We start from the raw sequence: 72,089 nt of genomic DNA, 5'->3' as shown, positions 1-72,089 counted from the left end.
CCTGTCGTGGGGTTGGGGGGATGGGGGAGGGATAGCATTAGGAGATATAGCTAATGTAAATGCTGAGTTATTGGGTGCAGCACACCAGCAGGGCACATGTATACATATGTAACAAACCTGCACATTGTGCACATGTACCCTAGAACTCAAATTTAAAAAACATTCAGATTTATAGAAAAGTTGAAAGAGTAGACCAATGAATACTTATTGTTAGCCTATTATCACATTTAATACTTTCCCTTTTTATTGAAACAATAAAATAAGTGCAGACATCGTGATTTTCCTTAGCCTGCATCTCTTATGGATAAGGACACTGTCCTACATAACCACAATACTATTATCACATCTTTGAAAACTAACAATTGCCTAATATTGTCTAATAACCCATGTTCAGATTTCCCCAGTTGTGCCCAAAACGTCCTTTTAGCTTTTGAAGAAGAATCAACTCAGATTCCAACCAAGGTTCAAGAATTGGTTGTGTCTCTTTGGTCCTTTTAAATCTAGAACAATTCCTCCTTTTTGGGTGTGTGTGTTTCATGTCACTGACCTTTCTGAAGGATCTAGCACAGCTGTCTTGCTGACTGTGAAGCATCCTACATTTGCTTCCTTGTCTGCTTTATATTTTTTGATTTTTTTCAGTGAATATTTTGAAATATACATACAGAAATGTGCTTAAGTTATAAATAGGTGGGTTTGTGAAAGCTTACTTTTCAGCCCCTGGAATTTTAAACTTTTGGCTACTTTGCAAACCCTCATTTCTGTACTTCATTCCCCCATTGCCTCTAGAAAATGCCTATTGCCAAGACAATTTCCTGGCACTTTCCTACAGATGAGGGTGCTAAGGATGGGCGGCATCCAATTTAGGCAGTTCCATTGTACTTATCTCAGATTCCCCACCAGGGTTTCAGTTAAAGTCATTGTTCAGTTCCCCCTTCTAAAAATGTTACATCATGTAATTATCCTGGCTTTAGGAGATTTAGGTTTTTATACCACGTGAATGAATTGGCTATCAGGAAAGTCATTTTAAAGCTTTCAGTGATCTAAATTCAATTGTGAAAACTGCTTTAATAACTAGGTTGTAGAAGACAATATAGCAGATCCTTGAATAATGTAGTTTTGTTCAATGTCCTTTTGTTACAATGTTGATGAGACAAAAAGATCAATTCCTGGCTGGGGCCACTGTCAGTGGAGTTCACACTTTGTCCCCCAGCCAGCGTGGGTTTTCTCTGGGTGCTGCACTTTGCTCCTACATTCCAAGGATGTGCACATAGTGGTTAATTGGTCCCATTCTAAACTGTGGGCATAGACTGTGAGTGCACCCTGCCATGGGATGGTGTCCTGTCCAGGTGTGGTTCCTACCTTGTGCCTGGAGCTGCTGGGATGGGTTCTGGCCACCGTTGGTCCCGAACTGTAGTAAACAGGTTGGGAAAGGAATGAATAAATGCAAATTATTGTAAAATAAAAATTTGTAAGGTCTACAATAACCCTACAAATGCATGACAATAAACGATGTGGTATGAAAGTTAAAAAAAAAAAAAAAAAAAAACACACACCTTTCTGATAAACCCGAGTGCCTTTTCCTCATGAATTGCAGAGTCCTTACTGAACTTTGTTCCGTTTGGTTAAATTTCTATCAGAGTTTAAACTCTATCCCACTCCTCGTGGTTTTTCTGTAAATAACTTTCTTCCATTCCAGCAAAATGTTTTAAAACAAATACCGCCTTTTCTCAGTTTATAATTTTACATGGAAGGGCTCAAACATCCTTTATTTCTGGGAAGTAAAGAAGAAATTCATTATCCTCTCCTCCCATCTGGTGGTTCCTGCTAGAGAAACCCTGCCAGGATTTCCTTCAGTGCAGGTAGAAGGGTGACGCGACAGCTGAGATTTACCGAGAGGGCAATTCTTGCTCAGTTCTTTAAGGTCTCAGTTACCCATATTTTGCAACATAGATTAGCAGCTGTTACTGTTTAGTTTGGCTTTCATGAGATGTAAAAGAGTGAGGTGGAGAAACAGTCCACCAATATCCAGAAACATGGAAAATGGGCAGCAAAGGTGCTCAAAAAAATTAGAAGTGTTATCATACAGATCAAGAAATACCACAAAGAACTAGCTCATACTCCAGGGAAGAGCTGGGTTATCGACGTCTCTAGGTCTAGAGAAATTTCATGTGTCTCATCACTTCCCAGCTCCTGTTGCTTTAACTGGTTCCCCTCAACTAAACAAAACTACAAACACAGAACATCTGAATCTTACATTTCCTTTAGGACAGAATAGGATAAGAAAAATAAACTGGCCGGGCGCAGTGGCTCAAGCCTGTAATCCCAGCACTTTGGGAGGCTGAGACGGCGGGGATCACGAGGTCAGGAGATCGAGACCATCCTGGCTAACACGGTGAAACCCCATCTCTACTAAAAACACACACACAAAAAAAAAAAAAAACTAGCCAGGCGAGGTGGCGGCGCCTTTAGTCCCAGCTACTCCGGAGGCTGAGGCAGGAGAATGGCGTGAACCCGGGAGGCAGAGCTTGCAGTGAGCTGAGATCCGGCCACTGCACTCCAGCCCGGGCGACACAGCAAGACTCTGTCTCAAAAAAAAGAAAAAGAAACTATAAAAGTCTCATTCTCCAGAGAATACTCAGGTAAAAAAAAAGGTGAATTAAAATAAGCATAAAGGAACAGTGTCATATATCTACTTTTGTAGCTATTAAAGATGGTACCAAGCTATAAGTAAGGAACCCATTGTGCTGGGCCCCTAGTAACCTATAGGGCTTAGTTGGAGGTTACTTACAAGGTGATCCGGTGTCAGTAGGCTGGATGGGAAAACTGTAATCACTTGCAAAAAAGCATCACTGATTTTATATAGCACCATCACTGAACTCCCTCCCACCAGCGACCTCCACGTGGCAACCCTCATTTCGTAGGATAAGTTATTGCTGTCTTGTGCGCCTGCCTTACATGGAATGCCTACGTTATTGCTGCCAGGTGAATCTACCTTGCAGGGTATGCCTCCGTTATTGTTGTCAGGTGAGTCTGCCTTACAGGGGATGCCTACATTATTGCTGACAGGTGCATCTGCCTTACAGCATATGCCTAAGTGATTTCTATCAGGTGTGTCTACTATACGTGGAATGTCTACGTTATTGTTGTCAGGTGACTCTACCCTGCAGGTTATGCTTGCGTTATTGCTGCCAGGTGAGTCTACTTTGCAGGGTATGCCTCAGTTATTGTTGTCAGGTGAGTCTGCCTTACAGGGTATGCCTACATTATTGCTGACAGGTGCATCTGCCTTACAGTGTAGGCCTAAGTTATTTCTATCAGGTGAGTCTACCATACAGGTTATGCCTACGTTATTGCTGCCAGATGTGTCCACCCTACAGGTTATGCCTCAGTTGTTGTCAGGTGAGTCTGCCTTACAGGGTATCCTACATTATTGCTGACAGGGGCATCTGCCTTACAGCGTATACCTAAGTTATTGCTGACAGGTATGTCTACCCTACAAGGTATGCCTTCCACACAGCACCAAAGACAATGGACAAATCCAGGGAGAGAAATGGATCAGGCCTCCAATTCATGAAGAGCAATGCAAAGAGAAGATGCCAAGACAGCAACTCTGGCAGCAAATTCAGAAGACAGGAGAGGTTCCTCAAGTATGAGCTGCATGAGGATTCAGGACAGGGTTCTTCATAATCTTCTGCTTTGCAAACATCCCCCTGGCCAACAATTGATGACTTTAGGAAACTGACACTGGTGTGTGGGTGTCATGGTGGTGATGAGAATGGCCAATGCTTGGGTTCGTAAATCTGAGAGTCAGAAACAGAACCAGATGACCAAGAGGGGTTTGAAAGGAATTTGAGCCAGGCAGGTAAAAGGACCACAGGAAACATTAAGAACTGAAAAATAGTCCTAGCTTTTGCATCACAGCAAGCACAATGGAGAAATCTGGAGGTGGCATCCATATCAGAAAAGGTTCCCTGAAACCATACAGTGCAGAGAGAGGGAGAAAAGGGGACAGAGGAACAACACACGCTCCGTGAGGGAGCTGCCCCAGGTGTCCCTGGTGTATCACAGGCATTTGGATTAGGATGCACAGCAGGTAGTGCATGAAGATTGTTGCCCAAAGGAATGAATGTCCATTCCCAAGAACCCGAGGAGGGGTTCTTACCGGGGCAGCTCCCCTGAGGAGCTTCCAAGAAATGCAAATGCCTGGGCCTAACCCTGGGAGATGCTGAATCAGGAAGCCAGAGGTAGGGTCTTTATTTTTAAACAAAACAAATAAAAACTGAAGGAAACCAAAGTATTTCAGCCTAACATGGGTCTTTCTTTGACATATTTTGAGGTGGCTTTTCAAAGAGACTGCCAACAGAAACAGCTCTGCAAAGCTGGCTTTGGCAGGGGAGAGTTGCATCTGGATAGAATCTGCCTGGATGCAGCCTGGCTTCCTCGGAGCCCCTCCCTTAGACCTAGGGATGATTAACTGAGAGTCTGATACCTTTAAAGACCTGAAACCTCACCTCCTCTCTGAGCGCTGCTCCCTGTGAGGTTTCAGCTACACAACAAGACCACCTTTGCTAGCCAGGCTTCCTTTTCTCTTCCTCTCATAACTTATTTCCCCACCAGAGCCTGTTTGTGCCATGCTCTCAACTCCCATTCTTTTGGTAACCTTAAGATACTACATAAACTTCTGAACCCAGTTGAGGGAGGGGTTGGGGTAATCACCCTGATTCTGTCCTTTGCACACTAATACCTTTGTGCACCTGTTCTCTTATTAATCTGCCTTTTGCCAGTTAATTTTCCAGTAAGCCTTTCTCAGAGGCAAAGGGGACGGTTTCCCTTGGTCCCTACAAAACCAACAAACACAAAAACTTGTGTTATTTTGACCTGTTGTCAGGGTTCCAACCTTGCATTAGAGTTTTGGTAAACCCATTTTTTCTTTTCTAGGATTCCTAGACCCTGTACTTGTGCTAACTTCAAGTTCCTTCGGTGGATTTTAGTTCATCTCAGCTGTGCTGAAGGAGAAACAAGGCCACGCAGTGTTGTCACCTCTGCTGCGGGTGTGGACAGCGTGGAGATCATCAGGTCAATGCAAGTAAGATGAGGACTTGGGCCAGGAAGCACAGAGAATGCTGGGCCGCTGTCCTTTTCTTCACGGGAGGGTGTTTACAGAGCATTCTCTGGTGACAAGGACTCTCTTCTTGCCCCAACCCTAGTCAGGCTCCTCTGAGCTCCTTTTTCAGTGAGGCCCCATTCTGGGGTGTGTCCCAAGACCCCAGTTCTAGCAAGAATCCTGTTACCTCAGTTTAGTCAGAATCCCCCACCCTTGATGTCTGTCACCCTCAGCCTCAATATCTGGCCAGATTCCTTGTCCCTCACCATCCCCAAGGAATTTCTGGCCACCCTGAGCTGCCTTCAGCAGGAATCCTTTTAGGCTGGTTGAGTCAGAATGTCCCTTACCCTGGGCGCTTCCTCCTTGTGATCCTCCATCCCCCACCCCAACCCTACTTCTTGGCTTTCCTTCAGCTGCACACTCCTGTTTTAAACAGTCATGCCCAGAATTATGTGGCTACATGGTGCAAACAAACAAAACTCTAGTTTGTGAAGTTGTATGGCTTGCTGTTCATAAAAGAGTCATCTCTATGTATTTGTGAGAATCACATTGCAGTGGTCCCTGTTTCAGCACCTGACTGAGATTATTCAAATCAAGTAAACTCTTTACCTGAACTTCAAATGTTCATAACAGCCTCTAGCCATTTCCCTGCTGCAACAGGATTTTTTTTTCACTGAAGAAAATTTGTGATTTGTCTTAGTCTGAACATGAGGTATGTGAAGAGAAACACTTACGGAAATGTTTGGCGATAAGATTAATTTGCATCATTTTTTTCCCCAAGAAGAATTTTGTTGGACTGAGCTATGCAGAGCAAAGGGCTATTCACTTGCCCAGTGGGTCCCCGGAGTCCCCCAGCGAGTCTTGAGTAGCTGTTTTTCATGGAGAGGAGAGAGTTGGTAGATTCCTGGTCACAGAATTTTATCTTGGCTGTCAGTGGAGAAGACCAAGAAGCAGAGAAGGAAGAAAAATGTCTCTGCCAAGAAAATAATGGGTCAAACCAAAACTGGGCTTGATTTTCTTGTGTTGCTTGTTACAACATTGTTCTAGTGGGAAATGTAATATCTGAGTTCTGAATTTCCCAATTCTCCTTGACTGTCTACATAACCCTTCATTCTTAAGAGACTGGCATCTGATCACGTTGTCCTGTTTTGAAAATGCAGTGTTTATTTTCTGGATGGATTTCTGAAGACAAAGGGAGAACATTAAAGTTTCATTTTTTGTGTGTCTATCTGGGCTATCAATTTGATATTTTTGAACATGCCCCATAGTAAAATGACAGATGTCTTTAACTGGCATCACAACTCACCACAGTTTTAAATACCAAGTAGGTCAACAGTAAAGTACAGTACTTGTTTGTGAGTCAATTTTTCCTCTAGTCCAGTAATTTTCTTCAATATATTTTCTAATTAGCTTAGGGATTGCAGTTTCAGATATACAAGTTATATAAACATATATGTAAACATATTTATAAAAACATATATATATATCATATACATATATGAGATACATATCAAGCAGCCCAGAAAGGTTAAGACCATAAGTGGTTTAAATGCTGTTACCTTTGCTTTGTAGTTAGTGTTGGAAGTTGAAAATATTTCCCACCTGTGCTAGTGACTATTTGCCTCAAGGTTAAACAGGTGAAGAGGAGCTTCCAGAGGCTAGCTTTTGGTAAAGGGCGGGGCAGGCCCATCTGCTGTCAGGAGCAGACATTTCTCCCTTGTCCCACCCTCATTAACGAACTCATGCCCACCACGGTGGATAATCCAAAAGTGATTCAATAGTGTTAAATCCAGCCGCCCTCTCTGGACAATATCGCCGATTCACAGTGACCAAGGGGCTTTGATGGCATGCTAGAACTGTCAATCACCAACCTGGATCAGGGAACGTGCTCTGAGTTGCACAGGTTTTAGTACCACCTGGTTGAAAGGAGGCTCCTAAAATGGAGCTATTAATTTTCCAATCATTCCATGTGCTGAAGTTCTCCCCAGATTTCTGAAGTTCTCCAAGGAAAATACCAGGGAGCAAGTATGCCAACAGCACTGCCGTTCGGGGAATATTGTGTGACAAGGACTTTCCTAGCCTCTCGAGCAGCAGGTTTTTCCCACTGCATTTCAGTCATTTCTGGAGAGCTGAGGGAGGGTAAACTTCATGAACTTGACCTAGAGAAATGGCAGCGGCTCCTCTGAGGTATAGGCAAGGACAATGCTCCAATGTGAAGATCGCAGAAGTTTTTCTCTGACCTCCTCCTGCTATTCTGTCTCCCGTTCCCCTGAGGTGCCACAGAAACTAGACTCCCTCTTCCTCGAAGTGGGTCTTAGAAGGCAGAGCCCCTTTCCCAAAGCCAGCCATGAAACATAAAAATATTACTCTAACTTTGGGAGGCCAAGGCAGGTGGATCACCTGAGGTCAGGAATTCGAGACCACTTTGAGCAACTTGGTGAGACACCCTCTCTACTAAAAATACAAAATTAACCGGGCATGGTGGCGCATGCCTGTAATTCCAGCTACTTCGGAGGCTGAGGCAGGAGAATTGCTTACACCCAGGAGGCAGAGGTTGCAGTGAGTCAAGATTGCACCATGGCGCTCCAGCCTGAGCAACAAGAGCGAGACTCCATCTCAAAAAAAAAATTACTCTAAATTTCCCTCTGCTTTTCTGTGTAAATGCTATCTATTAAATAATTATTTGCCCACCTTCTTTGACTGTAGGTCGTAAGAGCCCCATTCCACAGAGGGCCCTGCCCCACAGCAGGAAGGAGGGAGCGCGGCACAGGGAGGCTGCGGAGAATCTAGACAGTCAGGCCTTGCTGGGGGCCCCGCTCTGTCCATTAGCATTAGGTCAGGCCCTTCTTATCCCATCCTATTTCTACACAGCTGTCCATACTTTGTTGATCCTAAGAATAAACATGTGTAATTTCCCCTGTATCTTTGGGTCTTCATTCTGAAGGTTTCTGGTTGTATATGTTAAATGCATTTTTCCAAATAATCTGTCTTTTTTGAGTTGAGTTTCCAGTGAAACTTCAAAGGGACAAAGGGAGAGGATGAAAAGCGAATGACTATTTGAAAGGTAAAGAGGCTGAGGCGGGTGGATCACCTGAGGTCAGGAGTTTGAGACCAGCCTGGCCAACATGGAGAAATTCGTCTCTACTAATAATACAAAAATTAGCCGAGTGTGGTGGCATACACCTGTAATCCCAGTTACTCTGGAGGCTGAGGCAGGAGAATCACTTGAACCCAGGAGGCGGAGGTTGCAGTGAGCCAAGATCATGCCGTTGCACTCACTGCAGCCTGGGCGACCAGAGCTAAACTCCATCTCCAAAAAAAAAAAAAAAAAAAAAGAAGAAGAAGAAGAAAGAAAGGCTAAGTTGCTCTTAGCAGAATAAATGAGACATGTAATAGGCTTGGGACAATATCTGGGTATGGTACCCACTATACCTGTCTGAGGAGAGAGGATTAGAGTTGCCTCCAGGGATATTTATGGTAATTGAGGTTTTTTAAAACTCTTTTGGGAGGCTGTGCAAAAAGTTTCTTAATCAGGTCACCAATGACTTCCATGTTGCAAAATGTAACAGTTATTTCTCAGTGCTTGATCTGCTTAATCTTCCAGGCTTAGGAATTGATGTTTATTTCCTACTGGTCAGGCCTCCTCTTCGCTCCTTCCCATAACCTGGCTTGCACCATAACCTGACTCATCACCATCGTGCTCTGAGCCCACATTACTTTGTGACCTCAAGATGGTATCCAAGCCTCTGTACCACTTTGGGGGTGGGTAGTCACTCTGTGGTTCTCCTTGTGCGTGTTAATAAGTCTGTATCCCTTTTCTTCTATCAATCCAGCTTCTGCCAGTTGATTTTTCAACGAAACTTCAGAAGGCAAAGGGAAAGTTTTCTCTTGGTCCAAACAGCCCCTATAAGGGTATCTGCATGGTGTAAAAACAAAAAAAGGTGAGGAAAATAAGAAATCCCAGTCCTAGAAGTAGCAAACATGGCCTTGACAATGGCAATGGGGAATGGTGCACAGCCTAAGATTGGTCTCTCCAGGACTGAGGGCCATCAGGGTCAAGTCTCTCGTCTTTCCTTCCTCCCTTCCCTACACCCCCAGCTGCACACAGCTGGACACAGGCCAGGGTTTAGTAAGAGCATCTGGTTAGGGAGGGTAGTTGGGAAATAGAATGTGAGTTTGTGTGAATATGTTACGAATTGAGTTGAGAAAAATCTTTCCTTGTACAAGTATATTTACTCATATGTATGTATGCATGTGTGTGTGTTTTTATATATATATATATACACACACACACACACACATATACATATACATTGCAATGGAGTTTTCCTCTTGTCACCCAGGCTGGAATGCAATGGCTCCATCGCAACCTCCACCTCCCTGATTCAAGTGATTCTCCTGCCTCAGCCTCCCGAGTAGCTGGGATTACAGGCATGCGCCACCATGTCCAGCTAATTTTGGATTTTTTAGTAGAGATGAGGTTTCTCCATGTTGGTCAGGCTGGTCTCGAACCCCTGACCTCAGGTGATCAACCCACCTCGGCCTCCCAAAGTGCTGGGATTACAGGCGTGAGCCACTGCGCCCAGCCACTGTAATTATTATCTTTAGTTTTTTAATTGTAAGACTTTTCACAGCCTGCCATTGGATGTAGTGTGATCCTCTGGAGGGATGTTGAAGAAGATGTCACCTGTGTCTCACTTTGTCCTTAGGGTTAGGTGAGCTTTCTCATGGACCCTTGACAGGGAACACACTTGTTCTGAGAGGCAGCTGGGCTGCAGTGGCCATCGATGGATGAGGCTACGGTGCTTGCATTGACGGAAATCTTTCCTTCAGATGAATGACACCCTCCATGGTAAGCACTAGGTCATGAGGGTCTTTGGAAAACACTCAGTGTCCACGAGAAATGTGTTTTGTGGTTAAACACAGAACTCTTTGTTTACTCAAGGGAAGGCTGTTGATCTCAGCACGTCTTTCAATGCTGCCACCACCCAGCAGTTTCTCAGGACTTACAGAGAGCCGTACAACTAAGCATAACTCTGAATATCACTCACTAATCCTGACTCTGCCTCCTTCCCAGGTGTGGAGTTAAAGGCAGAAATGCTCCTCCTTCTTTCCCCTTCCCCTGTGTCTCTCTCCTGAGGCTTTTCTGCACGGCATCACTGCGCAGCTTAACGTCTGTCCTGGGCATTGGTAATAATGTGGTACCGTTCACTCCCTCCTAGCATTTGATCACTCATCAGGAGCCCTCACATCCTGGGGGAAGAACACAGAGAGTGAGCTTCTGATTTCTTGCTTCTTTTTCTCTTTGTGTCTTCTCTGATATCTCCAAGTTGCAACAGAGGAATAGAAGTGGCATGGCATTCACCCTAAACCTACTTTGCATCACTTAGAAGGAACATTATACTTTACAGTAAGAGGAAAATATCCTCCATTCTATCAATTCTCCAGCTGCATCTGCCATAGATAGAGGGAGTTTCACTGTCTAGGGTGAGTCCTCTTTTCCTTGGCCACCACTTCACAGTCAGGAGTCATGAGAAATCTTGTTCCTACTCTTGCTATTTGATGTGCTTGCTCCTCTTGTCAGCTTCTACCATGAGTAAATGCTTCCTGAGGCCTCACCAGAACCAAATGCTGGTGCCATGCTTTTTGTACAGTCTGCAAAATGGTGAGCCAAATAAATCTTCTTTCTGTATATGTTATCCAACCTCAGGTATTTCTTTTTTTTTCTTTCTTTTTTCATTTCTTTTTTTTTTTTTGAGATGGAGTCTCGCTCTGTCACCCAGGCTGGAGTGCAGTGGGGATAAGAGAGAAAATGAAGAAAGAAATGTCAGACTCTTTTTTAAACTGGATTTCATGTGAACTAATACAGTGAACACTCAGTCATGACTGTGGGTAGGGTGCCCAGCCATTCATGAGGGATGCCCCTATGATACAAACACCTCCCACCAGCTCCCACTTCCATCACTGGGGATCACATTTCAACATGAGCTTAGGAGCGGACAAATACCCAAACTGTCTAAACTATAAGTTTCAAAATTTCCCTCTAGATTCTTCCGAATCTTCTAAGTACATGAACCAGTAGTGTGCACACAAGGTCAGTTTTATTCTATCTCTAGTTTCTGTTGAGATATTCTCTTTCTCTGAAGTGTTGTGCAGTTTTAATGTACAATATCTAGGAATGGATTTATGTTTCTTTTTTACCTGATGTTCTTTAATCACTTGAGAGTTTAGAAATACCTTTCATAACTTTGGAAACTTATCAAATATTTTAAATATTGCCTCTACACCCTACTGTCTGATATACTTGGCTATTCCAAGTTGACAATTATGCAATCTAACAACAATAAAAGTTTTCTACTTCTTTGGTAGATTTCTGAATTCCAGTTGACTTCAGAGGATATGAAAGTTCTAGATAACTTAAACGGAAATTTTCGATATGTTGCCCTAGATTAATAAGTGACTTTGGTAAATGGGTTGCCTAATCTATTTTTGGAGAAGGAATATCAGATGGCTTTTAAATGTTACCTCAGTACCAGCGGGAACAGAGACCAGTGTGTGTGAGAGGTGAGACAGGAGATTTCTGGAATCCTCCTCCTGGATTCATTCCAGAGCTCTCTTCTCTGGCAGGTCTGACAGGGTGAGTGGGCACAGGGTGAGTGGGCACAGGGTCAGAATGGCTCAACCTGAGCCTCTGCTCTCCTGACTCCATGGAACTTTCCAGGCCAGCCGATATTATTGCTGAGTCTGCATCTTTCATGTAGGCCTGGCATTTCTGCTATGGCCTACTGGACGAACTGTGGATATTGCGCGTGTGTTCTGATTAGACGTTCTTCCAAATCTGCTCAGTTCCTTATCAGATAAAAAACATTTCAATTAACCTTGGGATCCATGCCAGAAATTCTCATCTCCTCCATACGGAATTGTTCACAAGATCATGTCAATACAGTATTTTTAATCGTTTCAAATATCTTTCTTCCTTCTCTTTAGACGTTTGCTCATGACCCAAACGCTGCATCTTGCCTCAAGAAAGTTTGCCTTTAGTGGGCAATGGAACTCTTGGCTTCGATTTTTTGCAATATCAAAATCTCAGTGCCAGAGTATAAAGAAGTTTTAGAGAAGAGAGATTAAAAAATCAAGGGAAGAGTTGGAGACTAAAGCTCCATTTTGGAGAAGTTGACAAAGATCTTACTCTTTCTACATGCTCCAAGGTTCTAGGATTCACAGAAAGGCACTCATGTGATGAGGACAAAACAAGTTATGTCACTGCTTGCAGTGGAGATATTAACAGGTAATAGGAGATAATGTATTAAAAAGGAAAAGCACAGCAGCACGTCATAAGAACTCAAACATTTTTAGATATATCACTGTTTATATCTTTTTTAGAAGAAAATAAAAAATAGGGAATCATGAAAAGGAAAGGGAGAGTAGTAAACATAGGTAATTCTCACCATCAATTAATTATTTAATATTAACAATTTGTTTATTCATCACTATATTTTGTGTGATTTCCACTTGAAGATTGCCCTTAGCATATTGTAGAGTTTAGGATATGGAATTCCATATCATATATGACATGTCTGAATCAAAATATTTTCCATATGGTAAACAGCTAGTGAGTAATGACTGCATCTTTTAAAAGGATGTGTGGTTGTTGCCAATATCATCTAACACTCAAAATTTTTGATTAGGCTGAACATATAGCTGACTTGCTTCTATTCAAAATAATGCGGAATGAGTTCTTGTTTTCACTGAGAATTTGAAATAGAAAAGGTCTGTTGCTCTGTTGACAGATATGGAGGAATATGTTTGAATGATTGGCGCTGTGCAGTTTATGTGACAAATTCCAGGCAATAGAATATAATTTGAATAATTTATTAGTTTGAAAAAAACCATATTATAAAGTTATGTTCATAAAAGTAAGAAAGACAGATTCTACAACTTTTCAGAAAATAAACTTCTTAACGTTCACACGAATGGCTGTTTCATAGAAATCACTTCACTACCACTGTAGTAATAGGGTCATTTCATCCATATTCTGCACTATTCTTTCTCTTTTCAGTCTTTCAGGCCACCCTAACTATCCATTTTTCAGATGAGTATTAACATGGAGGGCATTGCATGATGTCTAGGAGAAGGCCCTGCCTGTGGATGGTGATGCCGAGGATGTCTCTATGCTGGTGGTTGGGCACACCACCTATGGCTTAAATCCATCCTGCTTAGCAACTTCAATTAGCTAGATATAAATCTATAGGCCAGAAAGCCAAGATAATAAATTTTTATGATCTTCAAATAATTGAATGCTTTTTCCTAAAGATTCTTTTCCTATTCCTTTTTCTGTTACTTGTGTGTTTGCTTTCCCTTTAGTTCATTAGGGCAAAAAAAAAAGGATTTGCATACAAGTTTAGGGTAGGGAGTGGATGATGATAACAACCATTGTATAGACATTTTTGAGGTGAGAGTGGGTGGAGTTTTTAGCCTCTAGAGGAGGAACAAGTGACAGGTATTTGTCAGTCTGTGTTTAGCTCTTTTAGAAAGGAGAAAACACACAGCATAGAGTCTGGAAGGTGAGCCATATTGACAGTATGACCTTCCAGCATCACCAGAATCAGAGATCCAGGAACCTGGGGAGGAAGCATCCCTATGAAATGGTATTCAGGCAGATGGGAGGGCACCCTCCCAGGATAATTAGAAGTCAAGTATGGTGGAGGTTAGGAGAAGGGAGTTGAGCACATCTCTGCTTGGGAAATACAAACACATGTTCTTTTGTCAATTATGTCTTGGGCATAAAAGGAAACGTCCTACATTGTTTTAACAAACTCAGAGCTGAGATCCAGGCTTGACCTCCTCTGTGTGCCCAGTATCAGCAGTGACCTTGTTGGGCTGTGGTGGAGCAGAACATCAAGGACGCCACTGACTGGCCACATTCTCCTGAATATCAACTCCATATAGAGCAGATATTATAAGGTTCTAAAAATACACTATTAATTTGTTATACTCAGGCTTTTGAAATATTTCATACTTAAAAAAGCAAACTTAACAAATACAAACTGCAAAATATTCCAAAGCCATTATGTATTTTTTTATCAAATTAATTTCGAAATTGTAAATAACATATCTAGTACATTCTCCAAAATTTCAAACATTTCTTGAAAACAGTATATTGCAAAACAACATGATGCTTTCAGACTTTGGTAACTTTTAGGAATACCTCCTACAAAGGTGTGTAACTATTTGTATAGTTTTTAGGGATATGAATTTAGTCAGGTAGTCAAAAGGACATACATTTTCATTTAGACAACTTTTTTGAAGACCTGGGACAATGCCATGAGCCACTGTTCAAAGCAGTTTGAGACTGACACGTGTTTATGACCTGGGGTTGCTTTCTAACACTTTCACCCTGTACTGTTCTTACTGTGGTGGTAACTTTAATCTCATCAAAGGGGCTTCCTTAAGCCATATCTTTTAGCTCAGACGTATCCTACCAAGTTTCATAGTCCACATCAGTTCCTGAAATTATTCATTTATTAAAATTGGAGGAGGCCATAAACTTTGGAGGATTCTTGGGCAATCTTTGGACTGTTTCCTGTCTTCACTCATTTCCTTGACGATGTCAACTATTCTTATGGCTTTAAATACAACCTCTAGGCCAATAAACCACAAATCAATATCTGTAACTCAGCTTCTCTTCCAAAGCTCCAGAATGAAACATTATATTGTCTGCATCTCCACATTAGTGCCTAATGTGCATGCACACTCAACAAGATTGAAGCAGGAAGAAATTGGAATCCTGAACAGAACAGTAACAAGTTCTGAAATTGAATCAGGAATTTTAAAAACCTACCAAACAGAAAAAGCCCTGGGCCAGATGGATTCACAGCCAAATTCTATCAGATGTATAAACAAAAGCTGGTACCAATCCTACAGAAATTATTCCAAAAAATCAAGAAGGAATGACCCCTCCCTAACTCGTTCTTTGAGGCCAGTAACATTCTGATTCAAAACCTGGCAGAGGAACAATGAAAAATTAAAATTCAGACCAATATCCCTGATGAATATAGACCAAGATATCCTCAATAAAATACTAGCAAATTGAGTCCAGCAGCATAACAAGAAGGTCATCCACCATGACAAACTAGGCTTTATTCCTGGGATACAAGTTTGGCTCAATATACATAAATCATTAAATGTGATTCATCACATAAACAGAACTAAAAACAAAAACCAGATGATTATCTCAGTAGACGCAGAAAAGGCTTACAATAAAATTCAACATCTCTTTATATTAAACACCCTCAACAAACAAATATTCACAGGAACATACTTCAACATAGTAAGAGCCATCTATGATAAACCTATAGCCAACATCACATCGAATTGGTAAAAACTAGAAGCATTCCCCATGAGAACCAGAACAAGACAAAGCAGTACACTCTCACCACGCATATTCAACATAACACTGGCAGTCTTAGCCAGAGCAAGCCTGCGAGAGAAAAAAACAAAAGGCATCCAAATGGGAAGAGAGGAAGGCAAGCCGTTTGTATTAACACATGATATGTATGATTCTATACCAAGAAAATCCATCTCTGTCCAAAGGTTCTGGAAACTTATACACAACTTTAGTAAAGTTTCAATATACAAAATCAGTGTACAAAATATCAGTAGCAGTTCTATACACAAGGTCCAAGCTGAGAGTTAAATCAAGAATACAATCTGGCCAGCAGCAGTGACTCAAACTTCTAATCCCAGCACTTTGGGAGGCCAATGCAGGTGGATCACTTGAGTTCTGTAGTTCAAGACCGGCCTGGCTGACATGGCAAAACCCTGGCTCCTACAAAAATATTTAAAAAATAGCCAAGCATGGTGGTGCAGGCCTATAGTCCCAGCTTCTTGGGAGGCTCAGGTGGGAGAATCACTGGAGCCTGGGTGGTTGCAGTGAGCTGAGATCACATCACTGCTGCACTCCAGCCTAGGCAACAGAGACACCACCTTAGAAAAAAAAGAATAAAATTTTATTCACAAAGCTGCAAAATGAACAAAATACCCAGGGATACAGCTAATGAGGTAAGTGGAAGATTGCTGATGAGAATTACCAAACACAGCTGAAAGAAATCAGAGATGGCACAAACAAACAGAAAAAAATCCTAGCTCATGGATAGGAAGATTCAACATTGTTAAAATGGCAATACTGCCCAAATAAGTTTACAGATTTCATGCTACTCCTGTCAAAGTATCAACACCATTTTAAAAGAATTAGAAAAAAAAACTATTCCAAAATGTATATGGAACAAAAAAATGAGCCCGAATAGCCGAAGAACCCCTAAGGGGGAAAACATGAACAAAGCCAGAGACATCACACTACCCGACCTCAATCTATAATACAAGGCTACTATAACCAACACAGCCTGGTACTGGAACAACAAGAGACATATAGGCCAATGGAATAGGTTACAGAACCCAGAAATAAAGCTGCACAACTATAACCATCTGATCTTCAACAAAGTTGAGAATACCAAATAGTGGGGAAAGGACTCCCTATTCACAAATGCTGCTGGATAACTGCCTAGCCATATGCAGAAGAGTGAAACTCGACTTCTTCCTTTCACCATATACAAAAATCAATTCAAGATGGATTAAAGACTTAAATATAAGACCCAAAACTACACAAAGCCCAGAAGAAATCCTAAGACCTATCATGCTGGACATAGGCCTTGGCAAAGATTTAATGATGCACTCTCCAAAAGTAACTGCCAAAAAAAAAAAAGACAAGTGGGACCTAATTAAAGGACTTCTGCACAGCAAAAGAAGCTTGCAACAGAGTAAACAGACAACCTACAGAAAGTGAAAAAATATTTGCAAACTATGCATCTGACAAAGGTCTAATATCCAGAATCTATAAGGAACTTAAAAGTCAGAAAATAACAGATGTTGGCAAAGTTGTGGAAAAAAGGGAACACTTCTACAATGCTGGTGGGAATGTAAATTTGTTTAGCCACTGTGGAAAGCAGCCTGGGGATTTCTCAAATAACTTAGAACTATCACTCAGCCCAGGAATCCCATTACTTGATAGGTACCCAAAGGAATATAAATGGTTCTACCAAAAAGACACGTGCACATATGTGTTCACTGCAGCACTATTCGTAATCACAGAGACATGGAATCAACCAAAATTCCCATTTACAGTGGACCCAACAAATAAAATGTGATACATATACATGAAGAAATACTATACATTCATAAAAAAAATGAAATAATGCCCTTTGCAGCATCATGAATGCAGCTGGAAGCCATTATCTTAAGCAAATTAACACAGGGACAGAAAACCAAATACTACATGTTCTCACTCATAAGTGGGAGCTAAACATTGAATACATATAGACATAAGGAGAGGAACAATACTCAGTGGGGCCTATTTAGGGTGGATGGTGAAAGGAGGGTAAGGGTCAAAAAATTATCGGATACTGTGCTCCATATCTGGGTGACAAAATCATTTGTCCACCAAACCCCAGTGACACACAATTTACCCAGGTAGAAAACCTGCACATGTATACCTTGAACCTAAAATAAAAGTTGAAATATTAACTTATTGTAGCAATATGCCAAGCGATGGGATTCAAAGGTATTTCAGAAGGTGCATAGAAAACTGATCAATCAGAAATATTTAGTACATATGTTAATGTAGTATTACATATTCATTTAAAGCACTATTTAAATTTGCACGTGGTTATTGGCTCATTCTCATACATTTGGCCTTGGAATGTCAAATGTCATATAGGTGGAATGTCACCCTTACCTTCACCAGAGTAAACACCTGAAGTTCTGCAAGTCCAAGGACATTGTTCCAGTTGCCCCCAGTGCTCTAGCTTCCCACAGAGACCCAAAGTTGTAATAAGAGCATCAGAGTTAGCCTATGGCAGGAATTCTACTGATTATGAAAAATTCATATTAAACCTTGTGGGAAAGAGAGTTTCTGGGGTGACAGATGAGTTGGTGATGACAGGTGAGACATCCACAGGGAGCCATGGGTGTCCTCTGAGGAGAAAAGTCTCCTTATTGAATTCATGTCTTTATACCATGAGAGCATAACCACTCAGCGGCATTCCACAGGTTTCTCAGGGAGATAACACTTCCTTGAAGCAGTGGAGTATAATCAAACATCTTGGCTCCTCCTGAAACCCTCTCCCACCCATTTCAGTCCCGATAAGTTAAAGATCTTAAGTAGTTTAGACACACGCCTTTGCTCAAGGAAATTCACAGAAACCGCCACTGCTATACATCTTACTGAATGACTCACGAGTTCTCCTTCACTGATTAATCCTTTCCCTCATCCCTTCCTACTCCTCCTATCCGAAACTCTCTTTCCCACAAAACTAAGTAGTTAAATTCTATTCTGGACAAAGTCAATGACAAAAAAGTAACAACAGTGTAGTTGGTTTTCATGAAACACCACTGAGCTTCAATGTCACCAACATTCTTTCTTTCCTGTATCATCTAAGTGTCTACTTACTCCCAACTCCACTCCAACTATAATTTTTAAAGTGATTTTAATGTAAAATTTACATAAACTGTAATGCTGTACAATTTTGACAAATGGATGTACTCTATAACCCACACCCCTAACATGCTAAAGAAACTTTCTTTTTTTTCCTTCTTCTTCTTTTTTTTTTTTTTTTTTGAGAAGGTGTCTCACTCTCTTGCTCAGACTAGAGTGCAGTGGCACAGTCACAGCTCACTGCAGCCTCAACCTTTCAGGCTCAAATGATCCTCCTGCCTCAGCCTCCCAAGTAGCTGGGGCCACAGGTGCATGCCACCACACCTCGCTCATTTTTTAATTTTATTTTATTTGTTGTAGAGACAGATCTTCCTATGTCGGAAACCTTCTGTCACTCAAAAAAGTTATTTTATAATTTCTTCTGAGACAATAATTCACCTCTAGGTAGCTATTTTTTTTCATCTTAGATTAGTTTCGTCTGCTCTGAAATTTCATGAGAAAGATAATGTATATTATATTTCATTGGGCTTCTTTTGCTCACCATGTCTGTGAGATACATTATGTAGTTGCAATATCTGTAGTTCTTTTATTTCTGGGTAATATTTCATTATATGGAGAACTATACTACAAATTATCCATTCACCTATTGATGGACAATTGTTTCCAGTTTGCTGCAATTATGAATGACTTTCTTTGAATATTTATGAAACTGTTTATAACCATACTACATTGTACCAGTTTTTCTCAATTCTCTGGAGGATTTCAGGAAAAGGGACAGCACACTCTATATTTTCCATCCTCCATCCTTAACATCTATGTGTATGTGTGTGTATGGATGTATTTTTTGGGCTGCATTGTGACAGTTCACATCTCTTGGAGGAGCCAATCTTGAAGGCCATTGCCAAGGAATGCAGTTGAAGCCCAGGTCAGGTCACCCAGCTTAGCAGGGTTGTCGGTTCTGGCCAAGAGCTGCTCTGAGAAGAGAATGCAAGGTGACCTTCAGGTATGGGTCCAGTGGTGTTGCTCCAGAGCGAGCCATGGGTGCTGTCCTGGTGACCTCTCTTGCATGGGAGTCTACACTGTGTCCCATTCATTCTCATGCTTCTCTCTGCTGTGTGCTAGGGATGGGGGCAGCTTGCAAAGGTGAGAAGAGACAGCACTTGACTCAGAGTCCCAACGTTTGTCACCTCTGTGCCTGGCTTTGCCACTTACTAAGTATGTGACACTAAGTAAATTTCAACTCTGTCATTTTAATCCATTTTAGGAGTTCTTCTACATGGTAATGAATTTAAGGGCCCTGGTTTCTCCCATTCACCTTCTCTGCCCAACAAACTCCTATTTGTATTTTAAGATCAAACCCAAGTAGGATAAGCTGCTTTGTTAAGCCACTCAAACCACCTACCACATTTTTTTTCACCACAGTAATACATGAAAAGTCTCTGCTTAGTGAGATTTTTTTCTTATTGCACATTGTTTGCTAATATGTCAGTGTGCTCTCTGGATGGTGAGACTCCAAATGCAGTGACTCTTTCTGGCTCATCCTGGCTCATCTTTTGTCACCTTTCTCCTGGCAGCGAGGAAACTAGGTATAAGTTCATAGCCTTACCCAATTAGCGTATACAATAAGTAAAGTTATTTCCTAAGCCTCTCCCCATATACACTCTGGGCCTTATATCAATCACAGGTCTTCAACTTATGTTTTTTAGAATCCCATAGGAATTTTGAAAAACTATGTAAGCTATTTTTCATTTTGAGATGACGGCTATAAAGTTTATGAGTTTCATATTTACAAGATATGACATTTGAGACATATTCTTTATAATGTATTTACTTCAAAATGTTATAGTTATAGATCAAGTATATCAATTTGTGGAAGAATCCAATAGGTCAATCTAATCTCATTGCTAAACCACACAGATTACATTTTAGTTTTCAATTAAACGCATGTTAATAATACCTGCTCCCATGACAACCATATCACTTCTGAAGTACATTTTTTTTTTTTTTTTTTTTTTTTTAGATGGAGTCTTGCTCTGTCGCCCAGGCTGGAGTGCTGAAGTACATTTTTTTAAAGAATAGTGGATAAACTGGTGGGTGGATATATAAAATGAATGGACAGATATATATATATATGTACACACACACGCACACATATATACACAAACATGTATATATAGAGAGAGATGATGATGATAATGGATGTATGGATAGATAGATTATAGATAGATAGATAGATAGATAGATAGGCAGATGATCTGAGTCTTTCAAGAAATTGTCTCCTGGATCACATAATTAACTTAATATTTTTTACCAAAGATCTCTCTGTTTTGCTATTAAAGGACTTCCCAGCAGGGGCTATGTGTTGACAAATGACAACCAACCTAGACTCAAGTAAGAGAAATGTATTCAAAGGTAGAACCCTGAGCGTAACATCTGTGTGTCTCAAAGATCAATCCGAAAACATTTTTATGAGGACAAACAAACACAGCTGCAAATAGACAGTATTCAGGGATCCCAAAGTGAGCAAGTACAACAGTTGATCAGGAAATGCTTTTTCTGGGGCAAACAGACTCTTGAGTGGGATTGCTCCATGTTTCAAGGCTTGCTCAGTCTAAGGCTGGATCAAGTTCCCAGGAAGTGGGGAAACAAGAGCCTGACCAAGTGTGGTCAAGTCCAGGTGGCAGGTATTGTGTCCACACTTTCTTTTCCATTTTAAAACAAGTGATTTCCTTTTTCTGTCTCAAGCAATTCTCTAGAAATATTTTAGATTGAGGAGTGCACATCTTTCTTTTGAGAAGTGGTGCCGAGTAGAAGAGGGGTGGGATGGAGAAGAGGCATAGCTCAGGTGGAAGAGGTCCCAGGCCAGGTGCACCTGGAAGCTGGTGAGGATGGGAATGCCTTCCCTAATGCCATCCTTGCCTTTGCCCCTTGCAAAGTCCTTGGATTTCCAGGTAGAAGCTGCTGTCCTGGGGAAAGGTTAATGTGAGTATTGCCTGCCTTTCAGGTTTTTGTCTTTGAGTTGACTCCAGAGGACATGAAAGCCATTGATGGCCTCAAAGGAAATCTCTGACATGCTAAGTTACAATTGTAAGTGATGCTTGCAGATTCTTTCACAGACTGTTTTCTGCAGGACACACAGAAACAGAGGAACACATGTTTTCTACATCAGCAAGACAGGCCTGAATTCAGGCATGGGGTGAAACAGGAGAGTCACTGTAGCCCGCAGACCATAGGTTTCCTCCAGGGCTCAATTTCTGGCCCAACAGGAATGTCGGTCTGTGAGTAACACTGCCTATGTCTGCACCATTGTGAATCCACTTTTTTTGATGCCCTCACTACCTGTGCCTGGGTCCTACATTTTGGACCCTCTTACCCATTAGACCTAGAAGGCACAGGGCTATCTTAATTTATGTTAACAAAGAAAAATTAATACAATAATAACAAATACGTAATAATGACTAAAACCTGGTCCATCTTCGTGTCTCCACTGAGGCAACATAAGACGTAATTTTAATATTTTTATGGAGATGGGCCCAGGTAGGTAAATATGCATAGGTCCTAGGGAAGTCACAGTGGGCCCTGCTTCCATGTCCTCCCCTAAGAGTCCAGTGGCATTTCTCCTTAATGTGGCATTACCTTTTCAGGACACCATTTATATCTCCCAAATTTATGTCTTCATTGGCTTTCTTTGCCTGTCATAACTCTCACTTCCTCAGATATATAATCTCACCAATCTGAATGATAAATGACTTATGAAACTAATAGACCTTCAGTGCTAGTGACTGAGGTGTCTCCTGTGGCCTCTACCAAGATAAGATCCTCTGGTGTTTCTCTGGATCCTCAAGGCAAGACTCGTACTCCAGTGTCATCTTTGTCTACCTGCAGCCCATCTCTGGGGAATCCAATATCCCTTGACTTTGGTTTGTTCACAAACATGACGTTCCATTGGATAAACTGTGGCAGGATCTCAGGATTGAGGAAAAAAGAAGAAGAATCAAACACAAAGAAGTTTGGAGGGGAGTGTAGAAATAGGGAAAAAATGAAATTATTTTATGTGTGTTTGCACCCGACAGAGATTTTATATGCAAAAACCAAAAGCCTTTATGTCTTTTTATGCTTTGCTTTAAAAAAAAGAAAAAAACAACACTTGGATTATTGTAGAGCATATTAACTTAAAATTCTATTTATAATCCCTTGATTCATTATATTACTTATACATTACATATATAATATAGAATATCTTAATTAGCATGACTTGGAAATATATGCTCATTTTGCTGCTTAGCAATGTACTAGCACCATATTTTCCACTTTTACACTCCAAACTGGTAGAATAATTACCAACAAATAAAATACAAATATGACTATTTCAGAAATAGGGAAACAATTTTAGTTTATGAGAATATAAATTCAGTCCCCCCAAAAAATATGTGAACAGTCTCTTTTCTTTTTGTGAAACCATACCAGGATTCTGAGAGAAGACATTTTTGAATGAACAAAAATGTGTGAAGTGACTTTTATATACTGAAAAGCTTTAAGTAGAAATCTGTGGTCTCCCTCATGAGAGTGTTTAGCCTTGTCTTACTCATCTCTGTGACCCTATTCAATATCACAGCTCCTGGCACACTAACTGCTGAGAAGGTACTCATTATTGACATACAATTGGAAAGGACAAATTATAAAAATGAAAAAAAAAAAAAACAGGAAAAGGAAAATACTACTACTACTTACTGAATAACAAGAATTCTTATAATTAATCAAACAGTAATCACATTTTGCTGAGACCAGCTTGGTCGTGGAGACTCTAACCCAGCGGCACTACAGGAATTAAAGACACACACACAGAAATATCGAGTGCGGAGTGGGAATCAGGGGGCTGACAGCCTTCAGTGCTGACAGCCACAAACAGAGTTTTACCCACGTATTTATTGACAGCAAGCCAGTGATAAGCATTGTTTCTATAGATTACAGATTAACTAAAATGGGAAACAAAGGGATGGGCTCTGGCTAGTTATCTGCAGCAGGAACATGTCCTTAAGGCACAGATTGCTCATGCTATTGTTTGTTGTTTAAGAAGGCCTTAAGTGGTTTTCTGCCCAGGGTGGGCCAGCTGTTCCTTGCCCTCATTCCGGTAAACCAGCAACCTTCAGTGTGGGCATCATAGGTATCACGAGCATGTCACAGTACTGCAGAGATTTTGTTTATGGCCAGTTTGGGGCCTGTCTATGGCCAGATTTGGAGGCGTGTTCCCAACAACGTTTTGCATGTCTGGATATTAGAGATACATGTTATCCCCTCCTTATATTAGACTATGTGTACTGGGGTACAAGTAGGAACATAATTGTAAATTATGGGATGCTAGCAAATCCTCAATGCACCTTCAGAAAAGCACTTGCATTCACAGAGTGGGAAAAGAATTATAAATTAATATTTTTTTTCTATTTCAATGCTGCTTATCACCTTTGTTATCTGTTTTCTGAAGAATATTGACCATGATCTATTGAGTGATACTAGCAGAATTTCTTCCTTTTAGGCATCTTGGAGAGGATGTCTGTATTTGGTGAGGTGATTAGAAAGCAGCATCTACAGTTTCTGTTTGCCTGCCTTTCATTTCTTCACTTTATGAGGTAAAGATTTGAATATGAGAATGTTTATTTTTCTAATTATTAAAAAGTGTGCACAAATAACATAAATATTTAGAAAACAGAAGAGAAAGGATAGAGAACAAAAATAATGTGTAATTCTTCCATTCCAGAATACTTTACATTTGGTGTATTTTTCTTCATAATTTTCCTATGCAAATATTCTTGTTTTGTGTGTTTTTACAATTGTGAAATCTTCAACATGCAGATTATGTACTTTTATATGTAACAGAAGTAACAACTATTTTTCCAAGCTATCAAATATTCAAAAATTTCAAAATTATATTTACTGATTTTAAAGCAGTGCATCTCATTAATTTATTAAGGTTCTTAATAATCTACCCATGTTCTGGCATTTTGTTCTTGCATATTGTGCCATTCATTTATTCATCTAGCAAAATTTTATTGAATATTCATTATGTGCCAAACATTGTTTTATCAATAAATAAGGTAGGCAAAAATGAAATAAAATTTCAATGCCTTGAGTTTATAGTCTGGTAGAGGATGTAGATTATGAATGAAACAAACCCTGTAAGGAGTGTGTAATTGGTCAAAATTGGTAAATGCCTATTGAGAGACCATTCTGAAAGGTCGCTCACATTTCTGCATATTTGATAAGTAGGGAACATTGTCTTCCCCGCATTCCACGCTTTTTTTAAAAGAAATTCATAGAGTGAACAGTGTTGGCATATAGAGATAGCACTTCTTTCCAAGGAAATGGAAGGCATGTTTACCATCCAGTAATGGAAAGAAAATAAAATATCTCCCTCCAGTCAAATGGTAGTTATAGGGGCCAAGGGAAGACTTTCCCTTTGCTCTCTGATGTTTCACTAAAAAATCAATTGATGAAAGGCAGATTAATAAGAGAACCAACATACACTTCTATTAATGCCAGGACTCAGCAAACAATGCCCCAAATAAAGGCTTCAGAAGCAAAAGTTTTTCTCTGAGCTTCTCTCGCCCTCTTGTATCTCAATCCTCTTTCTCCCTAAACTAGCTACAGAAACTAAAATCTTTCTTCCCCAAAGTAGGTCATAGGAATCAGAATCCATTTTTCCCAAAGCCAGCCATAAAAACTAAACATACTACTCTAACTTTCCCTCCATCTTTCTGTGTAAATTATGGCCATAAAAATAATTATCTGACCTATCTTGTTTGACTGTAGATCATAAGACTCCCGTTTCACAGAAGGCCTTGCCCCACAGCCAGAAGGAAGGAATGCTACTTAGGTCAAGAAGAATCTAGACAATAGGCTGTACAAGACATAAAGTCAACAGAAATTACCCTGAAGCTTTAAATTTAATGTCTGCTTTGCTGGAATTCTGATTTCCATGAGTCCTATTTCCCCTGTCCCTACCCCTGCCTTTTTTTAGTTAACTTCCCTTTTGAAAAAGGAATGTTTACCCACAACAGATAACATGGTTGTACTTTGAAAGTAAATAACTTGTTTTTGACTTCATAGGCTCATAACTGGCAGGAAGTTGCATTGAGTCTGATATGAATTTTTGTACTTTGGAATTTTAAGTTGGTGCTAGACCAAGTCACAACTTTTGGGAACTATTGGGATGAAATGGCTACATTTTGCATGACAGAAGAACATGAGGTTATGGATCGGGGGCAGAACGCTATGGTTGGCATATTTGACCCTCCTAACCATATGCCGAATTTTCATTGTAGGAGGTGGGGCCTAGTGAAGTCATTATGGTCATGGGGGCAGATATCTCATGAATGGTTTGGTGCTCTCCCTGCAGTAGCAAGTGAATTCTGGTTTTATTACTTTTTTCATAGCTGCTTGTTAAAAAGAGCCTGGCACCTTACTTTCCTCTCTTGCTTTCCTCTCTCACTAGTGACCTCAGCACATGCTGGCTCTCCTTTCCTTTCTGCCATGAGGAGAAGCAGCCTGAAGCCCTCACCAAAGGCCTAAGAGATGCCAATGCTATGCTTCTTGTATAGCCACCAGACTGTGAGCCAATAAACCTCTTCTTTATACATACTCAGCTTCAGGTATTCCTTTATAGCAACACAATGGACTAAGACAGTTTCTAATTTCTCTACACACCTAGAACCAGCATGACCTGAGTGGGTGATCTTAATACCTGGTCATCAGAGACATACCATTTGTGACAAAGCTTTCCCAACTGGAGACAATCTGGAGGGTATCAATCCTACCCAAGGTCCTGGCTTGCTTCAGGAATCCTCAATTGGGGGTGGATATGTTTCTTCCCATATCTCCATGAGCCAGGATCTTCTATAGTTGAAGACCACCCTGGAGCCAAATGTGCAAATAGGTCTTGTTATCTGAGGACAGCTCAAGTCTGCTCCCTCATTGTTTGCTCCTGAACCCTCATTTTGGCTCAGGAAGCTAACATTTAAAAATGGTTAAGCAGTGAATTAAATGTGGCTATTTTGTAGACTGGTATTTAGGAAGCACCTTTTAACCCTTTTCCTGTTAAAAAAAAAAAAAAAAAAAAAAAAAGAAGCTCACTGCCAGTGCTCATTTAATTTTACATAAACACACTTTTTGAGGCTGAAGCAAATCTGACTTATTTTCAAAGGAAAAATAAAATATAAAAACTATTCTTGGAGTTATTTCTAAAGAGAACTAACATCAGAATTGTCTGAATCATCAGAATCATCTATTTTGGAAAGATTGGATTCATCAAATGAATCTTCTGCCAACAACTGTAGCAGAATGACGTTATCATGCAAAGGAATGCTACGTTTTCTAGAATTTAACATTTCCAGTGATCAAGAATGACTACATTTTGTAAGTCATTCACAGATGGTTCTGCACGTTATGCAAACGCCACCCAAAAGTGGACAACTGCAGCACTACAGCCTCTTTGTAGGACATCCCTGAAGGACAGCGATGAAGGGAAATTTTCCCAGTGGGCAGAACTTCAAGCAGTGCACCTGGTTGTGCTGCATGGAAGGAGAAATGACCAGATGTGTGATTATATAGTGATTCATGGCCTGTATCCAATGTTTTAGCTGGATGGTTAGGGACTTGGAAGAAACATGATTAGAAAGTTGGTGACAGTCCTGTGCAGGGATGGGGCAAAGTTCTCCATAAGGCTGTGTATGCGTCCAATGTATTGGTACTGTATTTCATAGACAGAATTCACGGTCCAGAAATCAAGGAAGTGGAAGTGGCACCGCTCAACATTACCCCAGTGATCCACTAGCAAATTTTTTGCTTCCTGTTCTCGTGACATCACTTTCTGCCGGCCTAGAGATCTTAGTTCTAGAAGGAAGAACGCTGCCACCAGGAGACACAATGACGATTCCATTAAACTGGAAGTGAAGATAGTCATCTGGACGCTTTGGGCTCCTCCTACCTTTAAGTCAACGGGGTAAGAAGGGAGTTACAGTGTTGGCTGGGGTGATTGACCCAGGCTATCAAGATGAAATCAGTCTACTATCTCACAACACAGGTAAGGAAGAGTATGCATGGAATACAGGAGATCCATTAGGGCGTCGCTTAGAATTACCATGCCATGTGATTAAGGTCAATGGGAAATTACAATAGCCCAATCCAGCAGGACTACAAGTGACCCAGACCCTTCAAAAATGAAAGTTTGATTCACTCTATCAGGAAAAAAACATGACCCGCTGAGGTGCTTGCATATCAGTTACACAAAGATATACATAATGGGTAGTAGAAGAAGGTAGTCATCAGCTATGACCATATGACCAGCTGCAGAAACGAGGACTGTAATTGTCATGAGTATTTCCTTCTCCTTTTGTTAAAAACATATTTGTGTATGTATACACCTGTACTAAAACAAATCTTCATTTTATTTCCTTCTCCTTCATCATGTGACATAAGATTTATTGACTTCACATCAGCATTTAAGTATTGTTAACTTTATGTAATAGTATTTGGGGTAGGGATTGGTGCATTTCCGGTTGTAGGAAGGATACTTGTATTATGTTAGGTGTAATTATGACCTTATTGTATTTATTTGAATATTATGTATGATTTCAGGAGATGGGTTCAAGTTAACAAAAGGTGGATTTGGGATGGTTAATTCTGAGTGCCAGCTTCATTGGATTGAAGAATACACAGTATTGATCCTGGGTGTGTTTCTGAGGGTGTGGCCAAAAGAGATTAACAGTTGAGTCAGTGGGCTGGGAAAGGCAGATCCACCCTTAATCTGGGTGGGCACAATCTGATCAGCTGCCAGCATGGCTAGAATATAAGAAGGCAGAAAAACATGAAAGGAGAGACTGGCCTAGCCTCACAGTCTACATCTTTCTCCTGTGCTGGATGCTTCCTTCCCTTGAACATCATACTCCAAGTTCTTCAGTTTTGGAACTCGGACTGGTTCTCTTGCTCCTCAGCCTGCAGATGGCCTATTGTGGGACCTTGTGATCATGTGAGTTCATACTTAGTAAACTCCCCTTTGTATATATATTCCACTAGTTCTGTCCCTCTGGAGAATCCTAATACACTATTCTAGATGCCATTAAGAACATGCATGATTCATGAAAAGAGGGCAAAATATACACTAGAACAGGAGTTTGGAAGATGTTGATTCCAGCCCTCATAGATGGATGACTTTGAGGAATTCAAGACCAGTGGGGAAAGTAATTGCAGATGCGGTGAAAATAACAAGAAAACTATAATTAGAATTGAAGATTGAATATTACTGAATGGTTGCAATCTCATACAATTTTCACAAATGAGAAGTGGCTTTTTATGGATGAACAAAGAAAGTGGTTTGGCGAAATGGATTTCACTTCTCATGAAGATGCTGTGAAGAATGTTGAAATGAAAACAAAGGATTTAGAATATGACATAAAGATCGCTGATAAGATCATGACAAGGTTTGAGAGAATTATCTATACATCACGATGTCCGCCCAAGGACAAAGTTACCTAACAAAGCCTTTCTCAAGAAGATAGCCCAGGCATTACATGACACATGACTGTCATTAGTGACAGGAAAATAGTTACTTTTGCCATTTTTAATATTTTTCTCCATGTCTATAGCTTTTGTCCTTCATATCCATCATTGCTACCATTTTGTGAGATTTCGTAATTTTTTAAATGACATTTGGATTCCCTTCTCCTTTCCTCTTGAGTATATTCTACATTCATTCTCTTTGTAGTTGCTGTGGGGATGACATACAACTTCATAGAGTTATAACAATTTACATTGAATCAACATCAGCTTCCATTTCATATAAAAACTCCTTTTCCCAGGTTTTTTTCCCACTTCACATTATTTTTGTCACTCATTAGAACATTATATATTGTGTACATATTAACATAGCATTATACTCCTTTCTATGTTTTATTTTAAATTCTGAAGAAAAATAGAATACAAACCAAAATTTCAAAAATACATGTTTTCTCATTTTGCCATATATTTATCACTCTATATGGCTTTAAGTTACTGTCTACTTCCTCTTACTCAGCCTGAAGTATTCCCTCCAGCATTTCTTGTAGAGAAAACAGGACTCGTAGTTTCTGTAGAATTTTGTTACATTCCAAGGGTTCCTGAAGCCAGGCATTGAATTTTATGAAATTCTGAGTAACTTTCTTTTAAAAATAAGAAGTGGAAATGGAGGGTGAAGAATTGGAATAAGCCTCTAGCAAATTTAGTATTTACAAATAACCATCCTAATAATTATTTCATATCTTAAAAAAGAAATGTTATGCGTGCTAAAGAAATTAAACATTTCCTTTGGCCTTATATGCTTGACTACTAAGTTGAAAAAAAAATCCATCTTTCTTTAATAACTATATAAATCAACTTTATTAGATGTGAAATCATCATTAGTTAAAGTAAGAAAGTTGATTTGGAACGGTATGACAGTGGTTTACATCCATTTTATTTGAGGCATACCAAGGGTGAATGTTAGACACTAGTGTAGGGATGTAGAGTACCCAATTTCATGTTCTATTCAGGAGTCTGGGGGAAAAAGCAGAGCTAGAGATACTGTTTGGGGGTTTCTTGGCCTATATGTGGTATGTAAAGCGAGAAAATATGTAAGGTTATCAATGGAATGACAATAGACAGAAATCACCCAAAAATTGGCATAAGGAACTCCAAAGTGTAAGGCCTTTTCCAATTTTCCGGAATGAATAATTTAAGAAAAGATTGTGGTTCCTGTAAAACTTGATGGGATGCCTATCAGCTGAGAGACATGGCTTGAGAAAAAGCCTCTTTGATGGGGTTAAGGTGGCCAACAGCATAAGAACAGTTGAGAGTGAATATGTTAGAAAGTGTGCCCAGGTCAAAACCACTGTTCTTCTCAAAATGCTGTAACCAGTAGGCCATGACATTGTCCCAAGTTTTCCAAAGAGTCATCTGAAATAAGAATTTGCATCCTTATGATTAGCTGATGAACTTTATACCCCTAAAAACTGCAAAATAATTACATGTCTTTGTAAGAGGTGGTCCTAAAAGTTACCAAAGTTTAAAAACATCATGCTATTTTCCATATAATGTTTTCAAAAGATGTTTGAAATTTTTGAAAATTGGATTTATTAGATGTATTACCTACCATTTTAATATTAATTTGGCAGGAATATGTAATGACTTTGGGATATTTTGTGTTTCATATTTGATAGTGTACCTTATTTTATGTATAAAACATAAAAATTAAGTATAACAAATATTTGTATATTACATACAAATATATATTATAGATACAAATATTTGTTATACTTATATGTTATACTTAAATATATATATTATATATTTGTATATATATCTGTATAAACATATACTATATGTATATGTATGCATATATTTAGAACATATTCTAAATATATATAAATATATACTGAATACATACAAATGTATATATACAAATATATACACATATATGCAAATATATACATATGTATATACATATATTTGTATATATGTATATATACAAATATACTATATAATATATTGTATATATACAAATATATACTATATAATATATTGTATATATACAAATATATACATATGCATATGTATGCAAATTATACACAAACATATATACATATGTATATACATATATTTGTATATATGTATATATTTGTATATTTGTATAGCATATATTTAGAATATAATAATATCTGCTAAAGAGTTGGTGTTCAGAGGAATTAGTTCATTGTTTCTTTGATGTCCTGCCCCTCCACAGTCCCCCAAGGTCACTGGTGTTACAGGGCACACATAGGGGGTCAAGGCTGGACTCTCAGCTTTGGGGTTTTAAAAAACATTGTTGGCCGGGCGCGGTGGCTCAAGCCTGTAATCCCAGCACTTTGGGAGGCCGAGACGGGCGGATCACGAGGTCAGGAGATCGAGACCATCCTGGCTAATATGGTGAAACCCCGTCTCTACTAAAAATACAAAAACTAGCCGGGCGAGGTGGCGGGCGCCTGTAGTCCCAGCTACTCGGGAGGCTGAGGCAGGAGAATGGCGGAAACCCGGGAGGCGGAGCTTGCAGTGAGCTGAGATCCGGCCACTGCGCTCCAGTCTGGGCGACAGAGCGAGACTCCGCCTCAAAAAAAAAAAAAAAAAAAAAAAAAAAAAAAAAAAAAACATTGTTGAAAGTTTTATTTACAAAGTATGATTATCAAAAAAAGTGCCAATATTTTCCAAGCAGAGATGTGCCTGACTCCCTTCTCCTAACTTCCCCCCTCGCTTCTTTCAATTATTTCTCCTTGGTGGGTGCCCTTCCACCTCCCTGACTACCCCTCTCACAGGGATGCGTCCTTCCCAGGCTCCAGGAGCTCTGACCCTTGTGCTGCTGTAGGGAACCTGTGGATTGCTGGTCATCCTGTCAATATTGCTCACCTTCCAGAGTTCATGCTGTGTGTGTTCTTCCTAAAAGAGCTAGAGAGGCACTAACTGATCCACACCTGCCACCTGCTCCTTCTCTAGAGGCTGAAAGCTCTACTGCAGTCCCACTACAGCATATCTATAAACGGTTATTATTCCCCCACTCCCACTCCTAACTTAAAGGCAAATCATAGTTTTTGTTCCTACTGAGCCAGAAGAAAACACACACACATGCATACACACACACTCTCTCTTAACAGAACAGAGTAGGTAAAGAATCTGTGGGAAAAAAATTCAATTATTTCAACATGATAAAAATTTATTGTCTTTCTGGCCTGTGGATTTAGCTCTGGTTGACTAAAGTTGCTAAGCAGAATGGATTTAAGTAGAGGTGATGGGTCCAGTCACCAGCATAGAGACGTCCTCTGCATCACCATCCACACACAGGGCTTCTGGTAGACTTCAGTCAAAGCCCTCCATGTTAATATTCATCTGAATATGGATAATTAGGGTGGCTAGCAAGACTGAAAAGAGAATAATGTATAATATGAATGCAATGACTCCCTTACTAGGGGAGTAGTAAAGTGATTTCTATGAAGCTGTCATTAGTATGAATGTTAAGAAGTTTATTTTCTGACTGGTTGTAGAATCTGCCTTTCTTCCCTTTATGAACATGGCTTCATAATATATGTATTTTCAAAATAATAAATTAATCATTCCCTTCTCTGGAAGGTAACACATAAAACACACAAAGTCAAATATTCAAGTATATTCCTGTACATCTGTCAGCAGAGCAAAGAGATACTCTGATTATACTTTCTTTACTTGTTGCCTACTACAGCCTACTGTATGCAATATATTTTGTAAGATTCAGAAATGGCAATTGTTGTATATGATATGGGGTCTAATATTCAAGGAGCTACAATGCATTAAAAAATTCTTATATAGAAATAACATGAAATATAAAGGAACAGATAAATGCCATCTTATTACATTTTTAATTGATAAGAATTACTGATGCTCACTATTCTTCCTTTCTTTTATGTGGTTTCCTTTTTTATTCTTTATTTTCCTCTAAACTAAAAAAATTTACAACCTACCAATTTTTCAGCACTTATGAAGGGCCTCCGTGCTTATGCTTTTTCACACACTATCTCACCCTATCACTTGTTAAAATCTCCACTGCCAGCAGTTTACATAACTTCCTGCTGTTTTTTTTTTTTTTTTTTTTTTTGAGATGGAGCCTCTCTCTCACCCAGGCTGGAGTGCAGTGGTGTGATCTCAGCTCACTGCTACATCCTCTGCCTCCTGGGTTCAAGCAATTCTCCTGCCTCAGCCTTTCAAGTAGCTGGGATTACAGGTAAGTGTCACCATGCCTGGCTAATTTTTGTATTTTTAGTAGAGACAGGGTTTCACCATGTTGGCCAGGCTGGTCTCAAACTCCTGACCTCAGTCAATCCACCCACCTTGGCCTCCCAAAGTGCTAGGATTATAGGCGTGAGCCACTGCGCCCGGCCATAACTTCTCGCTTTTCCCTCATTACATGAATGACCGTCTATGAATCCTAGAACCTTAGACCATGAAAGAATACGAAAGATCTTTTATTGGCTATAAATTGTATATAACAATGGAGCTTCTGCCTCCACACTCTTTCTTTGATTTTAATTCTTAAAAATTTCTCTGCCTTGAGATCTCCATATTGCAGGAAGTCAAGGACAAGCACTCCTATTCACTCCCTAAGGAAGCCTTTCTGGAGGCAAAAGCAGAGTTTGGGGCATGAACAAACACGCAAGGAGAAGGAGGAAAAACATTTGAAATAATAAAAGATGCTGAACTGATAGGATCTAGCAAGCAATTCCATATGAAGGAGGTGGGAATTGGCACCTGGACCACAAAGTTGATGGAAATGTTTTCGGTTTGATAAGGAGCTGAGCAGGTTTGGGAGAATGTGATATGAGCACAGATTTGGAAACATCTCATGAGGTGACATGGGCAGTATCCACAGCATGTCCAGTGGTAGAAACACCAGGCCTACATGGAAGGTGCAGATTTGGCAATGATGTGGGCTGCTCTGAAAAGTTCCATGGAATCAGGAGAGCAGAGGCACAGGTTGACCCACGCTGATCCCTGTCCACTCACCCTGCCAGAGAACAGAGCTCTGGAGTGAATCCAGCAGGAGAGTTCCAGAAAGCTCCTGTCTCACCTCTGACTCACATTGGCCTCTGTCCCTCTGGTATGGAGGTCACTCTCAACACCCATCCTACATTTCTTCTCCAAAAATAAATTAGGTCACTCATTTACAAAGGAAACTTACCTATCACTGTTAAAATATCGGAGATTTCTGTTTAGGCCATCTATGGCTTTCATGTCCTCTGAAGTCAACTGGAATTCAAAAACCTATCACAGAAATAAAAAACTTTTATTATTTTTAGATTGCATAATTGCCAATTGTGAACCCACAAGTATATTAGACAGTAGGGTGCAGAGACAATACTTAAAATATTGGTAAGTTTTAAACAGTTATAGAAGTCATCTCTAGACACTCAGGTGGTCAATGAATATCACACGAAAAATAAGCAGAAATCCATTCCTAGATATTATATACCGAAACTGCACAAAACTGCAGACAAAGAGAAAATCTCAACATAAAATGGAGAAAAAACAGAGCTGACATTGTGCACACACGATAGGGTCATATACTTAGAAGACCCATAAGAATCTAGAGGCAAATTTTTAAATAGCGTAAGATTATGTAGTAAGTTCGATAGATATTGTTGAATTTCTATATCTCTTTAATAAACAGGTATAATGCAAACAACATTTGTTTTCAACATAATTCAAGGCAGGAATGGTCTAACTACTAACAATTTCACGTTTAAAGGAAACAGATACAGGCTTGAAGTGTAACTCACTCTCTAAATTTGAGAGACTTTAAATATCAAGAAGATGTCACTAATTGCTAACACATTGAATTGAATAAATCTGTAAATTGAATAAATCACTCTGTAATAGTGATACAGAGAATGAGAGAGAGAGAATAAAAAACATTAACAAGTTAACAATGAGTCTAGGTAAAAGGTGTTCACTACATTTTTCTTTTAACATTTCTATACATTAGAAAATCCACAAAAAAGGAAAACGCTATCAAGAGATTCTAATAATTTTCAGTATTCTATGGATAAATATTTGAAAATATATACATATGGTTTAATGGAGAATGTTACAAAATTAATGAAATATATATTAAAAAAGCCATTTAAATAGTTGGAAATTCATCATGGGTTGAAAGTCTCAATATTGTCACAAAGTCAGTTCTTTTCATATTGAGCGGCAGTTTCATTACAATATCAACCAAAGACTAAAATGATGTTTCAAAATTTCATAAAACAAAATAGTCAAGAATAATTAAAATATTATCAAATAAAATAAAGCATTAGAATAAAAGTTGTACCATTCTGGTAGCAAGACCTTTCACTATTTAGACAGTACAGAAAAGTAAGTCAATTGAAGACAAAAGAGCGGCAAGATATTATTTGTGAATGTTTCATTTATGGTAGAGGTAAAAAATCAAGATATGTGAGCAAATGTGAATGCTTTTCAATAATTATTGGTGGGACCTTTTGATATCAATTTAGAAATTCCATGTGCATATTTGGATTTTTATTTTACATTGAAAAAGAAATTAATTTGATTTTACAACTAATTTATAAGTAAAGAGAATTACCAATTTTGCAAGATAACATATTAAAAGATTGTCACATTCCCAATATAATAAAAGACATGCCACTCATCAACCACAGGAAAGAGGCATGAATAATTTAATTACATGAAAAGTAGCAACTTTTGTTCATGAAAACATAACTACAGAGAAAATCACAACACAGATGCAATTTGGGAGATGGTACTTCAATAATACATCTAAATCTCTAAAGGATTAATACCTAGAATATATATATATGTATATATAATATGTGTAATCTATCATATATATCTTATTAAACTATAATATATGTATCATTCCATCATATATATTGACCTATCACATATATATTAATCCATCATATATTAATCAGTCAGATATATGAGATAGATTAATAAGAAATACTCCCTCCAGTCACATGTCCCTGTATCCACTTGCTTGGTTATATGAATTTCTAGTGCCTTCCAATAAGTGGTGGTGTCTATTTACCCATCCCTTGAGTCTGGCCTGTCCTGTAACTTGCATTAGTGGGTAAGATTTGCCAGAAGCAATGGTGTGGCAACCCTGAGTCTAGACATGAAAAGGCTTTTGCATGTGTCCACTTACTGCCTTGGGATCATGCCATGTGGTGAAGTGAAGTCTGGACTGGATGGCTGGAGGTTGAACTATATGGAGGAGAAAACGGCACCCAGACAGATGTCCCATTGACATCTTGAAGCAGAGCTATCTCGTTGTCCTGCAAACACGTGAGAGAGAGCCCAGCCAAGAACAGAACTTGACTAAGTTCAGGCTGAGGCCGCGCTACTAACTACAGAATCCTGAGAAAATAAGTGGTTTTCATTTTAAATCCCTATGTTGAGGGTGATTTGCTTAACAACTCTATTTAATAGTATAATTATGGTCTCCTATACTTAAAAAAAAGACAAGCAACTAATAGTCAAAGACTTAGGCAGTACACAAACAGAAAACTTCAAGTGATGAAATATGTGACGTTTTAACTGAGTGTACAAAGAAATGGAAATAAAAATTCCACAATGATTGGTAGACTAATGAACACCTAATGCAACTCCTCATTTCAGAACATGAAGAGGAGGCCAGGAGAGGTGGCTCACGCCTGTAATACCACTTTGGGAGGCCAAGGCAGGTGGGTCGCCTGAGGTCAGGAGTTTGGAACCAGCCTGGCCAACATGGCGAAACACCCTCTCTACTAAAAGCTACAAAAATTAGCCAGGCATGGTGGTAGGCGCCTGTAATCCCAGCTACTCAGGAGGCTGAGGCAGGAGAATCATCCTGCCTGGGAGACAGAGCGAGACTCTGTTTCAAAAAAACCCCCAAACCCCCATCCTGGCCAACACGGTGAAACCCCATATCTACTAAAAAAAAAACAAAAAAACAAAAAAACAAAAATTAGCCAGGCGTGGTAGCGGGCGCCTGTAGTCCCAGCTACTCGGGAGTCTGAAGCAGGAGAATGGCATGAACCCGGGAGGCGGAGCTTGCAGTGAGCCGAGATTGCGCCGCTGCACTCCAGCCTGGAAGACAGAGCGAGACTCCGTCTCAATAAAGAAAAACAGCAAACACCAAAACCAAACAAAAAACACAACATGAAAACATGATGTTCCTGGTGCAGGGATGTAGAGTAGATTGTCAACTTAATGCTGAAATGTAAAAATCTCCATTTTTTTTGGGTCCCATCCTAATTCTCTCTACCTGTGCTGCATCTCCCGTGGTAGAGTAGAAGAAACCCTTATGATGCTCGCAAAGCGTTCATGTAGGAAATACAGGGAAATGGAGCTGGACCAAGGGTGTCCTCAGAGCCTTACAAGAAGCACACGTGTGAAGGACACGGTGCAGCAGCCCTGAGGCCCACAGCCCTGCTCCTCACCTGCACGTTCTCTCTGATCCGTTGCTCATTGTAGCTCTTGGCCAGGACCACAACGCCACGCTGCAGCTGGTAGCGCAGGGCAATCAGGGCTGGGGTTCGCTTGTGCTTTTTTGCCAAGGCACAAAGGACTGGGTCCTCCAAGAGAACCGGGGAGTTTGGGTCCACCCTGGAAGGAAAGGCAGAAATGCTGAGGCCCTGAGGCTGGGGATGCAGTTTGTTAAGCAGTTCCCTAAACAGAGTAAGTTGTCCACTCTGCACCAGAGCTGCTCAAGCGAGGCCCCCAAACACCACCATTAGCATCATCTCAGATCTCATCAGAAATGCAGTTCTCTCCTCTCTCTGAGCCACTTGAGACTACAGGAAACGGAGGATGCTCTGACTAAAAAATTTTCTGCAAAATGGAGGTTTATGTAAAGGTCCCATTGTTTTTATTACCATCGTTTGTCTCGCTGAGATCCCAGAGCACTATAGGCAACCAGAACAACATCTTTTGACTTGCAGAAATCTAGCAATTTACTCTGGTTGAAATACGGATGACATTCTACCTGCAGTTGACCAAAAGAGAGAAGCATCAATTTACATGAAATAATTGTGTTAATATAAAAAAGGTGAAAGTGAAGAAGCTGAATAATAATCAGTATAGTATTATATCTGAGCTAAGGATATTATTGTCAAGTAATACTCTTTTTCATAGAAATAAATTTTATATCCATATCTCCTAAAAGTATAAATAGAAATGCCATTTCTGAACAGAAGCTCATCTATGAATCAGCCCCTGGCTTCCAAAGACCTTTGATAACTAGAAGGAGATGTAACAAATTCCATATCTGGGATACAGTAAGATTCTTAGAGCCTTTGGCATCAGATTGTGCCAGAAAGCAAGAATTTGGTCAAGGACTCATGGGGGCAAGTCTGAAAGACAAAAGCACTACTTTCAAAGAAATGTCACTGGTGATGTTTGACAGATTTCAGCATCAAGAAAAAAATTTACCCATTGGGTAAGAATAAGCACTGACAAAAATTAATAAAATGAATTAAAAATCTTAAGGAAAAATGTCCAAGTCCATAGTCATGCGTGAGATAATGAGAGAACAAGAAAGAACAAAATAATTTGCCTCTACCATTGGTGGTTATTACAGTAATTTCTTTATCAGGAAATTGACATTTAGAGGAAAGTATTAAACTTTTACTTTGTCTTTGAGAAATATTTGTTCTTCATTTTGATTTGGTGAAAGATTTTTTTCATAGTAAAATGTCACATAAGAATAGTTAAATAAGTTTTTAAAATTGAAAATGATTATCTAAAAACTCCAAAAAATAATACAATAATAACCATAAAATACAAAAATATTAGTGATATATACACAATCATATGTGAAAATTTGTCATGGAATATGTCTTCTTCTGTTGAGAATTATCACCCAGTGGATTATTAGTAATTGCTGAATGGAAAACATATGATTATAAAGAACAGCTCATCTCATAACTCATTTCCATTCTGTTTTAAAAGGGAGTGCCATAAAAGACATTTCCATTAAACAATGGGAATTCAAATATAGACTGGATGTTAAATGACATGAAGGCATTGCAGTTAGTTTTCTTAGATACAGTAATTATACTGTAACTGGAAGAATATCTTCAGCTCTGTGACATAATATTTAGGCCTGTAGAGGTGAATTGTCATCTTTCCAATTTATTTTGAAGAGGTTTTGAAAATATTATATGTATTTATGCAGATGTACCCACATAAATATTTGCCATAAATATTTGGCAATGTGGCAAAGTGTTAACAATTTTGAATATAAATGATAATGTTGAATCATGTATTATTTTTATCAAATTTTCTGAAAGTTTGAAAATTGTCATAATAAAAAATTGAAGGACTAATATTAAAACCACATTAATTTTCTTAATGTTTCTATTTTAATATGATGGAACTGTATCATTATGCCAAATTCACAATTTTATATACTTCATATTTCAATTGTAGATCTTTACTCATTGGCTCTAGGTTGTATGAAAGTAAGAATACAAAAGTGTAAATTAGTAAAAGGTGGAGTGACTTTAATTTTGAATTTTTTTGTGACATTTGGGGGAAGTCAATTTGATCAAGGAGCCCTGGAATCAACAATAACTCAGGGGGAAAAAAAGGAGTTATTCCTAAGCTATGAAAAAACCATGCATAGGATAGATGTGTTTAAAAAATTGATTGGATGACAGACCCCAAAGAGAAGTAGCAGACTAAGATACGGGCAATGATAGGTCAGGTCTATGTTCTGCTAAAGTTCCTCAGTGTTGGTTTCATCCACTGTGAACAGTTATCTCCATAAACAGGTACTTTTCCTTTCTTTCTTTCTTTTTTTTTTTTTTTTTTTGAGACGGAGTTTCACTCTTGTTGCCCAGGCTGGAGTGCAATAGCATGACCTCGGCTCACCACAATCTCTGCCTCCCGGGTTCAAGCGATTCTCCTGCCTCAGCCTCCCAAGTAGCTGGGATTACAGGTGTGTGCCACCACACCCAGCTCATTTTTTGTATTTTTAATAGAGAAGGGATTTCTCCATGTTGGTCAGGCAGGTCTCGAACTCCCAACCTCAGGTGATTCGCCTGCCTCGGCCTCCCAAACTGCTGGGATTACAGGCATGAGCCACTGCACCCAGCCTAATTTTTCGCTTTCTGACATGGATGACCTTCATTGTCTGCAGCTAATTTTTAGTATATCTATGCCCCTGGTCAAGAATTCTTGAAATATCAAGAAGAGGCATTCAGGCATCCAAATTCCATGTAAACCCCTAGTACCTCTCTTCTCTTATTCTAACTCTCTTGTTTATGTACAGCTCATTTCATCTTTTCATAGCTTCATATCTATACACCATTCCCTCCAAATCACCTTCACCCATGAACTCTCTGGTCATCTTTCATAGCTTAGAGGTAAGTTCACCTTTCCTTGAGTTCTAATTGATGATTCCAGGCCTCCTTGATAAAATGGACCTCCCTTAAATATTACACACAATTCAACATTAAACTCATTCCAATTTTTCCCTAATACTTTTCCAAGCAGGGTACAAATAAGAAATCTGCATGCCTTTCTTGACAGAAGCTTTGCTCTCTAGAATCTTCTGCTTCACAAAGATAAGTGGGACAAAACAAACAGATATTTGGCAATAGGACAGGAAGAGGGGCATGAAGAACCAAAAGGAGAGGAGGCCAAGGGAGCTCACCTGGTTGCAGACGGGCTTGTACTTGAGTCCTGGCTTGTTGAGGATCATCTCCAGTAGCCTGTGGTTAAAGTTTGACACCCCAATGGACTTGGCCAAACCTGCATCCTTACACTTCTCCATGGCCTGGGGAGAAAGGGGTTGTGAGGAATTATTTGTGCAGTTGGCTTATCACGATAAATGCAAGACAGAAATGTGAGAGCAACAACTTTCAAAATATGACAATGAAAATAGCTAGCAGTGATTGTTAAGAAGAGAAAAATTCAAATAGCAAATAGGGGAAGAAGATAGTGGCAGCAAGAGTAAGAATTTCTATCTCTTCCTTAGGAAAATGGATAGATTAATGCACAGGCAAGGAAAGAGATTCCTGTTCTCCTTTCCTCCAAGTCTTGTGCCCCACTCTCTAAACATTCCTCTCATGTGTTTTTCCCTTCATCTCACCAAAACTACTCTTGTAGTTTCTGAATTTCTAGATCTAGTGGTGCATATTCCATTCTTTCCTGTTGAATCTGTGAAACAGACTTTCTCTTTTTGTCATCCTTCTCTGTGTCCTCTCTGCCAAGCACTCACCTCCCAAGTGGTACACAGATCCACTATGTCAAATATTATTTTTCCATTTTCATCTCTTGGTGAAAGTTCCTCACCTGGCTGAAATAGAAGCAGTCATTTTAATGATGTCACAAATGAATTTCCCCACCCATAGCTGTGATCCCAGATACCTTTAAGGACACTCATCCTCCATGAGACAGGTGGTACAATGCTCCAGAAAGTGATGTGTGCTATGTGTTTTACATATGAAGGTGTAAGGAATGTATTCAGGAGACAAGCTTCCTCTAATCTCTTACAAATGTTATATGTATGGAAAAGGACCATTTTCTAGGTCTTAATCGAGTTTCATAGTTGACTTATGTCACTTTATTCTGCCCTTATAATTTCCTCGAAGTACCTCTCTTTGATTTGGAAATACCTTGATATCCAAAAATAATGGATAGTACTCTTGTACCTGGTGGGATTATCAGACCAACTGAAGATTTGATATTCTATGGGTAGGACTGTGAATCACACAGGGTTAGCAGAAGTTGGGAGACCCAGAGGAGCTCTCTTAGGGTGATGACCATGAGCCTTGAACTGCTCCAAAGCCATAATCGCCACCAATGAAAAAGTTTGGATCAACAATAATAAAAAAAAGTGTTGGAGTTTAGAGATAAGAGTAGACAAAGGGCACATTTTTGTAGACTATTTCATATCCTTAAGTGTAGCCATGTCTTTGACTTCCCATTTTACATAACTCAGTAAAATCTTTTGCATTAAATAGCCTGAGTAGTTTCCTGTAACTTTAAATCAAAAGTTATACACTACACAGTAATTCATGGCTAAATACAGCTTCAAACTCTATTGTGAAAGAAGAGGCAGCAGAAAAATAAAGCTTTGCAAGTCCACATTAAGGGTTTCTAATGTAAGAACCATGCATAGTGGCTTCTGCCAAATCTGCTTCAGCTTGAAATGGTGAGAGATGGTGGAAACTCATTGTGTACCACATGTGCAGCAGTTTTGTTGGGCATCACAACTGCATGAAACTCTGTGTCTGTGAACATCCCAGGAGATGGACTCAAAAGCCATAACTAAGACAGTGCCTTGAAAAAGACTATTGTAATTTCCTCAAGTTTTCAAAGAAGAGACTTTGAGGTTGCTATACTCTCTTCTCTTGTAGGTGTGCATTAGAGAAGTAGGATTCAAAATTTACTCAAAAGAAAGGAAATTAGGTGTTATACTTATGGTTCTTTTTCCATGTAATAATCCCTACATCCTCCTAAGAAAAAGCTCTGTTCAACTATCCATATAAACAATGTTTATAATGACAGCAGAAGTGCAATTTTATGCTCATACTCAACCTGTATACCTTTAGAGACACTGGAGAATGAATGAGATAGAGGTCAACATAGTCCAATTGAGCATTTTTCAGCGAGTTTTCCAAGGCTGGTCGGACTAACTCTGGTCGATGAAAAGTGGACCAAAGCTGCAGAGGTTCAAGAATGGAGGTGATTTTGAATGAATACTTGAGCAAATCTTATTAGTTCGTGCCATCTAATATTCAGACATTTTTCTACTGCTTCAAAATTTATGACCACTGGCAAACATATTCTCTTCCTTCTCATGATTCCTTTGGCTCTGACCTATCCTTATGAACTTTATTATATGTTGGATGAATAGTTTGTACATCTACTGAATAATAGGAGTAAATTCTTAAAATGCAAAAATTAGTATCAAGTAACAACCATGCTGTTACCTGAATTATCTTCGGTAGAGTTTACAACTCATTTTAACAGTCTAATTCTTCTATCCACTCAACCCAATGCTTAAGAATAGCTATTGATGTTGCTTAGAAACTAAAGCAACCTAAAAGGGGGGTAAAACAAGTTTTGAACATGTTCATTATGCTGGACACAATTTAGGACATTTTAAGTATCTATTATTTAATACTCCCAGAGCATTCTTATATTGCTTTCTATCTCACTGATAAAGATAGCAGTTGAGAGAATAATAAGAAATCTTAGAAAATTACCCAGGAGATAAGAAAAACCATAGCATGATTATTGTTCTCTGTGATTCTATACCGCATGTCAAATCACACTGATGGCAGCTGGAGCTCAAAAAAGTAAAGGGACTTTCAGGTCATAAATTGGAACGCAGTCAAAATGAAAAGTGATCATCATTCCCTGAGTTTGATTTCAGTTTTAATATGTGAATAGGTGTGAATAAATTTGAACCCAGAAGCAAAATTCACCCACAACTACGGATCCAGTCATAGAATTGTCATCTTCACACAATCACATTAAGTGTATGTGCACACATGCTCATCATAGGAACAGTACCTTTGAAGTGTAGAATATGTCTTCTCTCTTCACACTGCCATCTGCAATCTTGCTTCGGATGGCCAGTCCAACCTGCTCCTCATTATTGTACAAATGAGCAGAATCTATATGGCGGAACCCAGCTTCTATTGCTAATTTTGTGACCTCCAAAGCTTTACTTCTGGGAACCTGGAGAAGCAACCAAAGGTAGTATCTGGTGATCAGTGTGGCTGAGAGGTAGTTCAGGCACAAGCCTTGACTTTTACAAGAATCAGCTTTTCCTCCTGTCTCTATGTGGGGTGAAAATTCCATCTCAGTTTGCCTGGGTCTTTCCTGGTTAGTAATAAAGGTTGAGCATTCCAGAAACTTACCTTCAGTCCCAGGAATTTCTGGTTGATCACTATAATGGAGGTACCAAACAACACCCTCAGATTCAGTGATTTGTTGGAAAAGTTAACAGGACTCAAATAGTCCTAATTATTTTTTTAATATAGTGACATTATACATGGTAAAAATCACACAGAGTATAGAAGGGAAACAGTTCAAGCTCATATGAGTTCTCTCCCAGTGATATTACACAGAACATTCACTCAGACTTCCTCCAACATCATGTTTGGGAAATGCTGTCTACAAGAGACGTTATTTGATGTCTCAGTTCTTGAGATTTTGACTGGGTGCTAGTTACACCCACCCGACTAGCATTCACATGGGAGATAATGCATCTGTGAATAGTAGTCTATTATGTCAAGTCTTTTCTGCACAGTCATTCTGGCTACACAACAGAACTGAACACTAGGAGTAAAGACATATACTCTGAGGATATCGGTTTATACATTAAAAATTCACCAATATCTGTAAGAATTTAGTAAGGTACCTTTCTGCCATAAAAAAATAAGGCTATCTCTTTCAGGAAAGATAGAATTCCAGTGAAATTTAAAATTACTGACTTATTGAACAAATTTGGATAAAGATTTGAAGGGTTTTTTTAAATGACAAAAATATAAACTGTTTTCCATTTTTACATGTATTTAAGAAGCTTTCTTTTTTCGTTGAAATTACAAGGAACTAGATACCAACTCAAAGGTTTACCAAGGCTGCCGCTTCAGTGGTGTCCTTATTTTCACTTCCAGACCATGCCAATTTATATTAAACATTAAACCATTTTTGTCAATGGTCTAGAAAATGTATCCTTGTAGATCATCACAACTTATCGATAAAGTGAGACTCAAATTTCGATAATTAGTCGCTATTCACACACTTAGTAGCCTGAGGACAGTCTTGGGATACAAGTTTTCTTCTAGTAGTTCTATCTAGAAAATTAGGTATCTATTTTGTTCACTTTTGTGTCATAAGACCACTCCTACCACTTTGATACAAATATGATGCATACGAAAAGGACTAAGAATTTAGGCTTTCCTTTGTTAGGTTCTAGATTTTACTTAAAATGAGGTTGTATTTTTTCTTTCAGGAAGTTTTTTTTTTTTTTAAGTGAAAGTAGTACAGTGGAAACTCTAGTCCAGGTCCAGTAATATTGGGTGGCGCTTACCAACGCCCATCAGAATAGTGATACTCTGCCAACAGTTTTGTAAACACTATATCCAGTAATTTTTACTATAAATATTTCTCTGGATCGTATGTTCTTGGAAGAAGGAAAGATTTCTTCAGTTACAGAAACAGAGAAATCACTCCTATTGCAATTAATCTCCACCAGAGGGAGCTGACGGACACTGTTCTTCAATGCTGAGTTTTACATATTCTGCCAAGCTGGGAAGTAGACACGAACAGAAGAAACAGTGCACAAACTAAAAATAAGCAGTACATGACCACAGGAACGGACCTCAATGCTGAACAAGGATTGACTACTTGTTTTCTTCTAGCCTAGGAAACCTAGACCTGCGAGTCATTCAGAGTAAGGCAGGAACACAAACCTTACAACCCAAGATGGGTTTCATTTCTACTAGGTTTATTCTTTGGAAATCTCAAAACTAAAAGAAATTATTCTTACCTCTGGAGGTGCATAGGTGCCAAATCCCAATACAGGCATGAAGTGGCCATCATTTAGCTTCACACACTGGTGTTTGGAATCCATTTCCTGTCACTTGTCTGACTAGCAAATATTCGCTGCTTCTTCCCCTCAGAGATTACAGAAGCAATGGGCAGGAAATGGCCCCCTGCAAAGGGACTAATGATTAACCAATGACATGTAAGAGGAGGTACATAGGCACTTTTATACGGTCTGTGGAGAAAATTTCATCCAGTTCACTTGTTTCTTATCAAAGGTAATTCCTAAGTAAATTATTATAATATATGGTTATAATAAACTCATTAATTTTTATCTGAAGTATTTTCTATTTGAAATCTCTATATTACTTAAATTATTAAAAAAGATTTCTAGAACAAACAGCAACCACATGTTAGACTATAAAACCTCCAGCTACAAATACCTTTTTTGTTTATGCCATGACAATGCCCCTTCTTTATATTGCATCATTTGAAATAATTAAACATCTTACCTCTTTCTCTCACATACACATAATTTAAAGGAATGACTAATGAAAATTTTTAAAATTGTTGGCTCTCAATAAAAACTTAAAGTTAAAACTGTAAAAATATTTCCCTTTTTACATTTTCAATCAGAAAATTTATTTTGATTTTTCTTTCTTTGCATTGTAAGAGAAAGATTCATGTCTGATAAAGGTGCAGTCCTGATAAAGCTGTAATCCTGATGAGGGTGCAAGTAAAAAAGAAATTCTGACGCAGTTTTTCTTGGAGTGTTAATTATTAACAGTTTTTGGAGTTTGGACATCATTTAATATATGCAAGCAGTGCCTTAATAGTATTTGTTCTTCGACCAGATTTATTAGAGACTATCATGAAGTAATTAGCCAAAAAACTGATAACTACTTTATATAATTTTCCATCTTGTTAAACATTATTTGTAAAGAAAAACTGGAAATTAATTATATATAAATGCATGAATAATTTTCATATGGGATAGTTTTCACTTGTTTCTTCCTTTGGAGGGCATATTAGAACATGACAAATGTAGTTTGCACAATACATTTCAACATCTTGGAGCTGTCAGAACTTGCAATGCCCTGATTGCTTCTATTTACTTTTCCTCAAACAATAACCAAAAAGTAAGTTGAGAAATAGGTAAATTATTATACATTGATACAATATAATATAAAATCATTGAACGCTTTTCAGCAACATGGTGAATCAAAAGGCCCCTACTTGTCTCATGGACGCATCAAGAAGTAATCTGAAATTGACTAAAATAAACTTTTTTATTTATGGGGGAGCTGAGTAGAAATGTAGTTTGATGCCAAGGGCAAGAGATTAGGGGAAGAGACGTACAATAGTCCATCTAACTCATTGAGGGGCCAGGCTGGTCATGAACTCCTGGCCTCAAACAATCCACTCACTTGAGCCTTCCAAAGTTCTGGGATTACAGACATTAACCACTGCACCCAGCCAGGCTCTGAGAAATCTTATAATTACAAAACTAAAGGTGATAATTATGCAAGTAAATATACTGGCATAAGGAAAGATTTTTTTTCTCAACACGATTTTTAACATTTTCACACAGTCATTGACATTCCCACACAGAGTTTCCCATTTCCACATCTTAAACAGATTCTTTTACTAAAGCTTGGCCTATGTCCAGATGTATGCAGTAAGAGGGAAGGGAAGAAAAAAGACAAAGATCTTGGCACTGATGGACCTCAGTTGTGTAAATACCAATACAGAAGCCGTGCATGATTCCTTCGCTGCCATTGTCCAGGTCATGTTTGCTAATTCCCTGACTCTGGTTCATGATTTCCCTTTAACTTTTCCGGTTTGCATACCATGCAGATACCCCTGCAGGTGCAAAGAGAATTTTCTTTCCTCACCCTTCTGAAGTTTTGATGACTTGATTACATAAGACACACTGACAACGGAATAATTAACATAAAATGCATATAAATTTATATACATGTACATGGAGCAGCAATTATGAGACTCCAAGCAGGACCAGATGATTGACGATTTCATCATATCCTGAGCTACAGAGAGAATAGGGGCTTGGGGTCTCTCGGTGAGGTGGGGTCTCAGGTAATGGGGGAGAGGGAGAGGTACTCATGGCGAGCCAAGGCTGTCCCCACACAGATGTGAGTCTCTCAGGGGCTCCCCAGACTGCCCTCAGGAGGATAGACAGTGGCCTATGGAGAAGTTTCTCAGTCAAACCTTTAAAGTATGAGGATCTTAGTCTATTTTTTCCTGGAAGTTAATCGTTTCTTGATCCAATTAGGCAGATTAAGGGGGGCCTCAGAGAAAGGCTTTTAGCCTCTGTTCACTTCACTAAGGTACATTTCCTCAGCACTTGCAAATCTCTGCCGGAGAAGAAAGCTTTGCAGGGCTATTTCTGTATCTGCAGCCTCTCTGAATTGTAGCCCCTCTTAATAGCAAGATCAAAATATACCAAAAAAGCACATTTTGAGTGGCACATTTTGTTTTACTGCACCCTGTATAACAAGTCTTAAAAACTAAGAGTGCACTATAAGCTCCTCAGCTGGGGGCCCCACTCCTGCCTCCTGGGAAGGCAGGTACCACCCTCAGACACACTGGACAAGAGCATCAATAAATGAAATGATTTTAAAACAAATGGCTCCATTTTATATGCCTCCTTCCAACCACCTGGCACAAAAGTAAAACACCTGTGCAACTCAGAACAAGTACAATAATCCAGGCTGGTGACTGGAAGGAAGGTCTAGCATGCCATCGAAGTCCTCTAGTTATCGTGAGTCAGCAAGCTCACAATGAGACTGGAGTTAACACTTTCAAGACACTTCTAGATGAACAACGTCTAGTGAGTGTTAATGCCTTAAAGAAGGTGGAGGAGAAATGTCTGCACCTGACAGCAGAAGGGTCTGTTCTACTCATCACTGTAGACCAGGCATCCGAAGCTCTTCTTGCCTTATTTAACCTTGAGGCAAATAGTCACTTGCTTCAATGGCAAATATTTTCAACTTCCACACTATTCACAAAGCAAAGATAACAGCATTTAAACCACATGTGCTCTTAATCTCTCCCGGCCCTGCCTCTATGTATGAACAAATTTAAGTTACTTGCCTATCCCCCAGTGAGATATCTATTCTATTTAAAAATCGTATTGAGGAACATGTTGGACTGGAGAGAAAATCAGCTCACAAACAGGTACTGCACTTTGCTGATGACCTGCCTTGCATTTAACCCTTTTCCCATTTACCCCGAGAACACTCACCAGTGGCACTTGTGGCGGCAGTTTACCCTGAGAAAACTTTGTCACGAAATATCTCGCTTTTATGATTATGATTATGATTATGATTATCTGAGACAGATTTTTGGCCTGTTGCCCAGGCTGGAGTGCAGTGGCTCTATATCAGCTCACTGCAACCTCCACCTTCCAGGTTCAAGTGATTCTACCTGCCTCAGCCTCCTGAGTAACTGGGACCATAGGCACATGCCACCATACGTGGCTAATTTTTGTATTTTCATTAGAGATGAGGTTTTACCACCATTCACTGGCCAGACGAGGTTGGCCAGACTGGTCTCGAGCTCCCGACCTCTAGTGATCCACCTGCCTCAGCCTCTGAAAGTGTTGGGATTAAAGGCGTCAGCCACCGCACCTGGCTTCTTCTTATTTTTTGAATCACTCTAGTATGTTGCCTTTGGAAATAAAAGACATCATTCCATTGATAGCTTTCTGTTTTTATAGTGGTATTTCCATTTACAAAATTCAGTAATCATATTTTCAGATCACTGACAATGTCACATCTTAGAAAATGTAGCTTTCTTACCTGTGATATTCACATCCTTCTTGAACAGTTGTTGGCTGAAGATTCATTTCATGAATCGATTTTTCAAAATAGATGATTCTGATGGTTCAAACAATTCTGATCTTAGTTCTGTTTAGAAATAACTCCAAGAACAGTTTTTATAGTTATTTTTACATTGAAAATCGGTCAGATTTGCTTCAGTCTCAAAGAACATGTTAATGTAAAACTAAATGAGCACTGGCAGTGAGCTGCACCTTTCTTTTTTTTTTTTCTTTTTTCTCTAAAGGGAAAAGGATTAAATGTTTGCTTAGTTTCAATGGCAATCAAAACCATCCTGCCATTTTACTATGGGGAATGTTTGGCAAAAACCAAAATCCTTGCCCAGACAGACAGGCAATTAAATGAACTTTAATGTTTTACCCATTGTCTTCAGAAATCCATCCAAAAGACAAACCTTGCATTTCCATAATAGGACAAAGTGATTTGGTGCCAGTCTCTTAAGAATAAAGTATTTAGCTAGGGTAGGGAGTCAAGAAGAAACGGGGATTGCAGAACTCCAGTTTCCCACAAGAACATCATTCTAACAAGCAACAGAAGGAAATGAAAGCCTAGAGTCTTGGCATGACCCTTTAATTTCTGGGGAGATGTTTGTAGCTTGTTTGCTTATTGATTTTTCTCCCCTGGATGCCAATAATATATAAAATCACATTTCCAGGTAACCATACAGACCTTCTTTTCTCTATGAGAGAAAAGTACCCAGGACTTGTGGGGATACAGGGCCCCTTTGGCCAAGTGATTAGTTCTTTGCTCCTCAAAACTCAGTCCAAGGTGGTTTTTCCAATGTGGAGGTGGAAAGGAGGGGAATATTAACCTCATCACTAAACAACCACGAATGTTCTTTAGCGAAAACAAAGATTATCTTATTTAACCAGGGAAATGGCTAGAGATTTCTATGAACATTTCAAGTTCATGTAAAGAATCTAATGAGTTTAATAATCCCAATGAGGTGCTGAAACAGGGACCACAGTGGATGTGAGACTACCAAATACAAAGAGATCTTAATTTTATGCATGACTTCAAAAACCAGATATTTCACTATGTGCCCCAAGTAGCCACATAATTCTGAGCATGACTGTTTAAAACAGGAATGTGCAAATAAAGCAAAGGCATCACTCCTTTGGCTGTCTGATGGTGTAGCAGCTCAGGAGGGAGAACTTCCCCCGAACACAGCTTTATACATGATAGTGAGGAATCAACTGAGTTTTATGATATGTCTTAGAGAGCCTAAAAATGAGACACATGAAAAGAGATGCTTACAGAAAAGCAACAGAAGGAAATAGAAGACATGAATTAATAGAGAGCACACGATTGTAAGCCGTAAATGAGAGACAACAGGAAAATTTCACCATCAGTAACAAGCAAAGAAACATGTAGATGAAGCCAGATCAAGGAAAAGTTGGACATTGGGAATTGCAACATTTTATAAAGTAGTGTCTTAGTCCATTTCCTGCTAATATAATGGAATACCTGAGACTGGGTAATTTATACAGAACAGAGATTATTTTTTTACAATCCTGGAGTCACGAGAGAGAGAGAGAGACAGAGAGAGAACAAACTCATCTTTTTATCAGGATTTCAATCCCCAATAACTAACTTGCCTCTGAGAAAACTGCAATAATTCATGCATAAGGAAAATCCCTCATGACCTAAGTATCACTTAAAAGTCCCACCTCTCAACACTATTGCCCTGAGGATGAAGTTTCCAACACATGGGCTTTGGAGAACACATCAAACCACAGCAACAGGTAACACAGAGTTTGAACCTCCTAGGATACAGCTACCAGACTTGTTGCTGTGATTTGAGAACTACTGTTACAGCATCTTATTTGAGTGTATTTTTTGTGTTGGCAACAACAAGAACAGGCTCGAATGCAAGTGTAAGGTGGTTGCTGAAAGGATCCTGGGTGACTCCAAAAACAAAGAAAAGGGTGAAACAACCGGGACTTGAATAGCTCAGAAACCAGTGCAGCTCAGGATATCTTAGCCCCAGCAACCTGTGGCTCCTCCATCTCTCTAGAGCCCCCATGACTCCCATATTCCTTGACTTTTTTTTTTTTTTGAGACGGAATTTCACTCTTGTTGCCCAGGCTGGAGTGCAATGGCATGATCTCAGCTCACCGGAACCTGCGCTTCCCAGGTTCAAGCGATTCAAGCCTCCTGAGTAGCTGGGATTACAGGCATGTGCCACCACGCCTGGCTAATTTTGTATTTTTAGTAGAGACAAGGTTTCTCCACGTTGATCAGGCTGGTCTCGAACTCCCAACCTCAGGTGATTCGCCCACCTTGGCCTCCCAAAGCGCTGGGATTACAGGCATGAGCCAAAATGCCAGGCCATTTCTTGAGCTTTTTCCCACGTGACAAATTCCCTCGGGAAAAGCTCTGATTGAGAATCAGGTGTCTATCAGTAGATCAATCCTTTATGGTCCAACAAGATGTTAAAAAATAAAAAAATAAACTTATTTATGACATTTCCTAAAACATAGAAAGACTTCAGTCAAGGGGGCCATGGCATTAGATGTAGGGGACACTTCATTTGGGTCTTTCTGTGGGAGAGCGATCATGCTGGTGGGGGTCAAGGGAAACATTTTTCTCAACCTTCTGAAGTTCACTAAAAATTCACCTAACAAAAGGCAGATTAGAAAGAGAAAAGGCACGCAAACTTATGACCATGTGTAGGGGAGAACCACAGAGCAACGTGTAAACCATCTAAGTTGATAGAAAAAAATGGAAGAGGGGTTTAAATCTTGGCAAAACAGATTGTAGTGGCAACACAGATTATGGGAGGGAGAGAAGAGGAGGCCTGGCTAGCAGAGGTGTTCTTGTTACTGTCAATCAAAGAATGATGAGACAGGTCTCAGTAACTTTAGGAGATTTATTTGCCAAAGTTGAGGATGCACCCAGGAGACAGGTCTATGCCTTTCTCTGAAGATTATTTTGAGGGCTCCAAATTTAAAGGGGAAAGGGCAGGATACTGAGAAGCACACAGCTTTCACCTAAACAACAGGGAGCAGGGGAAAACTGTGGGGAATCTGCATTTTACATAAGATAGCACAGACAAAATGGGGTAGGGGAGCAATCGGAAATGCATTTGTGTCTGGGGGTGACTGCACTGTAAAGATAAGCTATCGATTTGCGTTGCCATGGTGAAGTTTCAGCAGCTTACCAGGAATTTCCTTGTGGACAAAATATGTTCTTGATAGCAGCGAGGCAGAAACTCTGGAATACCAAAATACAGTCCTGGCAATGTTTTCATTTTTCTCATGTCTCCTTGGTACTCATCGAACACGTCCATGCTCTGCCCTTGGCCCTCTTGGGAAGGTGGGGTTTTCAGTTCTTCACATGGTTCTGTGATCTGGGCTGGGGCTGCTCCCTCAGTGAATCACATGGGTAAGATTGAGAGAGAAAGGGGTCCATGTGCTCAGGACAGTGGATGTAATTGGGCTGTCCCACTGAGGAGACTGTGTAGGGGAGGGTTCTTCTATGTCTTCCATTATGTTACCAAAGGTAGAAATTATGGGCCTATTGGGATCTCCAATCTCAATCTTGTACCTAATTTGGGATAACAACTGTCAAGTCTATTCTCCTTTCTGTTGGAGAATAATGTTAAACATGAAATCTCCTGCCAGTCTACAAAACTCCTCTCTATAGAATAGAAAGAAAGAAAATAATTTTCTTATTAAAAAAGCATTAGGGCGGGGCATGGTGGATCACGCCTGTAGTCCCAGCACTTTGGGAGGCCGAGGCAGGTGGATCACAAGGTCAAGAGTTTGAGACCAGCTTGGCTAACATGGTGAAATCCCCGTCTCTACTAAGAATACAAAAATTAGCTGGGTGTGGTGGCGCATGCCTGTAATCCCAGCTACTTGGGAGGCTAAGGCAGGAGAATCACTTGAATCTGGAAGGCAGGGGTTGCGGTGAGCCAAGATTGTGCCACTGTATTCTAGCCTGGATGACAGAGCAAGACTCTGTCTCGAAAATAAATAAATAAATTAAATTAAATTAAAAAAGCATTAAACCAGGCTGCCATGTGCATCATCGGTAATCTGCTAAAGAGATTACAAAGACAGAAAGAAATCTCACCCCTTTATATAGCCAAGAAATACAACCTTTACACGCATCTTCTCGAGATAAATGATAACTGGTCTTCATGTAATAAGGCCTAACACCACCATTTCTTATAATATTCTTTCAGGGCTCCATCTTAAATTCACCTGGTAATTGGGGTATCCTTCTGTGCTAGACAGTCACCTTTATCCCAAGGAAAAATAACATTTCTTTATGACAAGCAGGCGGTTGTAGCTTGGAGCAAGAGGCCCAGGGAGATAGGAAGTCATCTTTCTTGATGTTTTTGTTTCCAAAGAGTTGTCTCTCTTACTTTTAACACAACACTGGCAGGTTGCAATTGTGGCAAGAGGCTTAGTCAGCTTTTCAAACAATTGACATGCATTTTAAATAAAGGGACTAAGGAAGAGTTTACAAACACAATTTTTTCTTGAGAAAATAGTCTAAGAAATGAGCATAGAAGAAAAGGTCTCGGCCGGGCGCGGTGGCTCAAGCCTGTAATCCCAGCACATTGGGAGGCCGAGGCGGGCGGATCACGAGGTCAGGAGATTGAGACCATCCTGGCTAACACGGTGAAACCCTGTCTCTACTAAAAAATACAAAAAACTAGCCGGGCGAGGTGGCGGGCGCCTGTATTCCCAGCTATTCGGGAGGCTGAGGCAGGAGAATGGCATAAACCCGGGAGGTGGAGCTTGCAGTGAGCTGAGATCTGGCCACTGCACTCCAGCCTGGGCGGCAGAGCGAGACTCCGTCTCAAAAAAAAAAAAAAAAGAAAAGGTCTCTATCCTTATTGGCAGCAGGAAAAACTCAGCTTTTACAAATGACCCTTACATTTGCCTAGAAACTTGAAGTTCAAGCAAGCATGCTTTCTAAACAGAAGGCTTTAAAGATTATAATTGCAGTCACATACTCTCCTCCCTGAAGTGGATCATTATCTCGTCTTTTAGTGATCAAATATAAGCATTTATTTTGACTTATGCCAGGGTTTGGCAATAAATTAAACACATTTGTAAATCCCTAATACTGAAATTGCTGCTCAGTAGTACTAGAACCCAGAGATAAGTGTCATATAAGCTGGTCTTCATTCCTACCTGTCCGTAGTTATTAAATCACAAAAGCCAGAAAAAGCAAATTCTGCTATTGCTAAAGTCAAACACAGTGAAAGTTGGATACTGATTAACACGGGGAGGACAGGTTTTATCAATAACCTAACATTGCATTAGAGAAGAGGTCCAGCACGAACTGAACTGAACTATGATTATACAAGGTGACTCAGCATTTTAAAAGGAAAATGGGGGAGCAGGGAAAGGCTGAGCAGAGACTGAGTGGAATCAGCCAAGTGGAAAATTACAAAAAGTAGGAAGGGGCCGCTTGGGCTGTGTGATTAGTCCCTCTGGGTTTGCTAACTGGAACTAATGGAAGTTGGACTCCTGCCTTTCTATGAGACTGGGAGACAGGCATTTCTTCAGACATTGCTGGAACAAATACTGAATTCTTTTGGAAGCTGTGAGTTTTCCCAGGCTGGCTCTTTAACAGGGCTTGGTTATCTGTGGATGTAGCCTTGAACTGTTACAAATGATGTTGGAGTGTGTTCAGATCCTTACAGACCAAGGCGAGGCCTATTTAAAAAGAGACTCAGAGGAGCCTGGGGAAAGTCTGTTGAAGAAGAGAATCTGTCCCACCGAGTATGGTGGTCTGTGCCTTACTCATTGTGAGTTGTGAAAAACTTGTCACAGGTGTTACCAGCACTGACATGCCTCTAGAGGGTCTTTGTCATATTTGATTCAGTCCTCATGCTCTTTGGATTTTACTGTCATTATGCAGAGAGGGAACAGACAGAGCCCATGAGACCAGGGAGAGTCTCTGCCTCTGATCTCTCTTGCTTTTTTTTCTCTTGCTCCTGATCTCTTACTCTCCTGCTTTGCACCATGGAACACCACAGCAGGAAGGCTCTCATCCGATGAGATCACTATGGCCTTGGACTTTCCAGCCTCTGGTGCCATTAGTCAAATATACCTCTGTTGTTTAAGAACCAGCCAGTTATAGTTATTTTGTTATAGCAACATAAAGCACAGTAAGATACAGCCATATAATTTTCTGTAAATAAGTGGAAATCCACTGTGAGGCAACAAAAAGAAATGTTGCCGGAGTAGCTGGGCCAATCCACTTCACCCCATCAATACCACCTCATAGAAGCAAAACAGACATGAAGATCACGTATCAGGGCTCCTAAAATACCCCCAAAACACTGGCTAAGTCTATGCCTCCTTCTAACAGGCTCTCTTAGTTCATGACAGCTGCTATAACAAAAGACTGCAGACTGGTCAGTTGTAAATATCAGACATGGATTTCTCACAGATCTGGAGACGAGAAGCTCAAGATCAAGTGCAGACAAATGTAGTGTCTAGTGAGGCCCTGCTTCCTGACCCACAGACAGCTGTCCTCTTTCTATCCTCACGCTGCAAAAGGGATAAGCACTCTCTCTTGAATCTCTTTAACAAGGACACTAATCCCATTTATTTTTTTATTTTTTATTTATTTATTTATTTTTATTTTTATTTTTATTTTTTTTGAGGCGGAGTCTCGCTCTGTCGCCCGGGCTGGAGTGCATGGTTCCACACTCAAGACCCAATTGAGGCAGAAAAATAGGGTCTGGAGACAGAGAACATAAGGCCAATTCACACTTCAGCTATGACAGGAAATATCCTCTCCATAGGGCATATTCCAGGTAAATGACTTTATAACCTCACTTCATCCTCTTTGTGTACGCCAGGTAACCAGTGAAAGTCCCTAGACGGTATTTAAACCCCCACAAATTCTGTAACGAGGCCCTTGAGCCACATGCTCAGACCCACTTCCACAATGTGGAGTGTACTTTTATTTTCAGTAAATATCTACTTTTGTTGCTTCATTATTTCTTTGTTTTCTTTGTGTGTTTTGTCGAATTCTTTGTTCAAGAAGCTGGGAACCTGGACACCCTCGACTGGTAACGTATTTTGCTGGGCCAGTCAGGAGAAGGGAGGCCCAAAGTTTAGGATTTATTTTTTTCCTTTCCCCTCTCCTTTCTGTTTCATACAGGGGAAGCTCTTGCTCTCGCTCTTTTTTCGTTTCCAAGTTGGGACACGTGGTGGGCAGTGCCTAAACACAGAGAAAACTGCAGAATTCTGGCTATGTCCAGTCAAAATTAAGGGTGTCCATGGGAAGGCACCTAACTGCAACTGCAACTCCCTTGCTTAAGGGACCTGGGGCTTTATTTTATTTTTTCCTTTCTTTCATTTTCAGCCTTTCAACAACTGCTTCGTAGTAGCTCCTTGAAAATTGAGGGCAAATGGCTGGAGTCACTCCCTGGTATTGCCTGAAGGCCTAGGAATGAATGGGACTCCTTGCCCTGCCCAGAAGCGGGAAGGGCTCTTTTTTTTTTTTAAATTTGAGATGGAGTTTCACTCTTGTTGCCCAAGCTGGAGTGCAATGGTGTGATCTCAGCTCACCACAACCTCTGCCTCCCAGGTTTAAGCGATTCTCATGCCTCAGGCTCCCAAGCAGTGGGGACTACAGGCGCCTGCCACCACGCTAGTCTGATTTTTTATTTTTAGTAGACAGGGGTTTTCACCATGTTTCCCAGGCTCATCTTGAACTCCTGACCTCAAGTGATCCACCTATCTTGGCTTCTCAAAGTGCTGGAATTACAGGCATGAGCCACCATGCCTGGCCAGGAATTCTTGCTTTTTAGGGTTTCACATAAGTTTTAGGTTGTAAGGATAAGAATTGTAGTTAACACATAACTCTGTAGGCAAAATATGCCAGAAAAGATTGTTATTAGTGAGAAAAAAAGTAATTTTGTCTAAATCAGAAGTTATCTAAAAGGTTAGTTCAAATTACAGATTTGAGAAGGTTATTTATGAAACAGTGTATTAAGGAACCATTAAGTGGGAGAAAAGATATGGACAAAGTTTAAATAATAAAATATTTTGTAAACCTGACAGAGAATTGGAGACGTTTAGCTAATAAATTTTTTCATAGTTAAGGCTGTTAGTCTTGATAAAGTAAAATAAAAATTATTGTAAAGAAATGCGTCCGTAGTTTGACAATTCTTTTTCTAATATACTTAAGCATGAAGCTAGTGTGGAGCCAAATTTCACAACCATGCTTGCATTTCTTCACACTATGTCTATCATTTTGCGTGGATAGTGCTAGAGTAATTATTGGCCTTGTGCCTAAAGTGAGTTTCTTGATGGCACACAATGGATAATAATATTCGTGAACCTAAGGATATTAAATTGTGTATTAGGAATAACATATGCATTATGTGGAATTCTGGGGGGCCCTCGGTAACACTGTAGCCTCCAGGGTAAATTGAGTAGAAAAATTTAGAGTTGGTTTCCTGCTTATTTGTTTTTGCTTCTAGTTTTCATTTGTTTGCTGTTTTGTTTTGTTTTGTTTTGTTTTTAGACAGAGTTTTGCTCTTGTTGCCTAGGCTGGGAGTGCAGTGGCATGATCTCAGCTCACTGCAACCTCCACCTCCCAGGTCCAAGTGATTCTCCTGCCTCAGCCTCCCAAGTAGCTGGGATTACAGGCATCCGCCACCACACCCAGCTAATTTTTGTATTTTTAGTAGAGACTGGGTTTCACCATTTTGGCCAGGCTGGTCTTGAACTCCTGACCTCATGATCCACCCGCCTTGGCCTCCTAAAGTGCTGGGATTACAGGTGTGAGCCACCGCACCCAGCCCATTTGCTGTTTATTCTCCTCTGGCTTTGCTTGTTTATATATATAAAACCATGATGTCTTTTAGTTCCTAGTGGAAGGCTTTTATTTGGTTCTGTGAATAATTATTTTGTTTCCTATGCATTCCTTGCAAATCATCATTCATGCCATTTGCCTGGAATTTCTGAGCTACCTTTGTGGAGCCTGCAGGAATTAATGGAGCACACTATCTTTCTATCCTTAAACTAACTTTTTGGATTTTAGGCTTCTTGACACTTTAAGCATGTTGAGTATACTTTCACAAATAGAATTTGAATTTTACTTCTCTCTCTGCCTAATTTCCTCAAAATTTATAAACTATTTGTGAATATTCTTAATTCATGGCAATATGTTTGTCTGCATACAGTTGAGCAGGGTCCCTAGGACCACTCAGGGAGAAAGAACCCAGAAACCAGACATGCTGGCCGAAGACTATTTCTTACCAGTCAGTCTCTGGTCTCTTTTGCTCTGTGCAAACTAGTTAAATGAAGGGTAAAAGTCACTGTTTGTCCCTTCTGTAAAGTTTTAAATTAATTGGTTTAATAATCATGTAAGAGCTTAAATCAAATATTTTGTCAGAAAAGTGAAAAATGTAATGCTTTTTATTTAGTTCTTGTGACTTGAGAAATCTTTAGGAAATAAACAGTTTTAAAGATTATTGGTAAAATATAGTTATCTTGAAAATGTAAACATGTGGTATAAGTTATGTTCAAATGTTAGGTTAGCTAAATGCTTTAAGGTCATAAACTACTTCTTTGGCATTTGAAAATTGTTTAACTTGCCTGCTTTCCAGTTAGGTAAGGCCTGAGGACAGCCCGCTCGGAATGGCCCTGGGGGCTTCTGGGATGAAAGCGGCCTCCTTGGGAGGCTCCTAGCATTCCCTGTGGTCTTGCCTCTTCTCCCCTCTGCCTGCCTGAACGTGCCCCTGAGTCCCTGCCACCTGCTCTCCATGGGGAGTTGGCCATGCCCCTAACTATGCTGGAAACAGCCTAATCATATCAGAACACAACTTAACAGGTTTTACGTTACAATTAAAATTGCTAGGAGTCACCATTAACATGCAATTAAGATGATTAGAAACAGTTTTATATGCAAGATGTGTAAGAATAGTAAAATGTGTAAAAGGTTATAAAGGGCTTTTGCTTCTTTAAAATTTCTGAGTCATCATTTTAGCAAAATAAGTAATTTAGGGCAATCTGGAATTCCAAAATCAAACTTCAGTTTCAAAATTGTCTTTTCTAATGCCTGGCTTTTTGGATGGATCAGATGGCCCCTGAAAACATCCAGAAAAGAGGTAAACAGGATTATTTAACATATTTAGGAACACGGGATCACCAAAATGATGTTCAATCTTCTTTAGGTTATATTTTGTGAATAATACTAATATATATTCCAAGATTATATGGAATTTCTAAAATTCAAATGTCTATTATATGCCATCAACTATAATTATGATTATTATGTTACTATAAACCATGGCAATAACTAAATTTTCTGGTATAAAGCTACTAATCCAAGCAGAACAAAAAAAATTAATCAAATACCAAGAAAATACTTTGTCAGATTTTCATGTTAAACAAGCTAATACTAAAATTGTTTAAATATAAAATTGGAATAAACTTCATGGTCTGAGTTAAATCACCCATGGTAACTCATCAGCTATCAGTACAATGAACCTAATTTGGAGAATGAACTGGTATCCAAGAGGATATAAGTCTAATTGTAATCAAGTTTAGACTCAGGGAGAACCAGGATGGCCACCTTGTCCTTCCTGAGTCCTTAAAGCACTTATTATTAAAAGTTCTACATTCCATGACTCACCATGGGAAAGATAAAATAATCCAATTTGAATACCTTGGTGTGGCAACTTACAAATTACTAAAATAGTTTATAACTATTGTTTGGCCCCATATTGCTGGGAAAGCAAAGCTTCAGGTACATTTGGTCACCTGGTGGGCCATTTAGATATTTTATAAAAGGGTGTCATTTGATTGTTATTTTCAATGCATGTTTTCTGGTTGTATAAAAGCTTTCCCAAGCAAGAGGGCTGATGTTATAACAGTAGATTATTATGCTACAGTATATTTTCACCAGGTAAAAAAAAGCTTTTAATTGGATCTTCTAAGAATATCCAAAGATCTTGCCACCCACACCACAACAAAACTTTAGACCTTGAACTTTGGGTTCATGAGCTCACAACTGAGAAAGGTCCCTCCACACTCTTGGAACTGTACACACACTGGAGCCCTTAAGGTAAAACTAACCAGGGAAATTTCTCCCAAAATGAAGATGGCATCCTGATGTGAATATCTTTTCCCAAGTTCACAGGTTAAGACTTCTACTGTCATGAAATTATTATCTTTTAATATTTTTACTTGATTATGCCTCTGTGAACAACAGAAATGGAAAAGGGATCTGTTATGTGCACTTATGGGGTGTACTTTTATTTGTTAAGGAGTTTGCAGGCAGCTTTATACATGGATAACCTTATACTTTGACAGATAAAGGATAAAGGCCCAATGTAAGTAAGAAACTTAAATGGTACATATGTTGCCTAATAATCATTCAAAACAAACAAATCATTCAAAAACAAATAAACAAACATTGGTTCACTCCTCTTAATCCACATAATGGGTTAAAGAGAACATTGCCAGGATGCCTTCACTCTTCTAGAAGGGCATCACTTGTTAAGTGCTTTTTCCATGGTTTAGAGTACTGAAGCAATGAATAGAAATGTATCCCCCATTATAAGCTCATAGCAAATTTTACTGTAAAGGCTACAGTTAAAACAACAGACTTTAAATTCTTCTGTGAAAATTATAATAGAATTGGATGAACAGAAAAGTATCTATGCTGCTGCTGGCACTTATGACTTATGGAAAAATACATTAAATGAAGATTATAGAAATTCAGTGAAGGAGATGAGACTGCTAAGTTACACGAGTAGACTCTTTGTCTAGCTCATTCTTTAATCTATTCTATTTTAGGAGGTTTGGCTTATGGGGACCTTGGGTGAGGAGCATACTCCAAACTCTTGGTATTATCCTCCCAATAGTCATAATAATAGTCTCCTTGGTGCACTATATTCTCTCAAAGAAAGGTTTTAAATTCTTACATGCAACCGTCTCTAGGATGTCATATGGTCTCTCTTCGACTGGAATGACAGGAGTTGAAAGAAATGTGCAAACATGAGGACACTGTAACCTATCAATGACATGCTGAGATGGGAAACCCAAAATGATGGTAACTGAGAGTGGCACTAAGGTCCTAAGTTTTGGTCACACTCTCACCTAAGTGAGAACCTGATCAAAAAGGGGAAAGTTTTTAAACAAAATTATAGGAGGCCATAGTTTTGGACTGGGCTTATGCATGCACTAAGCCTCAACAGACCAAACCAATCCAAAATGGAGTCTCTAGTTCTAAGACTTTAAGGAAACACACAGATCCTAGAACACATCACAAACAAAATTTTTTTTTCTCCTGCAAATCTCGATAACAAACATTCTCGACAGCATAGGTATCCACCCCTGAAGTTTCCATTAAATGTTTTAACCAAATTCATTTCCTCTCACCTAGAGACCATCTAGCTTCAAATGACCATGCAACAAAGGCTCCAGCCAATTCCAGGTAATGGAATTGACCACCCCTGGCCATCAAGGAGCTACCCTGCCTCCACTAGACAGAGCAGAGTGGGAGTTCTGTGATCAATAGGTAGGGACTGCACCCCAAGCCAGCATGAAGCAGCTCCAGAAGAAAGACCATCTGTCCCTCTGCCTCCCATAAAGATTTATGAGGATCACACCTCTCAGTGGGGAAATGAGTCAAGAAAATAGTGTCTGGAGGCAGGTAACATAAGGCCAATTCACACTTCAGCTATGACAGGAAATATCCTGTCCATAGGGTATATGCTGAGTAAATGACTTTGTAACTTTACTTCGTGCTCTTCATTTACATAGAGCATACAACAAGTAACCAATGGAAACCCCTAGAGCGTATTTAAGCCCCCACAAATTCTGTAATGGGGCCCTATGCTCATGCCCACTCCCACACTGTGAAGTATACTTTCATTTTGAATAAATATCTCCTTTTGCTGCTTCATTCTTTCCTTGTTTTTGTGCATTTTGTTCAATTCTTTGTTCAAGACGCCAAGAACCTGTACACCCTCTTCCAGTAACACAATCAGCTCCTAAGTACCAACCTCCTAATATCATCATCTTGGAGGTTAAGGTGTGGTATATAAATTTTGTGAGAATGTAAAAATTTCTTTATCCAGTCTGGTGTTGACAAGCATTTAGTTTGATTCCATGACTATGCTATTGTGAACTGTATTACAATGAACATATGCATGCATGTGTCTTTATGATAGAATGATTTATATTCTTTTAGTTATATGCCCAATAAAGGGATTGCTGGATTGAATAGTAATTCCTTTTTAAGTTCTTTGAGAAATTGCCACACTGCTTTCTACAATGGTTGAACTAATACACCAGCAGTGTATAAGTATTATCTTTTTATTAGAACCTTAGCAGCACCTATTATTTTTTGACTTTTTAGTAATAGCCATTCTGACTAATATGAAATGGTGTCTCATTGTGGTTTTGATTTACATTTCTCTAATGATCAGTGATGTTGAGCATTTTTTTCATATGCTTGTTTGTCACAAGTATGTCTTCTTTTAGAAAGCGTCTCTTCATGTATTTTGCCCACTTTTTAATGGGGTTGTTTTTCTTTTTCTTTTTTGCTTGTTATTTTGTTTAACTTTCCTGTCGATTCTGGATATTAGACCTTCATCAGATGCACAGTGTGTGGGCATTTTCTTCCATTCTTAGGTTGTCTGTTTATTCTGTTGATAGTGTCTTTTGCTGTGTAGAAGCTGTTCAGTTTATTAGGTCCACTTGTCTTTTCTGCTTTTGTTGCAATTGCTTTGGGTGCCTTCATGAAATGTTTGCCAGGGCTTATTTCAGAATGGTATTTCCTGGGTTGTCTTCAAGAGTTTTTCATAGTCTTAGGTTTAAAACTTAAGGTTTTAATATATTTTGAGTTGATTTTGTAGTACAGTGTAAGGAAGGTGTTCCAGTTTCAATCTTCTGCACGTGGCTAGCTAGTTATCACAGCATCACTCATTGAATGACTGCAGGTGTGCAGCATTATTTCTGGGATTTCCCTTCTGTTCTGTTGGTCCACGGGCCTGTTTATGTACTAGAACCCTCATGGATGACTTTGAGGAAGTCAAGACTTCAGTGGAGAAAATAACTGCAGACACAGTGGAAGTAGTAAGAGAACTATAGTTAAAATTGGTGCTTGAATATTACTGAATGATTGCAATCTTATGATAATCTTATCAAATGAGAAGCTACTTTTATGGATGAGCAAAGAAACTGGTTTGGTGAAATGGATTCCACTTCTGCTGAAGATACTATAAACATTCCTGAAATGACAGCAACAAAGGATTTATAATATGACATAAAGTTGATGAGGCAATGACCTCATTTGAGAGAATTTTCTCTTCACGCTTTCATTTCCCCACAGTGACGGAGCTGCGTAACAGAGCCTTTCTCAGAAGATAGCCCAGACATTACACGACATGTGACTGTCATTTTTGACAGGGAAAGAGTTGTTTGTGCCATTTTTTTTCTTTTCTGTTTTTTTTTTTTTTTTTTTTCTGAGACAGAGACTACTTCTGTTCTCCAGGGTGGACTGTAGTGGTGCAGTCTTGGCTTACTGCAACCTCTGCCTCCGGGGCTTCTGAGTACCTGGGGTTACAGGCTTGCACCACCACACCTGGGTTAATTTTGTGTTTTTAGTAGAGTTGAGGTTTCACCATGTTGGCCTCAAACTCCTGGCCTCAAGTGATCTGCCTGCTTCAGCCTCCCAAAGTGCTGGGATAACAGGTGTGAGCCACTGCGCCCAGCTACTTGTGCCATTTTCAATGTTTTCCACTGTCTATAGCTTTTTGTCCTTAATATTCACTGTTACTACCATTTTGTAAGGTTGTGTGATTTTTTTTTTAAATGACATTTGTATTCCTTTCTCATTCCTTGTGGAGTATATTCCAACACAGTTATTCTCTGTGATTGCTGTGGGGATGACATACAATTTAGTAAAATTATAGCAATTTACTTTGAATCGATGTCAATGTAACTTAAATTTTATATAAACACTCTCCCTTTCCCCAGGTTTTTACTCCACTTCACATTGTTTTGTCACTAATTACAGCTTTCTACATGGTGTACATATTAACTTAGAATTATACTTATTTGTACACATTCATATTTTAAATCTTGAAGAACAATAGAGTATAATTCCAAAATTTCAAAAATACATGTTTTCATATTTTGCCACATATGCACATTGACTAGACACCTTTATAGGTCTAAATGGCTGCCAGTTTCTTTGTATTTCCTTTCCTTCATCCTGAGTTATTTGCTTCAGCATTTCTTGTAGAGAAAAAAATAATGAATCAGGGATTGGAGGTCCCTATACAATTTTGTTACATTCCCAAGTGTTCCTGAAAAACCAAGTGGTGAGCTTTAAGAATTAGAAGTTTTTTTTTTTTTTTTTTTTTTCCAACTAAGAGTTTTGTGGAAATAGAGAGCTAAGTGAAGAACCGGCTGGAATAAGCCTGTAGCAGATTTGGTATTTATAAATAACTGCCCTAATGATTATTCACATCTGGAAAAACATGTTATGCATGCTAAAGAAATTTGACATTTAAAATTTTTTTTAGGAGTTACACAATTGACTAGTAAGTATTGAGAAACTGTCACTCTTTTCTTGGTAATTACATCAATCAACCTTATGAGGTGCAAAATAATTATTACTTAAAATAAGACAGTTGAGGTGGAACAGGAGGCAGTGGTTTACATAGTTTGTTTGAGACATGCTAAGGGTGAATGTCCATTAGACACTAACACTAGATGTAGAGCACACATTGTTATGTTCTGTCCTGGAGTTTGGAGGGAAAAGCTCAGCTGCAAATATTTTTGGAGTGTTTCTCAACCTAGAGGTGGTATTTAAAGCCAGAGATCGTCAGGGAATGAGAGTAAATGGAAAACAGTCCAAGAAATTGGCCTAGGGCACTCCAAAGTTTAGAACCTCCCTCAATTTTAAGGAGTAAATAGTTTAAGGAAAGACTGTGGGCTGCAAGACGTGCTGGGAGACCTGGCTTGAGAAAGCCTCTTGATGGGGTTAATGTGGCCGCCAGAGTAAGAGCAGTTGAGAGTGAAAGTGTTAGTGTGTCCAGGTCAAAAACCACTGTCCTCAAAATGCTTTCACCAGCGTATCCCAAGTTTTCAAAAGAGTTTTCTGAAATGCAAGTTTATGTCCTTATGATTAGCTGATTTACTTCGTACCCCTAAAAGCTATGTAAAAGAATTGCATGTCTTTGTAAGAGTTGTTCCTAACATTTACTAAAGTTTGAAAACATTGTGCAATTTTGCAGACACTGTTTCTAAGAGATTTTTGGGATTTTGGAGAGTTTGCTTTATTAGATGTATTATTCATCATTTTGATCTTAATTTGAGAGCAATATGTAATGCCTTTAGAACATTTTGTCTTTTATAATTATAAGCATGCCTTACAGTTCTCTTCCCACTGTAACCACATCCCAAGGGCAAGGAAATTAACACGAGTGACCTAAACAGACCTTTTGCAGTAAAACACATGTTGATGAGATTACAATCCTGACCCCTAAAACCATCACTTATTTTATGTGTGAAACTTTTAAAAAGATCAAGTATAATAAATTAATAGCATATTTTTGGAATCTAAGAACATTCTCTAAAGATGGGGTTGGTGTTTAGGGGAATCTGATCAGTGGTGTCCTTAACGTCCTCTCCCACCACAGCCCAATAGGGTCAGTGCTGTAACTGGGCACACATCAGAGGTCCAGGCCTGACTCTCTGCTCTAGCGTTTCTTAAAACATTGTGGAGAGATGTTCCTTTTATGTACAACATATAATTATCCAAAAAATGGTGCCAATGTGTTCTTCCAAGCATACATGTACTCAACCCCTTCCTTCTAATCCTCTTCTATATCTGACTACTAATCATTTCTCCTGGTGGGTGCCCTCCCTCCTCGTTGAGCACCCCTCCCACAGGGATGCCTCATTCCTAGGCTCTGGAAAGGAGCTTGGGAATCTGATCCCCACACTACTGGAGGAAGTTCATGGATTCCTAGTCATCCTGTCAGTATCCCTCACCCTCCGGACTCCAATGCTGTGTGTGTTCTTGTTCCTCAAATAGCTAAGATGCACTGATATATACCTGTCACCCTCCTTATTTAGAAGTTGGAAATCATCTATGCCCACCTAAAATTTCTATAAAATGGTTGTCATCATCTCCCACCCCCGATCCTAACTTATAAGCAAATCACCATTTTTGAGCTGAGTCAGAAAGAAAGAAAACATACAAGTAATGGAGACTAAAGTAGGTAAAGAATCTTTAGAAGAGAGCATTCAATTTTTTCCAAGAGAAAAAAAAATTATTGTCTTTCCCTTCTGGCCTATGGACTTATATTTGGCTGACTGAAGTCGCTAAGCAGGGTAGATTTGGCCAAAGGCAATACGTCCAATCACCAGCATAAAGATGTCCTCTGTATCACCATCCACACACAGGGCCTCTGGTAGACCTCATACAAAGTCTTCCATGTTAATATTCACCTGAAAATGGATAATCAGGGTGGTCAGCAAGACTGAAGAGAGAAAGGATAATGCATGATATGAATTGCAATGATTCCATTACTGGGGGGGTAGCACAGTGATTTCCAGGAAGCTGCCATTAGTGTGGATGTTAAGAAGTTCATCTTCTGATCGCTGGAGTGTCTGCATTTTTACTTTTATGAATATGACTTTATTGTATCTGTATTATCAAAATAATAAGTTATTCAGTTCTACTCCCTTGCCTGGAACTTAATACATACAACACAAATTCCGCCAGGTCCAGTGGCTCACGCCTGTAATCCCAGTACTTTGGGAGGCTGAGGTAGGTGGTTGTATCACCTGAGGTCAGGAGTTTGACACCAGCCTGACCAACATGGTGAGACCTGATCTCTATTAAAAAATACAAAAATTAGCCAGGTATGGTGGCAGACACCTGTAATCCCAGCTACTTGGGAGGCCAAGGCAGAAGAATCATTTGAACGCAGGAGGAGGACATTGCAGTTAGCCAAGACCACACCATTGTACCCCAAGCCTGGGCAACAAGAGCGAAACTCTGTCTCCAAACAACAAAACACACACAAAGTCAAATGTTCAAACATATTCCTGTACATCTGCCTACAGAGCAAAGTGATATTCTGACCTTTTCTGTTTCAAATTCTCAGTGAAAGTCGGAACTCTTTCTGCCCTACTTTGAAGAAGAAGAAACAAGTTATGTGCTCATCACTAATAAATGATGTTGAGTGTGAAAGGTGGGCTTTCTTTTATTACTTTATTTATTATTTACTGCCTGCCTACCATATGCAACATATTTGGTTGGTTTCAGAAATGTAAATTGTTGTATATGATACAGGGTCTGATATCCAAGAAAATACAATGCATTAAAAATGTATATGTAGACATAACACAAAAAATAAAGGGACAAATAAATGCCTGCTTCTCATTAAATATTTCATTGGTGGTAAGAATTATAGATGCTTGCTATTGTTCCTTTTAATTAATAATTTTCTTTTTATTTTTATTTTCCTCTATATTAATAAAATATCAACAATGGTATCTACCAGTTTTTGAGTTCTTACAATGTGCCATTGTGGTTACGTTTTTCACACATTATCTCATCATTTCTATTATTTCTTAAAATGTCCACTGCCAGCAGTTACATAACTTCTCTTTTCCCTCATTACGTGAGTGACCATCTATGACTCCTAAAACCTTAAAGCATTTGAAAGGCAGTCTTCAAATAGATAGAAACACCTGAAATCAGTAAAGACAGTAGTTACATGGCCTTACTGTCCATCAATACTGGATTGCAGTCTTTTTTTTATCTTTTGTTTTAGGTTCAGGGTACATCTGCAGGTTTGTAAATTGCATGTCATGGGGGTTTGGTGTACAGATTATTTTGTCACCCAGGTACCAATCACTTGAATAGAGAGTCCTCTTCCCCAGTGCTTGTTTTTATTAGTTGTTAGAAATCAGATGATTGTAATTGTGCAGCATTACTTCTGGGCTGTTTTGTTCCATTGATCCATGTGTCTGTTTCCGTACTAGTCTCATGCTGATTTGGTTACTTTAACCTTTCAATATAGTTTGAAGTTGGGTAATGTAATGCCTCCACCTTTTTTCTGCCTTGACTATTACAATCTTTTTGCTTCCATGTAAATTTTAGCATAGTGTTTTTTTCTAGTTCTGTGAAGAATGTCATTGACAGTTGGATGGCAATAGCATTAATCTGCAAATTGCTTTGGGCAGTATGGCCATTTTAACAATGTTCATTCTTCTTATCCATGAGCATGGAATGTTTTTCCATTTGTTTGTGTCATCTCTGATTTCCTTTGAGCAGTGTTTTGTAATTCTCATGGTAGTGATATTTCCCCTCTGTGGTTATCTGTATTCATGGGTATGATGCTCATTTACCATTCCAACCTAGGGCACACACACACATACACACAGGTACATACATATACATGGAGGCATGCACACAGGCACACACACACACGTACATACATATACATGGAGGCATGCACACAGGCACACACACATACACACAGGTACATATATATACATGGAGGCATGCACACAGGCACACACACATACACAGGCACACACTTGCATACACATACACACTAGTACACACACATATACACACGGGCATACACACATACACCTTACAGCACCTATTTTTCACTAACAATAATAAATGAGTCCATAACACCCAATCTTCTCAGTTTCCAACCAGCTGAGGCCTTCAGATCATTTATGATTCTTTTTATCCTTCATTCCCAAGTAGTTTTTTCACATTGATGCCACAGGCATTTATTGAGTGCCCTCTGTGTGGCTGACTTCTCAGCCTAGAAGCGACGAAAGTCAATGTGCTGGTGTCTCAGGCAGGGGATTATACAAGGCTGTGCCCTGCTCAGCAATATCAGAACCTCAGTGGGAGGTCTGAGAGGGAGGAACATTGCAGCCAGATCCAGGACATACCACAGCGAGAGCAGCAGGACGCAGAAGCAGAAGCCCGAGAGCCACTCCCATGCATGTGACCAGCTAGATTCACCCATGGCACAGACCTCATCTCACCAAGTTGGCCTTGCCTGTGGGCAAAGTCAGGACCATAGCAAGTGTACACTGTCCCTACAATTTCAAACGGAGTGGATTAATGACTCAATCTGAGAGATTGTACTTGTGAGCTTCCCAGAAAACAAACCTTGCAGGACAAAGGAACCCACAGTACACACTGGACCTGCTTCCTCTTCCTGCAATGCTTCGGTTGAAAACGCAGAATGTTGAGGAGGTTTTTTTTTCACTTCCCACTTTTTTTACTGTATGAATTTTAAGCACACATGTATTAATTTTATTTGTGTCAGCCAGGAAATTATGGGACATTCTGTTCTTTTCTCTTTAGCTCTGTTCTGTAGTTAAGAACAGTAATAAAAGGTGGACATAACGTATGTAAGACTTATGCTTAACTTATGCTTAAGTTTTCACAATGGATAAGATGGACAATTATGCCATTGAAAAGAAGCTGGCTCTGTCTGACAGCTATTATCTGATGATCTCTCATGTCACAATTCTACCAAGACTGAGCACACTGGTCTCTGTCATTTTGGGAGAAATCCCTCCAAAGCAAACCCAAAGCTGCTCCTACTTTACTGTAACCAGAGTGTGCCACTTCAGCTTCCCTGCAGTGAACTGCAAACGGATGTGTAATGCATTTGGTGAGAAGTATGAAATAAATCAAATGATTTTATCCCAAATAGGGCTCCTTAGTATAATGAGTATTTTAATTTTAAAACCCTCTAAGATCAACAACCAATGGAAGAGTCTATTTCCACTATCCACATATAGCTAGACCTGGCCCACGAAGGACAGTAACGTCCTTGCACACCTCTTGTTATCTCATGACTCAGTACAGAAAAGAAGGTTAAGACTATAACTAGGCCTTAACAGAACCTTTTCAAAATAATGACTGGCTCCAAGGATCATGTAAATTCCAAAGAGAACTATTTACCAGTTAATTACTGTTGCCTGAAACAGTCAAGGGAAAAGTTAATATAAAAAGGCATGCAAATTTGTATACATGTACATGGACATCAGATTCCTGCAAATAAGAGACTCCAGGGCGATCCTGATGACAGAGGGTTTCATCACATCCTGAGGCTACAGAGAGAACAGGGGCTTGGGGTCTCTGGAGGAGGTGGAGTCTCAGGTAATGGGGGAGTGGAAGAGGCGTACATGGTGACTGAGGCTGTCCCCACACAGATGTGAGCCTCTCAGGGGCTCCCCAAGCTGCCCTCAGGAAGGCAGACGGCAGGCTGTGGAGAAGTTTCTCGGTCAGACCTTTAAGGTGTCAGGATCTTAGTCTGTTTTTCCTGGAAGTTAATCTTTCCTTGATCCAATAAGGCATATAAAGAGGTCCTCAGAGAAAGGCTTTTATCCTCTGTTCACCTCACTACTGTACATTTCCTCAGCACTTACAAATCTCTGCGACAGAAGAAAGCTTTTCATGTCTCTTTGTGTGTTGGCAGCCTCTCTGAATTGTGACTCCTCTGAATAGCCATATAAAAATATGCCAAAAAAGTACATTTTGAGTGTCACATTTTGCTTTCCTTCACCCTGTATAACACGTCTTTAAAATAAAGAGTGTACCATGAGGTCCTCAGCCCGTGGCCCCACTCCTGCTCCTGAACAAAAGCTTCAACAAAAGGGATAATTTAAAAATGAGCAGTTCTATTTCATGGGCCAGTTTCCAACCACCTGGCACTAAAGTAAAAGACCGGTGCGATTCAGAACAGGTAGAATGTCCCAGGCTTGTGCCTGGCAGGTCTAGAATGCCATCGAAGTCTGCTAGTCACTGTGAGTCAGCAATATTTTCCAGAGAAGGAGGTTGGAGATAACACTATTGAAACACTTTTAGATGATCACGCCTGGTGAATGTGAGTGCCTTAATGAGGGGTAGGGTAGAGCAGACATGTCTGACATGTGAAAGCAAATCAGCCTGCTCCACTCTTCACTGCAAATTGGCTGCCTCAGGCTGCTCTTCTCTTATTTAATCATGAGGCAAACAGTCACTTGCTTCAATAGAAAACATTTTCAACTTACTACACTATCCCATAAAGCAAAGGTATACAGTTGAAACCACCTGTGCTTTTAACATTTCTGGACCCCTCCTATATAACTATGAATAAATTTAAATGACTTGCTTATTCCAAAATGAAATTCCTATGTTATTTAGAAAATATGTTGAGGAAAATACTGGACTGGAGAGAAAAACAACTCACAAGGAGTCCTGTACTCTTCCGGTGACCTACTTCGCATTTAGAAGTTTGTTTAGTTTTTATGCCAATCAAAACATCCTGCCATGTAACTATGGAGCATGTTCAGTAAAATCAAATGTTTTACCCACACATACAATAAAAATGAACTGTAATGATTTGCCTTGGTCTTCAAAAATGCACCCAATGGAGAAACACTGCATTTCCCACACAGGACAAACTGATTTGTTGCCAATCTCTTAAGAATGAAGAATGAAGTGTTTAGCTAGTTTGAGAGTCAAGAAAAACTGAGAAATGCAGAACTCAAGTTTCACACTAGAAAAT

General features: G+C 39.5%; 1 protein-coding gene and 1 non-coding gene across 2 annotated transcripts; one reads left to right on the top strand and one right to left on the bottom strand.

The window, feature by feature from the left end:
• Nucleotides 1-32,319: 32,319 nt before the first annotated feature.
• LOC117083437 (aldo-keto reductase family 1 member C3 homolog) lies at nt 32,320-45,841 on the bottom strand. The gene is made up of 9 exons (XM_033211086.1): nt 45,676-45,841; nt 43,692-43,859; nt 42,719-42,835; nt 41,389-41,466; nt 40,822-40,944; nt 38,039-38,148; nt 37,604-37,769; nt 34,336-34,418; nt 32,320-32,545 (listed from the first exon to the last, which is right to left on the bottom strand). The coding sequence occupies exons 1-9, from the start codon at nt 45,757-45,759 to the stop codon at nt 32,503-32,505; spliced, it is 972 nt and encodes a 323-aa protein (XP_033066977.1). The 5' UTR covers nt 45,760-45,841; the 3' UTR covers nt 32,320-32,502.
• An 811-nt stretch (nt 45,842-46,652) lies between these two features.
• On the top strand, nt 46,653-46,787 carry LOC117083444. Its single transcript, XR_004437086.1, has one exon. It is a non-coding gene; the product is annotated as a U8 small nucleolar RNA (small nucleolar RNA).
• The last annotated feature ends 25,302 nt before the right edge of the window (nt 46,788-72,089 follow it).

This window comes from Trachypithecus francoisi, unplaced genomic scaffold, assembly GCF_009764315.1.
Source record: "Trachypithecus francoisi isolate TF-2019V2 unplaced genomic scaffold, Tfra_2.0 Contig00353, whole genome shotgun sequence".
Taxonomy (NCBI): domain Eukaryota; kingdom Metazoa; phylum Chordata; class Mammalia; order Primates; family Cercopithecidae; genus Trachypithecus; species Trachypithecus francoisi.
This window is presented reverse-complemented; position numbering and strand designations above follow the sequence as displayed.

Coding starts and splice junctions, on each gene's coding strand:
- LOC117083437 (XM_033211086.1), bottom strand. CDS start 45,759: ATGGATTCCAAACACCAGTGTGTGAAGCTAAATGATGGCCACTTCATG. Junction 40,945..41,388: donor ATCTGTGTACCACTTGGGAG/GTGAGTGCTTGG, acceptor CTTTCTCCCCAG/GCCATGGAGAAGTGTAAGGA. Junction 34,419..37,603: donor GGATCAGAGAGAACGTGCAG/GTGAGGAGCAGG, acceptor TTTCTGTGATAG/GTTTTTGAATTCCAGTTGAC.